This window comes from Rhinoraja longicauda, chromosome 37 (assembly GCF_053455715.1).
Source record: "Rhinoraja longicauda isolate Sanriku21f chromosome 37, sRhiLon1.1, whole genome shotgun sequence".
Taxonomy (NCBI): domain Eukaryota; kingdom Metazoa; phylum Chordata; class Chondrichthyes; order Rajiformes; family Arhynchobatidae; genus Rhinoraja; species Rhinoraja longicauda.
Genome location: NC_135989.1, coordinates 14,620,254 through 14,692,342, shown reverse-complemented (window position 1 = coordinate 14,692,342; position 72,089 = coordinate 14,620,254). Strand labels below are relative to the sequence as shown.

Sequence of the window (72,089 nt, the reverse complement as noted above, 5' to 3'; positions counted from 1 at the left end):
CCCCACCAGCTTCTTGTTTTCACCCTACAAACAGCTAACAATGGCCTGTTTCCTTTATCATCGTTGCTTTATTGCATATGACTTGGATGAAGGGATTAAAAGTACCATTAGCAAATTTGCAGATGATACAAAGCTGGGTGGTAGTGTGAGCTGTGAGGAAGATGCTATGAGGTTGCAGGGTGACTTGGACAGGTTGTGTGAGTGGGCGGATGCATGGCAGATGCAGTTTAATGTGGATAAGTGTGAGGTTATCCACTTTGGTGGTAAGAATAGGAAGGCAGATTATTATCTGAATGGTGTCAAGTTAGGAAAAGGGGACGTACAACGAGATCTGGGTGTCCTAGTGCATCAGTCACTGAAAGGAAGCATGCAGGTACAGCAGACAGTGAAGAAAGCCAATGGAATGTTGGCCTTCATAACAAGAGGAGTTGAGTATAGGAGCAAAGAGGTCCTTCTACAGTTGTACAGGGCCCTAGTGAGACCGCACCTGGAGTACTGTGTGCAATTTTGGTCTCCAAATTTGAGGAAGGATATTCTTGCTATTGATGGTGTGCAGCGTAGGTTTACTAGGTTAATTCCCGGAATGGCGGGACTGTCATATGTTGAAAGACTGGAGCGATTAGGCTTGTATACACTGAAATTTAGAAGGATGAGAGGGGATCTTATCGAAACATATAAGATTATTAAGGGGTTGGACACGTTAGAGGCAGGAAACATGTTCCCAATGTTGGGGGAGTCCAGAACCAGGGGCCACAGTTTAAGAATAATGGGTAGGCCATTTAGAACGGAGATGAGGAAAACCTTTTTCAGTCAGAGTGTTGTAAATCTGTAGAATTCTCTGCCTCAGAAGGCAGTGTTAGGCCAGTTCTCTGAATGCATTCAAGAGAGAGCAAGATAGAGCTCTTAAGGATAGCGGAGTCAGGGGGTATGGGGAGAAGGCAGGAACGGGGTACTGATTGAGAAAGATCAGCCATGATCACATTGATTGGCGGTGCGTACAGGCTCGAAGGGCCAAATGGCTTTCTCCTGCACCTATTGTCTATTGTCTAAACTAAACTAAACTAAACTAAGATATAAAGATGGTATTCTAGAACCATTGCAACTGTAACTTGTGGACTCTGTAGGAACGGGGTACTGATTGAGAATGATCAGCCATAATCACATTGAATGGTGGTGCTGGCTCGAAGGGCTGAATGGCCTACTCCTGCACCTATTGTCTATTGTCTATTGTCATATCTTTCATTCATTATTCTTTATCTCTCCACATCATTGTTTATATCTCTCGTTTCCCTTTTCCCTAACTAGTCTGAAGAAGGGTCTCGACCCGAAACGCAACCCATTCCTTCTCTCCAGAGATGCTGCCTGTCCCGCTGAGTTACTCCAGCATTTTGTGTCTATCTGGGATAAACTTCATTGGTCTCTGGGCATCCATCCATCTTTAAGCTTGCAAACTCATCCAATACCATCTCGCTTTCAATAGAAACCTCTTGTAGATTTCCACTGTTCCCCTCCCTAAATTCTTTGCAAGGACTTCAGTCAACAGAGATGATTGTGTGCTCCGATTTAGACAATGGCTGCATAGAGCCGTGCCAATTTAGATCAGCATCTTGCATGGTTTGGTGAGCTGTTAAAATCTGGCAACTTGCTAGCCATGTTCCCTTCCCCTCATGGCCATTACATTATTGTGCCCCTCCCTGTGGATGTTGACCAACGTGTTTAGTTCAGTTCAGTTTAGTTTAGTTCGGTTTAGTTCGGTTTAGTTTGGTTTAGTTTAGCAGACGCTTCATGTTTGGTCCCTTCTGCACCACAATTAGTCTGAAGAAAGGTCCCGACCCGAAACATCACCCATCCAAGTTCTCTGGAGATGCTGCCTGACCTGCTGAGTTACTCCAATACTGTGTGTATTTTTTCTTAATCACAACCTACATGAGTACAATAGGTAGCGCAGAAAGAGAATCAGGACACAATATCCACCTATCCATGTGAGCTGTAGAGAAAGTGCAGATGTAAAAACTGCAAGGGCCACATTTAGATATGTATAGTTTAGTTTAGTTTAGAGATACAGTGCAGAAACAGGCCCTTCGGACCGGCTGGTGATCACACAATACTAGACACATGTTCTAGTTCTATCCTACACACTGGGGCCAATTTTACAGAAGCCAATTAACCTACAAACCTGCACGTCTTCAGAGTGTGAGAGGAAACCCTTGCAGTTACAGGGAGAATGAGCAAACCCCACACAAACTGGAGCCGAGGTCAGGATCGAACTCGGGTCTCTGGTGCTGTGGGGCAGCAACTCTACCGCTGCGCCACTCTGACACCCTATGCGTCACTGTGCCGCCCTGTTGCAAGTGGTCCTGGGACTTGAAATACAGCCATGGTCAGCAAGGGATCAATGAGGGTGGCATTGTGGAGTGCTTGCCCCAGAGAGCAGAGGAGAAAGGCAATGGAACTAAGAGGTGATGCAGGCGGGGTGGGTTATATATCATTTAAAGTGGAACTATCTTCAATGAGTATTTATGGCGCAGCGCTTCCATCTGCTGGCAGTCATGTGTAACGCATGCTTAATCCATGACAATTTATTTTTGATTTTAGACCCATAGAGGTATGGAACTATACAGCACAGAAGCAGGCCCTTCGGCCCACATTGTCAATACTGACCAAGTTGCCATACTAGTATAGCCCCATTTGCCTGCATTTAGCTCTCTATGGGTGCATGTTTGTGTGTATGTGAGTGTGTGTTTGTGCGTGCGTGTGTGTTGGTGTGTGTGTGCGTACGTGAGTGCGTGTGTGGGTGTGTGTATGTGAGTGTGTGTTTGTGCGTACGTGTGTGTTGGTGTGTGTGTGTGCGTGCGTGAGTGCGTGTATGTGAGTGTGTGTTTGTGCGTATGTGTGTGTTGGTGTGTGTGTGCGTACGTGAGTACGTGTGTGGGTGTGTGTATGTGAGTGTGTGTTTGTGCGTACGTGTGTGTTGGTGTGTGTGTGCATACGTGAGTACGTGTGTGGGTGTGTGTATGTTCTAGGTCTGTGCAGCAAAGCCTATTTTCCAATTGTCTTCGACTTCGTGTCTATTGGACCAAGACCTTGAGTTCATTTCACAAAATGCCGGAGTAACTCAGCGGGTCAGGCAGCATCTCAGGAGAGAAGGAATGTGTGACGTTTCGGGTCGAGACCCTTCTTCAGAATAAATACCTTCGATTTGTACCAGCATCTGCAATTATTTTCTTACAAGACCTTGAGTTCAGTTCAGTTCAGTGTAGTTTATTGTCACGTGTACCAAGCTACAGTGAAAAGCTTTTGTTGCATGCTAACCAGCCAGCGGAAAGAAAATATATGATTACAATCAGGTAATTCACAGTGTACAGACACATGATAAGATAATATCGTTTAATGCAAGGTAAAGCCAGTAAAATCTGATCTAAGATAGTCTGAGGATCCCCGATGAGGTTCGGCACTGCTCTCTGGTTGTGGTAGGATGGTTCAGTTGCCTGATAACAGCTGGGAAGAAACTGTCCCTGAATCTGGAGGTGTGCTTTTTTCACACTTCTGTACCTTTTGCCCGATGGGAGAGGGGAGAAGAGGGAGTGGCCAGGGTGCGACTGGTCCTTGATTATGCTGCTGGCCTTGCCGAGGCAGCGTGAGGTGTAAATGGAGAAGGGAGGTTGGTTTGTGTGATGGTCTGGGTTGCATCCACAATTCGTTGCAATTTCTTGCAGTCTTGGATGGAGCTGTTCCCAAACCACGCTGTGATGCATCCCGATAAATTGGCATCATGTTCATGGGATAATAGGGTTAATGCCGGAAAGCAGCACTGAGGTAAAAGATTGAGGTGCCTTTACTAATGTGGAGCTCCACTCCTGGACTCTACTATGTGGCAACAGCAGAGGGCCAAGTAGTCGCAAGATTAAGAAGAGTGAAATAAAAAACAAAAAGGAATAATTAATTCTCAGAAAGCTGTGACTTTGTCGGAAAAGTTTCCAAATTTCCATCGGTGCTGTGACATAACTGTGACACAGTCGTTGCTGTGTTTCCCTTAAGTATTATTGTGCAAAATAAAACATTTTATTGAATCTAGGTACATGTGGCAATAACGTAACCACTAAGCCATTGACCCTGAATAGGAAGTGTACATTTCTCACACACCACATCCCGTTGAAAGGTCATCTAACAGCTTAGTGTGCACTGATCTGTGAAAGGCTTAACAGCGTAGAACCAGGTGGCATGACTTAACAATAAAAGGACGTACGCTTAGAATGGAGGTGAGGAGGAATTCTTTTAGCCAGAGGGTGGTGAATCTGTGGATTTCATTGCCACAGATGGCGGTGAAGGGTTGCAAGGTGGCGTAGCGGTAGAGTTGCTGCCTTACAGCGCTTACAGCACCAGAGACCCGGGTTCGATCCCGACAACTGGTGCTTTCTGTACGGAGTTTGTACGTTCTCCCTGCGATTGCGTGGTCATATCATATCATATATCATATATATACAGCCGGAAACAGGCCTTTTCGGCCCACCAAGTCCGTGCCGCCCAGCGATCCCCGTACATTAACACTATCCTACACCCACTAGGGACAATTTTTACATTTACCCAGCCAATTAACCTACATACCTGTACGTCTTTGGAGTGTGGGAGGAAACCGAAGATCTCGGAGAAAACCCACGCAGGTCACGGGGAGAACGTACAAACTCCTTACAGTACAGCACCCGTAGTCAGGATCGAACCTGAGTCTCCGGCGCTGCATTCGCTGTAAAGCAGCAACTCTACCGCTGCGCTACCGTGGTCACCTCAGATGGACCACATCCATCTGTGGTACTGGCTCAGTTTCACCCTCTGCATCCGCAGGCCCTGACCTGCTGGGTAGGCCCCACAGCCTGTGTTGTTTTCCCACACTCACAACCCCGGCTTCACTTCTCTGCATCATTTATGACCTCCAGCTTCAGGGTTTGCTTCTTTTTCTCCAGACATGCGGTCTGACCCGCTGAGTTACTCCAGCTTTTTGTTGTCTACCTTCAGCTTCTCCCAAACATCCATCAGCCTCTTGAACACCCCACACACCAACTAAGCCACAAACAGCAAACCACACACTGCCTTGGTTGCACTTGGGAACTTCGGGGGTTTGTTTTGCATGAATATTGTTTTTTTAAAAATGTATTCCCTTTGTTTGTCTATGAGTTCTGTGTTTGCAGACCTGTTGTGCTGCTGCAAGTAACTATCTTTGTTTAGTTTAGTTTAGTGCAGAGATATAGCGTGGAAACTCAGCCCACCGGGTCAGCACCGACCAGCGATCCCCGCACACAACCCTACACGGCATGGTAGCGCAGCGGTAGAGTTGCTGCTTTACAGTGAATGCAGCGTCGGAGACTCAGGTTCGATCCTGACTACGGGTGCTGCACTGTAAGGAGTTTGTACGTTCTCCCCGTGACCTGCGTGGGTTTTCTCCGAGATCTTCGGTTTCCTCCCACACTCCAAAGACGTACAGGTATGTAGGTTAATTGGCTGGGCAAATGTAAAAATTGTCCCTAGTGTGTGTACGATAGTGTTAATGTACGGGGATCGCTGGGCGGCACGGACTTGGAGGGCCGAAAAGGCCTGTTTCCGGCTGTATATATATGATATGATATGATACACACACTAGGGACAATTTACATTTATACCAAACCAATTAACCTACGTACCTGTACGTCTTTGGAGTGCTGGAGGAAACCGATGATCTAGGAGAAAACCCACGGGATCACAGAGAGAACGGACAAACTCCGCACAGACAGCACCTGTAGTCAGGATTGAACCCGGGTCTCTGGCGCTGCAAGTGCTGTATGTAAGGCAGCAACTCTACCGCTGCGCCGCCATGCCGCCCACAATATCATTGTTTATTCACAAAATGCTGGAGTATTTCAGACTGAAGAAGGGTCTCGACCCGAAACGTCACCCATTCCTTCTCTCCCGAGATGCTGCCTGACCTGCTGAGTTACTCCAGCATTTTGTGAATAAATACCTTCGATTTGTACCAGCATCTGCAGTTATTTTCTTATAATATCATTGTTTAGTTTAGCTTAGTTTAATGTATTGCTGTCACATGTACCGAGGTACAATGAAAAGCTTTTGTCAAGTCAAGTCAAGTCAAGTTTATTTGTCACATACACATAAATGTGCAGTGAAATGAAAGATTACCCACAGTCCAACAACAAGAGCAATAAAAATAAGCAATAACCCCCACACATTCAAACAAAAAGAAACATCCATCACAGTGAGTCTCCTCCAGTCACCTCCTCACTGTGATGGAAGGCCAGAATGTCTTTTTCTCTTCCCCTGCCGTCTTCTCCCGCGGTCAGGCTGTTGTAGTTGCCACGTTCCAGGCCGCACCGGACGGTGAAAGGTCCACGGCGGGCCGACCCAAGCCCCGCGATCCGGGGCGGGTGAAGACGCTGCCGCTGCCGCTGCCGGAGCCCCCGATGTCGCCCCCCACCCAGGGGGCTGCGAGCTTCCGACGTCCACGCAGCCGGAGCATCCACAGGCGAGTCCCAGGTGGAGGCCGCCAGCTCCAGGTGTATGGCCGATGGTAGGCCGCAGCGGGAACGGAGACACGGCCCAGAGACAAAAGGTCGCATCTCCGCTGGGAAGAGACAACTTTACATTTACAGTTCCCCCCCCCCCCCACAGTACACATCCCCAAAAACTACATCACATTTACAGTACAATCAAGACAAAAAAAACAACATAAAAACACAAAGACAGACGGACTGCAGGTACAAAAAGAGTATACATACATACAATCAAACCATCCACAGTGCATGGATAAAGGGAACAATATTTACTGCAAGATATAACATAACTTTGTAAATTGTCACTATTGTGTAGGGAAACCGGATAACACAGAACTAGTGCGAATGGGTGATTAAGGGTCAGTGTGGACTCAGCGGGCTGAAGGGCCCGTTTCCATGCTGTATCCCCAAACTAAACTAAATTTGAAGACAGACACAAACAGCTGGAGTAACTCAGTGGGTCAGGCAGCATCTCTGGAGAGAAGGAATGGGTGACGCTTCGGGTCGAGACCCTTCTTCAGACTGGTTAGGGATAAGGGAAACGAGAGATATAGACGATGATGTAGAGAGATAAAGAACAATGAATGAAAGACATATAAAAATGTAACGATAATAAAGGAAACTTTTTTGCATATCTTTAATTCATTGTTCTACATTGAGAATGATCAGCCATGATCACATTGAATGGCGGTGCTGGCTCGAAGGGCCGAATGGCCTTCTCCTGCACCTATTTTCTATTGTCTATTGTCTATCTCTTCATCATCCCCAAATGTCTCGTTTCCCTTATCTGCAACCAGTCTGAAGAAGGGTCTTGACCCAAAACGTCACCCATTCCTTCTCCCCAGAGATGCTTCCTGTCCCGCTGAGTTATTCCAGTTTAACAGGCGTCAATGCTCAGAGATCAGGCACAGAAATCTACTTGATTATTTCCATCTGGAGCGCAGTACAACCAAGAACACGACTTCCTCCAGCCTCGGGCTGTTTCTGTAACACAGAACCAGGGAGTAGGATTTGTCACCGGTTTTAAAGGAAAAGTGGAGTGTGTACGTGAAACAAAAACTCAAGCGCAACTTCAGCGTAGCTTTCTTGTTCTGCAATAGTTCTTGTAAATGACAGAAATGAGATTGGCGCTCACTTCCCGCTTTTAAATGTTAAATACGTGAGCTGCTGAGTATCTCGAGTGACGTTTAGTGGAAGTTGTTCGGTGGGAGGAGGGGGGGGGGGGGGGAGAGGGGTAGAGAGAGAGGGTGGGGAGTTGGTAGATGTGGATTGTGAAGTGGAGCCACTATTGACGAGATCAAACGCAAGCTCGGAGATCGTTTCGCTAAACACCTCTGCTCAGTCCGCCTAAATCTACGAAATCTCCCGGTTGCTAAAAGCTCCCATTCTCACAATGACCTTTGTCTGACATTGTCAGAGTGAGGCTCAGCCCAAATTGATGGAACACCACTACATATTTGGCATGGGCAGCTTACACCCCAGTGGTAGAAATATTGAGTTCTCTAGTTTAGTTTAGTTTAGTTTAGTTTACTTTAGTTTAGCGATACAGTGTAGAATTCGGCCCTTTGCCCACATTCTACATTTTCCTTGACCATTGTCTGCTTTGATCTGTCGCTTTCACACCTTACCCTTCCACATATCTCTATACTCCCTCTCCCCTGATTCTCGTCTGAAGAAGGGTCTCGACCCGAAACGTCACCCATTGCTCCTCTCCAGAGATGCTGCCTGACCCGCTGAGTTACTCCAGCATTTTGTGTCTATCTTTGGTTTAAACCAGCATCTGCAGTTCCTTCCGGCACTTGCGATGCGTTGAGCTTGTTGTGTGCGGAGGGGATGTGTTGAGCTTGTTGGGGGCAGAGGGGATGCATTATGATCAGCGTTCTGCCGATTCCACAGTGTACAAGTCTTGCAACGATCGACGTGAACAGGCTGCGACTCTGGTGTGGTATGGAGTGGAGACGTGCAGGCAAAACTGCTTTACTTTGTTACAAATACTCTCATAAGTAAAGGCAACAAATCATTTGTCTTCCTAATTATTCGTCGTGTCTACATGAAAGCTTTTGGAGATGTGTAATAGACAATAGACAATAGGTGCAGGAGGAGGCCATTCGGCCCTTCGAGCCAGCACCACCATTCAATGTGCTCATGGCTGATCATCCACAATCAGTACCCCGTTCCTGTACAAGGACATGTAAGTGTTTGTGAACACCCAAAATACCCTCCTTTTATATTTTGTGCTCCAGTGGATGGCGTCATATTTTTCACTTCACATCCCATTTGGGATTACTCCTCCCAAATCTTGCATCTTTAATTTTTGTGAAGAGTTTCCAATGACGCAATTCAAGCATTTTGATGAAAACCAGTCAGAACAACATGATATTCTTTGAATGCTAGATTATTTAGACTGTGAAATTATCCTGTTTACAGTTAAGTTCAAAACCTCTGGCTATCTTCCAGTTTAATTGCAAATGGCTCAAGGATTCTTGGTTTAGACACAAAGTGCTGCAATAACTCAGCGGGTCAGGCAGAACCTCTAGAGAACATGGGGATTGGCGACCCTTTGGGTCGGGACCTTCCCGGACTCTTGGACAATTCTTGGGGTCAGCAGCTCTAAAGCCATGCAGACTCTCCTTATAAATCCATATACAGAGTGAGTCAATCCTGTCCCTAAGGATTTTCCCCAATGATTTACCTACTACTGATATAAAGCTCACCGCCCTATACTTCCTGGCTTTTTAAACAGTTTCCATGAAGACAAAGAACTGCAAATGCTGGTTAATGTAAAAAATGACACAAAGTGCTGGAGTAACTCAGCAGGTCTGGCAACATCTCTGGAGAACATGGAAAAGGTGACACTTTGGGTTGAGACACGAGAAGGAAACTGACCCAAGGCGCCACCTATCCATGTTCCCCAGAGATGCTGCCAGACCTGCTGAGTTACTCCAGCACTTTGTGTCATTTTTTACATTAACCAGCATCTGCAGTTCTTTGTCTTCTCGCCATGACAGAGATTCTGTTTCCTCTTTAGCCACAAAGTGCCAGAAGTTTGGAAACTGCTGAGTACCTCCAGCACTCTGAAACGTCACCTATCCATGTTCTCCACAGATGCTGCCTGACCCGCTGAGTTACTCCAGCACTCTGTGAAACGTCACCTATCCATGTTCTCCACAGATGCTGCCTGACCCGCTGAGTTACTCCAGCACTCTGTGAAACGTCACCTATCCATGTTCTCCACAGATGCTGCCTGACCCGCTGAGTAACTCCAGCACTCTGTGAAACGTCACCTATCCATGTTCTCCAGAGATGCTGCCTGACCTGCTGAGTTACTCCAGCACTCTGTGAAACGTCACCTATCCATGTTCTCCACAGATGCTGCCTGACCCGCTGAGTTACTCCAACACTCTGTGTCCATCTCTGTCATGACCATAGCAACCTCCTCACTTGCTTTCCTCAGAATCACCGGATAGATCCTATCAGACTCTAAGAACTTATCCACTTTAATGTTTTTCAAAAGACCCAACGTCTTTTTCTTAATATAAATATACTGGATGGGTACCTGAATATGGAAAGTTTAGGGGGCTATGTGCCAGACATGGCCAAATAGGACCAGCTTTGATGGGGCATCTTGTTTGCCATGCATTAGTTGGACAGAGAGCCTGTTTCCATGTTGTATGACTAGAGTTACAATGTGGAAATAGGCCCTTCGGCCCATCGAGTCCACGCTGACCATTGATCACCCACACACTGTCTCTTTTTACAAAGATGAGATGAAGGTTGGTGCTATGCCAAGGCCTTGCTTGACCCCTGTGTGCACTGGCACTGAGTCTGTGGGGACTATGTTCGTTTTCACCATAGGCTACTTGTTATTCTGCTGTAAACACAACAAACTTCTGACCACATCATATTTGTGAAGGTTGCTCCATTACTCCTCTTGGCTAATGGAGTTGTAGTCTCTTTGTGAGGTTGTGGCCTGTTTCCAAGTTGTATGTCTGTATAAAAATTCCCCACCCTAACCTCACTATCATCCATATCCTTCTGCTTGGTGAAACACTGATGCAAAGCACTCCTAAATGACCTCACCCACTTCCTTTGCTGCACACATAAATGTCTTCCTTTGTGCTTGAGTGAACCTACCTCTCCCCTGCCAACCCTCTGCTTGGGACACACCTTAATCCTACTTGTCGCTCAACATTTATTGGCCTCTTTATACCTCCCAGTTTCTTTAGAGCCTAGAGATACAACGTGGAAATAGGCCCTCCAGCCCATCGAGTCCACCATTGGTCACTGGCACATTAGTTTCATGTTATCCCACATGTATGTTATCCCAATGCATCTCACACAAGAGGGATAATTCAGAGAAGCCAATTAACCTACAAACCTGCATGTGTCTTTGGAGTGTGGGAGGGAACCAGAGCACCTGGAGAAAACTCACATGGTTACAGGAAGAACGTACAAACTCCGCACAGACAGCACCCATAGTCAGGATTGAACCCAGATCACTGGCGCTGTGAGGCAGTGCCACCTTGCCACCCAAAGTAATGAAATTATTTTCTGCGTCATTTGTAATCCTTAAGGGCCTTGCCTGATTTTAGCTTCCTGAACCTTACATGGAGTTCCTTTTTTATTTTTAACTAAATGTTATCATCCAAAGTCCCCTAACTGTGCTATTGAGGGCGTGCAGCGTAGGTTCACTAGGTTAATTCCCGGAATGGCGGGACTGTCGTATGTTGAAAGGCTGGAGCAATTAGGCTTGTATACACTGGAATTTAGAAGGATGAGGGGGGATCTTACTGAAACATATAAGATAATTAGGGGATTGGACACATTAGAGGCAGGAAACATGTTCCCAATGTTGGGGGAGTCCAGAGCAAGGGGCCACAGTTTAAGAATAAGGGGTAGGCCATTTAGAACGGAGATGAGGAAGAACTTTTTCAGTCAGAGAGTGGTGAAGGTGTGGTATTCTCTGCCTCAGAAGGCAGTGGAGGCCAGTTCGTTGGATGCTTTCAAGAGAGAGCTGGATAGAGCTCTTAAGGATAGCGGAGTGAGGGGGTATGGGGAGAAGGCAGGAACGGGGTACTGATTGAGAGTGATCAGCCATGATCGCATTGAATGGCGGTGCTGGCTCGAAGGGCTGAATGGCCTACTCCTGCACCTATTGTCTATTGTCTATTGTCTATTGTGCCACAGCTGGTGTACTAGATACAGTTCTGGTCATATCACTAAAGGAAGGATTTTGAGTCATAGGGTGATACAGTGTGGAAACAGGCCCTTCAGCCCAACTTGCCCACAGCGACCAACATGTCCCAGCTATACTAGTCCCCGCCCGCATTTAGTCCAAACCCGTCCTATCCATATGATTGCAACGGAGGGTGAACTGGCGTTTCACCAGGGTGTAGAAAAGAACTGCAGATGTTGGTTTAAATCGAAGGTAGACACAAGATGCTGGAGTAACTCAGCGGGACAGGCAGCATCTCTGGAGAGAAGGAATGGGTGACGTTTCGGGTCGAGACCCTTCTTCAGACTGAGATTCACCAGGGTGCTGCCTGGGACGCAGCAAGGCGATACTCGGGAGGTTGGGCTTGTGTTCCTCAGAGTGGGTGAGACTGAGACAGACCCTGACGGTGGTGCATACAATTATGAGAGGCACAGATTGGGTGCAATCCTATAAATTTCTTATGTGTAAAAAGGAACTGCAGATGCTGGTTTACACTAAAGATAGACACAAAATGCTGGAGTAATTCAGTGGAACAGGCAGCATCTCTGGAGAGAAGGAATGGGCGACGTTTCGGTTCGAGGCCCTTCTTGAGACTGAGAATCAGGGGAGAGGGAGACACAGAGATGAGGAAGGGTAAAGTGTGTGAAAACGAGACATTTAAAGAGATGTAGATCAAGGAAAATGTAGAATAGATCATTGTTAGCTGGGAGAAGGTGACAACAAGGCAAACAGAGATAAAATGTAATCGGGGGCAGTAAGACTGGTTGGAGGACTGGGAAGGGGAGGGATGGGGAGAGAGAGGGAAAGCACGGGTTACTTGAAGATAGAGAAGTTAATGTTCATACTGCTGGGGTGTAAGTTGTCCTCGTGAAATATGAGGTGCTGTTCCTCCAATATGCGCTGAGTCTCTCTCTGACAATGGAGGAGGCCCAGGGCAGGAAGATCAGTGTGGGAATGGGGGATGGGGAGGGAGTTAAAGCATTTAGCCACCGGGAGGTCAGGTAGGTCTAAGCGGACTGAGCGGAGGTGTACAGCTGAAGAGCTGGGGAGTCTTGTTAGAATCAGCTGAGCTGGCAGAGTGCTGGCAACAGAACCCCCTCCCTCCACCATCTTGCTCACTCTTGGCAGCCGACTGATAAGAACTGTCAGGTCGACACACAATGCTGGAGTAACTCAGCGGGGCATCTCTGGAGAGAAGGAATGGGTGACGTTTCGGGTCGAGACCCTTCTTCAGACTGAAGAACTGGCAAGCCTTGTGGAATTCTCCGCCTCAGAAGGCAGTGGAGGCCAATTCTCTGAATGCATTCAAGAGAGAGCTAGATAGAGCTCTTAAGGATAGCGGAGTCAGGGGGTATGGGGAGAAGGCAGGAACGGGGTACTGATTGAGAATGATCAGCCATGATCACATTGAATGATGGTGCTGGCTTGAAGAGCCGAATGGCCTCCTCCTGCACCTATTGTCTAAGTTACGTCAGACAAGTTACGTCTAAGTTTCTCTGTCCTAATAACACCCTGCACTCTGTGGGCAATGCTTAACTTACTCACGAGCATTTTGGTTCAGTTAGGTGCCAAATATTTAACAACTGATTAGCATTGTGTGAGCAAAGAGTCAAAAGGTTTGGTAGTATGTGAGAGGAAGCCTGATTTGTGCGTTTGTGTCTGTAATTTACTCAAAAGGTCAACACCTCACACATTCATAAACCTCACAGGCAGGAAGCATCGAGTCAGACGTAAAAGATCGTGAACTGTACTGGAACAATGTGGATCCGGAACACTCTTTGTTTAGACTCAATCATTATGGAGCTCAGGCCTCGTTCAACCAAGGGCACAGTATTTCCTTTTCATCGCCATGGGAAGGCAATGTGTTTTCAACAGACTGAGAGAAAGACACCAACTGCAGGAGTAACTCAGCGGGTCAGGCAGCATCTCTGGAGAACGTGGATAGGTGATGTTACGAGTCGGGACACTTCTTCAGAGTGGGGGTGGGGGGGGGGGGAGGGGGAGAAAGCTGGAAGGGGGGAGAGGCAGGACAAAGCTTGGCAGTAACAGGCCGGCACAGACGAGGAGGGTTACTTGATAGAGAGATAGATGGACAAATGTTAGAGATGAAGAGAGGGAAGGTGTGACTCACAAGGATTGCAGAGAGAGAAGGAGGAGTAACACCTTTTGTTTCAGACTGTCTGCCTTTTCATCTCTGGCCTTTGTCCAGCCATCCTCCTGTCATAAACCCTCCTCACCTGAATCCACCGATCACTTGCCAGGCTTTGTTCCATCCCCCCTCTCTTCCAGCTATCTCACAGCCCCCCCCCCCCCCCTCTCAATCAGTGTGAAGAAGGATCCCGACCCGAAGCTTCACCTATCCATGTTGTTCAGAGATGCTGTTTGACCCTCTGAGTTATTCCAACACTTTGTGTAAACCAGTATTTGCAGTTCCTTGTGCGCCCGTGGAATGAGATGAATGGCCGGAGAGCGTTGGGAGAAGGCTGAGAAGCAGGGTGGCCTTACAGCGCTTACAACGCCAGAGACCCGGGTTTGATCCTGTCTGTTGTGATATTGCAGGGACTACTTTGTTGTATCACAAGGACTACTTTGTTTGCCTGTGTAGTAACGTCTATATAAGAGAATGAGGTGATTAGGTGGCCACTCTGGTTCCAGGTGGCCACGGAATAAACAGCCTGGATTTAAGCTCCAGCATAATAACCTTTTTAAACACGTGTACTTGTGGTCCGTCCAGAGTCATAACAAAGGTATAACAGATACCGGACCATGAAGTACAACACTGTCTACATCAGTGGTTCCCAACCTTTCAAATATAGCGACCCATTTTAGAACAAGCAATCATGAAGCGACCCCAACCCTTAAAATATCTTATATATACATTCGGTTTTTGTACAACAAACTGCCATATATTGCGATTATTGAATTATAGATTATTTATTCATAAAAAATTCCAAAGCTCCTACAAACATTAATTAATTGCAAATCAATTCAAAATTGTTCGAACACACAAATTTCCACCGTTATGTAAAATATGTTTATGAGCCGGTGATCGCGGGCTTGCGCCGCTAACGGCGTCCTGGTGCGAGTGTGGAGATGCCGCGCATGCGTGCTGAGTACAGAGTGAGGAGATTCCGCGCATGCGTACTGAGCACTGCCGGACCGCAGCGCCCTCTATCGAAACCTCAATAAGGGGGGGGGCATTGCTTTAAAACCTGTGTAACTTAAAAAATATGCGACAGAATTAAATAAAAAAATCATTTTCCAGCAGCGAACCGCATGCTGATTAAGGCGGTACAAAAATCGTGGCGCTACGGTTCACCGACATCGTGGAATATATATATATAGATACAAGATCTGAGTTTTAATAGTATATAGATAGATAGATTCATATCAGCTCAAAATCATTTAACGACCCCATGGCATTGGTGTCGCGACCCCGTTTGGGGTCGCGACCCACAGGTTGGGAACCACTGGTCTACATGTAGTTTCTACATTCTACCAGTGATCTGCGTGCGTTTTCTCTGAGATCTTCGGTTTCTTCCCACACTCCAACGTTACAGGTTTGTAGGTTAATTGGCTCGGTATAACTGTAAATTGTCCCGAGTGTGTGTAGGATAGTGTTAAGATGCTGGGATCGCTGGTCGGTGCAGACTTGATGGGCTGTTTCCGCTCTGTAAACTCAATTAAACTAAACTAAACTAAATTAAAAGCAGGAGACCCATCTTGCGCGCAGAGCAAAGCAGAGGTCGACCTCCAGTGTAGTGGTAATAGCTATATGCAGGAAGGAACTGCAGATAGACAATAGACAATAGGTGCAGGAGGAGGCCATTCGGCCCTTCGAGCCAGCACCGCCATTCAATGTGATCATGGCTGACCATTCTCAATCAGTACCCCGTTCCTGCCTTCTCCCCATACCCCCTGACTCCGCTATCCTTAAGAGCTCTATCCAGCTCTCTCTTGAATGCATTCAGAGAATTGGCCTCCACTGCCTTCTGAGGCAGAGAATTCCACAGATTCACAACTCTCTGACTGAAAAAGTTTTTCCTCATCTCAGTTCTAAATGGCCTACCCCTTATTCTTAAACTGTGGCCCCTTGTTCTGGACTCCCCCAACATTGGGAACATGTTTCCTGCCTCCAGATGCTGGTTTACGCCGAAAATAGACAGGATGGAACCCGGGTCTCTGGTGCTGTAAGTGCTGTAAGGCAACAACTCTACCCAATGCTCACTGCTCACTGTAGCAAGCTACAGCACCCTTGTCGATTGTGAATTCTAGGCACTCGCCACTGTCTGACTGAAAACATTTCCCTTTAATTCCCTCTAATTCTTCAATACTCTAAAACCCGAAGCCTCACTGCCACGAGAGGTAAACTGATTCGATTCACTCTGGCCGCAGTTCTCATTAGTTTGAAATATTTCTCCAAAATATAACTGTGATTATCGGTACATTGATCAGCAGCTAGGGAGTGCGGAAAACCGAGTTTGAAAGGGTCAGCAAATATTTTGCAAGCACTTGGGCACTGATGGCTGGGCCCCATTCACAGTGTTGCTGTTCTCAAGTGTCGAGCTGAAGGTTAAATGAAAGACACCCAAAGTTATTAACTGCTTTGCACAAGTCAAATGCAGGATGGTGTTAAGATATAGAAAATAGTTCCTTCCTATTCACAATAATTTTTGTAAACAATCTGTAAGGGCCATCAGTAGAATGAGCATTTTGAGGCAATGTTCTTCCTCAATTCTTAACCTCACTTAATAAACTCCTCACACGTAAACCGTTCATTAGTAGGGGAAAAAACTGCAGATGCTGGTTTAAATCGAAGGTAGACACAAAATGCTGGAGTAACTTCAGCGGGTCAGACAACATCTCGGGAGAGAAGGAATGGGTGACATTTCGGGTCGAGACCCTTCTTCAAACTGTTCATTATTGACTCCTTGCCTCGCTGGGGGTGGTCAGATGCAATAAATTCGTACTGGCTATGCAATGATCACCAGAAAAACTTCAGATTTTAGGTTAGTTTGGAGATACAGCGTGGAAACAGGCCCTTCGGCCCATCAAGTCCGCACCGACCAGCGATCCCTGCACACTGACATTGTTCTGCACTAGGGACAATTTTAAAATTTATTCCAAGCCAATCAACATACAAACCTGTACGTCTTTGGAGTGTGAGAGGAAACCAAAGATCTCGGGGAAAACCCACGCAGGTCACGGGGAGAGCGTACAAACTCTGTACAGATAGCACCCGTAGTCAGGATCAAACCAGGGTCTCCATCACAAAGGATGGTGGGTGCATGGAACGAGCTGCCAGAGGAGGTAGTTGAGGTAGGGACTATTGGAACATTTAAAGAGGTACATGGATAGGACAGATTTAGAGGGATATAGGCTAAACGCAGTCAGGTGGGACACGGGTAGATGGGACATGTTGGCTGGTGTGGGCAAGTTTGGCCGAAGGGCCTGTGTCCACGCTGTAAGACTCTATAACCTCTATGACTCCAGGCTATTTATACCCATGGCCCAGAGCTGACCTTCCAGTCATTTCTCATCCTCCGGAGGGGAAGTCACTCACGGTGTCTCTGTGTTTGCCCAGATACAAGGTGTGCAGGAGGGGAAGGTGAGGCTGTGAATCTGTTCACTACCACTCTGTGGTGTGGGCTGTGGGAAGAGGTTTGTGGGAACTGCTCTACCACTGAAAGTCAGCCCTCAATCGGTGGAGAATGTGGAAGGGACATGCCCTGGGCTGCAAAATGAAAGAACAGAAACTTCTAGAGAACTAGGAGCAACGCTGGGAACAACCGATAGAGAGGAAGTATTAAGGGCATGGCCTGACCCCTGCTCATTTACAAAATGGGGAATTAGTAAATGGTGTTCCATATATGAATCATGAACTGCTGATACTGGAAATCTGGAATTAAACAGAGAATGCTGGAAACACTCAGCGGTCAGGCAGGGAGAAACAGATTGATGTTCTTTTGTAAGTGCCAATATTTACTCTGATTCCCTCTCCACGCAAGCTGCCAGTCCTGCGAAATATCTCCAACTTCTACAGATGCATTTTATCAGGGTACAAATCAAAGCATAGTTTGGGAACAGCTCCATCCAAGACCTTTACTGGACTTGATCTGGCACTAAACATTATTCACGTTATTCCCTTTTTGTCATGTATCTGCACACTTTGGACGGCTCGATTGTAATCATGTATTCTCTTTCCGCTGACTGGTTAGCACGCAACAAAATCTCTTCACTGTACCTCAGTACACGTGACAATAAACAAAATTAAATTAAACTAAACTAAACATCTCATGTTTTGTATACCCTTATATCAATCGCCATTTGCAGTTGTGTGCTACACCCATTCAAAGGTAATTCACAAGCACACCCATCAAGGTAGTTTGGCACTGAGTCATTCAGGAAGCGAAATTGGTAGGTAACGCAAAAAATACTTGAAAGAACTGTAGGATTTAAGGAAAGTTTAAGAAGTAAAAAGAGGTTGTTAACTCTAAGGGGAGGAAGATGCAGAGCCAACAGCTGCCAGTGAGTCAAATCTTGAAAGATCAAGGAGCCAGAATTAGCAATGCGGAATGGAAGACAGTGGAACTGTGAGAGGTTACTAATACGAGGCAATTAGAAGGAACCAAAAGTGCAGAAGAGCATTTTAAAATGAATTAATTGCCACTCTGACAACTCATTAGAGTCACAAAGTCATAGAGTGATACAGTGTGGAAACAGGCCCTTCGGCCCAACACGCCCACACCGGCCAAAAATGCCCCAGCTACACTAGTCCCACTTGCCTGCGTTTGGTCCATATCCCTCCAAACCTGTCCTATCCATGTACCTGTCCAACTGTTTCTTAAACGATGGGATAGTCCCTGCCTCAACTACCTCCTCCGGCAGCTTGTTCCATACACCCGCCACCCTCTGTGTGTCAAGGTAGTTTGTCACTGAGGCATTCAGGAAGGGTGGTCACCTGAGCTGGGATAATGAGTGAATGGGGTTTGGGGCAAGAACACCAGGGTTGTGGAGGAGCTCTGGTTTATGGAGAGTGAAAGAGGTGAGATTGGCTCAGTATGTGGTGGAATGATTGAGTTTCTGGGAAAGAAGGGCAAGGGTGAGTGTCACAGCAGCAGAGTGGTGATGTTACATAAGAGGAAACACATGCTACTGGTGATGGGGAAGATATGGCATCAGAAGGTCTACCCTGGGTCAATGGCTCAATATAAGAATGTCTACTCTTAGTGTAGAAATTTCTCAATCATATCATATCATATCATATATATACAGCCGGAAACAGGCCTTTTCGGCCCACCAAGTCCGTGCCGCCCAGCGATCCCCGCACATTAACACTATCCTACACCCACTACGGACAATTTTTACATTTTACCCAGCCAATTAACCTACATACCTGTACGTCTTTGGAGTGTGGGAGGAAACCGAAGATCTCGGAGAAAACCCACGCAGGTCACGGGGAGAACGTACAAACTCCTTACAGTACAGCTGCATTCGCTGTAAAGCTGCAACTCTACCGCTGCGCTACCGTGCCGTACCATCCCTAAACTAGTTTAAGCAACTGTAATCCCAGAGGTAATATTGGGAAAGGCAGCAGTCAATTTTCACAAGCTAATCTGCCACAATCTATCATATAATGTTATGAGAGGCATAGATAGGGTAGACAGTCAGAACCTTTCTCCCCGGCTGGAAATGTCCAACACTAGAGGGCATATCTACAAGGTGAGAGGGGAAAAGATGAGTGGAGATTTGCAGGGCAGGGCAAGAGTTTTACACAGTGCGTAGTGGGGGCCTGGAACGCAGTGCCAGGGGTAATTTTAGTTAAGTTTTGTCTGGAGATACAGTGTGGAAACAGACCCTTTGGCTTACGGAGTCTGTGCGACCATGTTCCCAATGTTGGGGGAGTCCAGAACAAGGGGCCACAGTTTAAGAATAAGGGGTAGGCCATTTAGGCCATTTAGAACGGAGATGAGGAAGAACTTTTTCAGTCAGAGAGTGGTGAAGGGGTGGAATTCTCTGCCTCAGAAGGCAGTGGAGGCCAGTTCATTGGATGCTTTCAAGAGAGAGCTGGATAGAGCTCTTAAGGATAGCGGAGTGAGGAGGTATGGGGAGAAGGCAGGAACGGGGTACTGATTGAGAGTGATCAGCCATGATCGCATTGAATGGCGGTGCTGGCTCGAAGGGCTGAATGGCCTACTCCTGCACTTATTGTCTATTGTCTATTGTTTATTGACCAGCGATCCCCGTACACTGTTACTATCCTACGCACACTAGGTCACGGTAAACCCACGCAGGTCACGGGGAGAACGTACAGACTCTGCACAGACAGCACCCCTAGTTAGGATCGTTCCTGGGTCTCTGGCGCTGTAAGGCAACAACGCAACCACTGTGCCAGCACCAATGGTGGAGAGAGATATGATAGTGGCGTTTAAGGGGCTTTTAGATAGGCACACGGGAGTACAGGAAATAGAGGGATATGGATCATGTGCAGGCAGTTGAGATCAGTTTAACTTAGCATCACAGACATTGTAGGCTGCAAGGCCCCACCCCATACTGGACTGTTCTAGAAACTGCGCTTTGGTTACAACTAGATGATCTTTGTTAGAAATGTTGATTGAAGGATAAACATTAGTCAGGACACAGTTGATAACTTCTCATCTTAATAGTTCTATGGAAACTTTAACATGCGCGTGGGAGAGCAGACTAGAGCTCAGCTTAACGTGCAGTGTGAGGGATGGGCTTCTTTTTAATGTGTCCTCCCGATACTCCTTCACTGTTGCACCAGAGCAGTAGTGTGGGCATCTCTGTGCTTAAACCTCTGGCTTGGGACTTGAACTCAGACCATTTTGACTCTCGGATAAAGTGTGAACCATCGGTTCCCAGCTGATGTACATCATTGTTCCAGATACTGGCTTGGAATAGGGATGGGGAGAGTGTCCAGAGAATAAAGTGTGTGCCAGGACCCATGATAATGGCTTTAGAGCAGAACAGTACAGCACAGGAACATGTCCATCAGCCCATAATGTCTGTGCCAGACATAATGCCGACAAGCTCTTATCTGCCTGCACGTAACACATATCCCTCCATTCCCTGCATATTCATGGGCCAATCCAAACGTCTCTTAAAAACCATTATCATATCTGCCTCAACCACAAGGTCACAAGGAGTAGAATTAGGCCATTCGGCTCATCAAGTCTATTCCGCCATTCAATCATGGCTGATCCATCTCTCCCCATTCTCCTGCCTCCTCCCCATAACCTCTGACACCTGTGCTAATCAAGAATCTATTTCTGCCTTAAAAATATCCACTGACTTGGCCTCTACAGCCTTCTGTGGCAATGAATTCCACAGATTCACCACCCTCTGACTAAAGAAATATCTCCTCATCTCCTTCCTAAAAGAATGTCCTTTAACTCTGAGGCTGTGACCTCTAGTTCTAGACTCTCCCACTAATGGAAACATCCTCTCCACATCCACCCTATCCAAGCCTTTCACTATTCTGTGCATTTCAATGAGGTCCCCCCTCATTCTTCTAAACTCCAGTGATAGAGGCTCAGTGCCGATGAATGCACACGGAGGACCAACAGCATATTAGGCTGGTGGTCATAATGTTTTGGCTCACCAGGTCATAATGTTTTGGCTGATCAGTGTATATCACCTTCTTTGGTACACAGTCCTCTACACACTTTCTGTAAATTCTGTGAGGGCAATGGCATATTAATATAGGATAGCCACTCTCTGGAAGAAATCCTTCCGCTTCAGTAGGAAGGAACTGCAGATGCTGGTTTAAATCAAAGGTTGACACGAAATGCTGGAGTAACTCAGCGGGACGGACAGCATCTCTGGAGAGAAGGAATGGGTGATGTTTCAGGTCGAGACCCTTCTTCAGGCTGATCAGACCCGAAAAGTCACACATTCCTTCTCTCCAGAGATGTTGCCCTTTCCGCTGAGTTACTCCAGCATTTCGTGTCTACCTTCCGCTTCAGTTTGTGTTTGTAAGCACAGAGTAGAATCACATATTTCCGAGGAAATGAGTCAGTAAAACTTCACCTCCAACTGTGACTTCCTGATCGCCCTTCACTGATTCTAATCCTGGCACAGCCTCGTGACTGTGCTCCCAGAGCAAGCAAAGCAGATTGGAAGGGCAAACATTTGTTTTAGCTACTGACGTGAACACACAAAACACCATCATCTGCTGTTAGCGACCATATCTGTTCATTATCCCAAGATATGTCATGGAGGGGGTGAGCTGTATTGTCCAGGATGCTCTGCAGTTTGAGGAGCTTCCAACTATCCTTGGCTGCTTTCCACTCTATGCAATACAGTCCTGCACCCAGGACACAAGCACTGCACTGAACACTCCCAACATAGAAACATAGAAAATAGGTGCAGGAGTAGAACATTCAGCCCTTCGAGCCATTCAATATGATCATGGCTGATCATCCAAAATCAGTACCCCGTTCCTGCTTTCTCCCCATTTCTGCGCTGTATCTCTAACCTAGACTAAACTAAACTAAATTAAACTTTAGGATTTTGGGGCCTTTACAGTATTGCAAAGCCTTTAATTAAAGCCCTAATGATGTTAGGTCGGATTGTGGCAAAGATTGAAACAAGTCTTTGTCGCAGCTAACCACAACATCCTCTCCCAGTATAGCCTATGCATCGAAAACTGATTGTACCAGCCTCCCTCGGTTCCATTTTGGGCAATTCAATTATAGAAAAAAAAAACATTAGAGCAGCTAATATCTAATTATTTGTTTCAGAATCACATGACATAGCCCAACAGCCACCAACAAAGGGTGAGGCCCAACGCAAATTGGAAGAATACCACCTCATATTTCGCTTGGGCAGCTTACAACCCAACACCGAAAGGTGTGGAATTCTCTGCCTCAGAAGGCAGTGGAGGCCAGTTCGTTGGATGCTTTCAAGAAAGAGCTGGATAGAGCTCTTAAGGATAGCGGAGTGAGGAGGTATGGGGAGAAGGCAGGAACGGGGTACTGATTGAGAGTGATCAGCCATGATCGCATTGAATGGCGGTGCTGGCTCGAAGGGCTGAATGGCCTACTCCTGCACCTATTGTCTATTGTCTATTGAAGTATGAATATTGACTTCTCTAACTTCAAGTAACCCTTGCTTTCCCTCTCTCTCCATCCCTCCCCCATTCTAGTTCTCAGACCAGTTTGACTATCCTCCTGATTAAATTTTACACTGAATGCCTCATTGTCACATTCCCCCCAAGTTAATAATGATCTATTCTACATTTTCTGTGAGCTTCGTCCCTTTTGATCTTGCGTTTTCACACCTTGCCCCTCCATATCTGTTTCCCTCTCCCCTGACATTCAGTCTGAAGAAGGGTCTCGACCCGAAATGTCACCTATCCAGAAATGATGCCTGGCCTGCTGGGTTATTCCAGCATTTTGAGTCTATCTTTAAAAAAAAAGGTAGCATGCACAATTGTGATAAGGAACTCTGCCTTGTAAAACACATCTGATGACTTCTCCATTGTCAAACTGTTTATTCTATGCTCATCGCTTGCCAAACAGAAACATTCTTTACTTGCACACTGGGAAGAATTAAGAATCACCTCCAACTCCATTTCCTGGAGTTATATAAATCATATATAAATGTGACGAATGACCATGTGGTAGCCGTTATTAGCCTTCAATAATGAGTTTAGTTTAGTTTAGAGATGCAGCGCGGAAACAGGCTTTTCGGCCCACTGATCCACGCACATTAACACTATCCTACACTAGGGACAATTTTTACACATATACCAAGCCAATAAATCTACAAACTGGTACGTCTTTGGAGTGTGGAAGGAAACCGAAGATCTTGGAGAAAACCCGGTCACGGGGAGAACGTACAAACTCCATAGAGATAGCACCCGTAGTCAGGATCGAACCCGGGATTCTGTAGGTCTGGCGCTGTAGGTCAACAACTCTACCGCTGCACCACCGTGCCGCCCACAACACATGTTCTGAAGTTACTGGTAAATCCTGGAATTTACTCAATGTGTTATTTACCATTTTTACAATGATGTGTCATGAACCACATCCCAGTACACTACACCTAGCATCCCACTGCATTCACACCCTAGGCTGGTTATACGTTTTGTAAGGGGTTTCTGCGCCGAGCTTTCGCCCGACCTAAGGTCCCCGTGCCTTGCTCTGATCCCTTGACCAGGCCGCGCACACTGGTTCCCCGTGAGTGGTTCGACCCACTCACCCCCTACGGTTCTAGACACTGGACTTAGATGCAGGAGCGTTTATAGTGCAGAAAAAAACTCAACCAGACCAGATTTGAAGACCAGGGTTTAAATGGAAAAGGCTTTTATTGAGCGCTTGGGACTATTGTCCATGAATACTTATACAGTTCTATAAGACATATCTATAAGACACATACCGAATCACATGAATACTTTTGACTATGAATCATAAAACGCACAGTTCTACAAGACATATACACGACTGTAAGATGGGGAACGTACGACACATCGCAAAATTGACCAACACATATTCCTTTACACACCCACGTTTATTCAAACCACCCTCCCCTCTACACTAAACTATGTCCAGGATATGCAAGATCGGGGTACATGCTCACCATGGGGCTATTACTGGGGTTACTGGCTGTTCGTGCTGCTTCTCCGCTGCTTTCCGTGAGGGTCGTGCTTGTCCCCTGAGTTTCTTCCTTCCGTTTCTTGCGTTCCTTGCAGGTTTTCTTGCAGTATTTCTTCTCGAGTTGCGTGCCGGTTCCTCTCTCTTGCACTTCGCTTCTTCTTGCCTGTCTTTTCTTCCTCCTGCATCCGTTTGACTTGAGTTGCATTGCATGAGTTTTAAAACCCAAAAGTCGTGGCCAGTTATACTATTCTGACCTGTCCTATCTCCCGCCAGATCTTGGGATCTCTTTGTTTGAAAGATATGTATGAGTTTTCTCTCTGATCTGCGCTTATGTCCGGGGGTACCGGGGATGGCCAGACGGTGTTAATTGGTATTTCGTTGCGAGGTGATGGGTTTAACTGGTTTCCCATCACCTACCAGGTAGTGTTCTATGGGCTATTGTGCCCCCTTAACGAGATTAACTGTGTAGGTCGGCTTGGGGCATTGTGAGTATGCTGATGTCAGTGCCCCAGTGTCTGGACTTCGACCTGGTTTCGCAGGTTTCTCCATTGTTCTGGCCGTGGCTTTGCAGAAACTTAGAGACTGGGCTGTAAGGTTTTTACTTTTTGTGGCTGGTCACGAGGTCCTGCGGCCATTTTAGGACCCACAGATTGTGACATCCCTTGGTAAACTGACCGCAGCCTTTCTCCGCTATCAGCCCCAGTCTCCCGTTTAAAATGTCCAAACTGCAGCTCTTTGGTTTGGTGTTGCTTTCAAAATGAGGGAAAACTTCTCAAATCTTACAGTTTGGAGTCATAGAGTCAATAAAGCACGGATACAGGTTATTCAACCCACACTGACTATCAAGCACCCATCTACACACACTACACCGAAACTAATCCATTTTGCTCTCACCACAGACCCATCAACACTGTGCACAGTGGCACAGCGGTAGAGTTGCTGCCTTACATTGCCAGAGACCAGGGTTCGATCCTGGCTGCGGGTGCTGTCCCTACGGAATTGATACACGAAAAAAAAATAACATGTTCAAAATCTTGCAATTTTATTTAAAGCAATGTAGATTTCATTTTAAAAATTCAACATAGCAATGTTACTTTTTTGCTGCATTTTTACTGGAATGTCCATCGCTATTAAAGTATGCAGTAGGGTTTTTCTAACAAATGAAAATGATTCTGTTCATGTGTACATGATACAAAGTGTGACAACCTGTGTCAATACTTACAATCCAAATTTATGAAATTTAATCTGGAATTATCCGTCACTTTGTGACATTTCCCATCTTCCAAATTACTCACCCGTGCAATTTATGTGTCAGAGGATGTGACTGGCTATTTGCCATCATCTCATTTAATTTGTGGCAAAGTGCCCGTAACATTGGGAAATGGGAATGGAAATCTCAAATTCCCTCGTCCTAAAAGTCAGTGAGTACTGGTAGTCAGTTGAAAAATTTCCCATTTTATCTAGTCTAGTTTAGTTTAGAGATACAGTGTGGAAACATGCCCTTTGGCCCACCGAGTCCACGCCGACCAGCAATCCCGCACACTAACACTATCCTACACACACTATGGACAATTTACAATTAAACCAAGCCTATTAAACCAAGCCTATTAACCTACAAACCTGTACTAAATAGGGAACTGGGACAGATGGGACTGCTCTGAGATCTGGTATATATAGTCAATGGGCTGAATGACCTTTTATATCATAATGAAATACATTAAGGGTGACACAGTGGCACAGCGGTAGAGTTGCTGCCTTACAGCGCCAGAGACCCGGGTTCAATCCTGACTACGGGTGCTGTCAGTATGGAGTTTGTACGTTCTCCATGTGTGTTTTCTCATGTGTGTTACAGCCTGTACATCTTTGGAGTGTGGGAGGAAATCGGAGTACCTGGAGAAAACACACATGGGTCACAGGGAGAACGTACAAACTCCGCACTGACGGCACCCGTAGTCAGGATTGAACCCGGGTCTCTGGCGCTGTAAGGCAGCAACTCCTGCTGCGCCACTGTGTCACCCTTAATGTATTTCATTATAATATAAAAGGTCATTCAGCCCATTGACTATATTACCAGATCTCAGAGCAGTCCCATCTGTCCCAGTTCCCTATTTATTTTCTCATAACCTATATGCTTACACACTACTATCAATGCCCCTGATTCCCTTTCCACCCTCCTACACTCAGAGTAATTCACAGCATCCAGTTACCCTATTTACCAGGATGTGAGTGGTAACCAGGGCTCCCAGGACACAGTGAAAGGGAGAACATGCTAACTCCACACAGACAGCACCAGAGGGCGAGATGGAACACAGGTCGTTGGAGCTGTGAGACAAGATTGCTAACTGTTCTGCGTAGGAAGAAACTGCAGATGCTGGTTTACAGCGAAGATAGACACAAAATGCTGGAGTAACTCAGGGGGACAGGCAGCACCTCTGGAGAGAAGGAATGGTGAAGTTTGGTGTTGAGACCCATCTTCAGACAGCTCAATTCTATTCAGATAGCTAACTGCTCTATTCCCCCCATCCCTACCCCGTCACACCTCATCTCTCCCCACCCATTTATTACTCTGAGAACAAATAATTAGTGGCAGATAAACAGATTTAATCAGCAAATAACTGATCTGAGGGCATATTCTCCTCCTACTGTTTAATAAAATTTTAAGAATCCAGAGCACTTTCCATCATGTGAACGTCAAATTAACGTTGAACATGATTCATAAGATTTCTTCTGTAGTTGAGTACATGTGTGAAAATAACCGTGAAGATATTGTGATATCATGAGAGGTAGAGTCATAGAGGGGAGATACATTTCCGCCCGGTGGATGCAACAAGGACTACAAACCATCATGGCTGCCAGCAAAAGACTACAAAACCCATAGTCAGCAGGGCTGCCTGCCTGCTGACACTGATTGCTGCTGACACTGATTGCTGCTGAAACTGATTGCTGCCCAGCTGAACCAGATGAGCTGATTGCCTCAGTGAGAGAGCTAAAAGGAAAGGGAAGCAGTGTTTTAAAAAGAGAGACAACGACTGGAGCAGACAGAGAGAGAGAGAGAGAAGCAGTGTTTGAGTTATATTTTGTAAGAAGGCAGCAAGCTACAGTTTTGATTTAACTACCTGTTTTGGTTTTGTGTACCTGTCTGCAAACAATTAAGTTTACCTGTTTTTGGAAAAGACTAAATATATGGAATTTAAGTTTGAAAACAAGAACTTTTCTGTCTTCATTTCCGGCACCCACACCTCCCAACCTTCAAGAGAAAAGCTCCTGACCTCTCAAGGCATTACAATATGTTTAGAATAAGGCAAGGCAAGCCAAGGCAAGTTTATTTAGCACATTTCAGCAACAAGGCAATTCAAAGTGCTTTACATAAAACATTAATTGTAGGTTAATTGGCTGGGTAAATGTAAAAATTGTCCCTAGTGGGTGTAGGATAGTGTTAATGTACGGGGATCGCTGGGCGGCACGGACTTGGTGGGCCAAAAAGGCCTGTTTCCGGCTGTATATATATGATATGATATGATATGATTAAAGAGCAGTTAAATGCAATTAAAAACTGTCATGAAAGAGAATAGAAAATAAAAACAAGCTAAAATAAAATAAGGCAGGTATAAAATACAAGCATAAAAGTTACAGTGCTGTGTAAGAAGTGAATAATTATTTGATTTAATAAAAGGCAGCATCAAACAAAAAAGTCTTCAGCCTCGATTTAAAAGAACTGAGAGTTGCACATACTTTACCCACTTTGACTTTGGGCTCCGGTTACTCAGTTCCTCAGGAAGGGCAATGAGAACAATATGAGTGTGACAATCTGGAATAATGCCCATGCAGTGTTTTGCGGAAAAGCCTGTTTGGAACAGTTGTAATCCATACGGTCATAAAGTCGTTCCTTCCTACACAAATTAAAATATTAATAGCTAATATTCCAAATTCTCTATCTTTATTGTCAGGAACCCTGTGCTCTAATCATGATGTTGCTCCACTCCACATTCCCTCAATTCTCTGCCTCTTTTCATTTTCTCCACATCATAGACATTTCCTGACCATCTAAAATTTATTTATTTTCTCATTGTCTCCCTAATAACGAAAATTAATTTACTGCTTCTTTTCATTTTCTTTCCCTCCTTTGGATTTGTCAGACTGTTTTTCTGACATCCAACGATGTCAGTATATCGGGAAAGAACAAAGCATTGGAAAAGGTGCAGAGGAGGTTTATCAGAATGATGCCTGGATTCGGTGGGAAATTAGCTACAGGATAAGGTTAGGAAGCTTGGATTGTTTTCCCTGGAACGCCAGGAGACCTGATAGGAGTATACACCGATGAGCCAAAACATTAATGTCCTGATGAGCCAAAACATTTTGGCCACCTGCCTGATATGCTGTTGGTCCTCCGTGTGCAGCCCCATACTCAGCAGGTATGTAGGTTAATTGGCTGGGTAAATGTAAAAATTGTCCCTAGTGGGTGTAGGATAGTGTTAATGTACGGGGATCGCTGGGCGGCACGGACTTGGTGGGCCGAAAAGGCCTGTTTCCCGCTGTATATATATGATATGATATGATATGATATGATAGGGTGCGATGCACTGTGTATTGTGACATATTCTTCCCGTGACCACCATTAAAATTTTCTGTGACTTGTGCCACAGTCGACCTTCTGTCGGTTCGGACCAGACGGGATTGCCCTCGTGCATCGATGAGCCTTGGGCGCCCAACACCGTGTCGCCAGTTTGTGGTTTGTCCCTCCTCGGACCACTGTTGGTAGGTACTCACCACTGCTGACCTGGAGCACCCCACAAGCCTTGCCGATTCAGAGATGCTCTGACCCAGTCGTCTGGCCATAACAATTTGGCCCTTGTCAAAGTCGCTCAGGTCTTTACTCCTGCCCATTTCTCCTGCATCCAACACATCAACTTCAAGCCAAGTCAAGTCTACTTTATTTGTCACATGCACATACAAGATGTGCTGTGAAATGAAAGTGGCAACGCCTGCGGATTGTGCTAAAACTACAAAACAGAATAGATTTTTTTTTTAAAAGACACAACACAAAAAATAAATTAATACAGTAAATTAGTCCCTGGTGATATAAGAGTTAACAGTCCTGATGGCCTGTGGGAAGAAACTCCGTCTCATCCTCTCCGTTTTCACAGCGTGACAGCGGAGGCGTTTGCCTGACCGTAGCAGCTGGAACAGTCCATTACTGGGGTGGTAGGGGTCCCCCATAATGTTGCTGGCTCTGGATCTGCACCTCCTGATGTATAGGTCCTGCAGGGGGGCGAGTGTAGTTCCCAAGGTGTGTTCAGCCGAACGCACTACTCTCCGCAGAGCCTTCCTGTCCTGGGCAGAGCTGTTCCCAAACCAGATTGTGATGTTTCCGGACAAGATGCTTTCTACAGCCCCAGAGTAGAAGCAATGAAGGATCCTCAGAGAGACTCTGAATTTCCTCAACTGTCTGAGGTGGTAAAGGCGCTGCCTTGCCTTACTCACCAGTGCGGCAATGTGTGTTGTCCATGTCAGATCCTCTGTGATGTGGATTCCCAGGTATTTAAAGCTGCTCACCCTATCCACAGTAATCCCATTTATCTCCAGTGGCGTGTACGTCCTCGGATGTTGAGCCCTTCTAAAGTCCACAATCAGCTCCTTGGTTTTTGTGACATTCAAGAGGAGGTTATTGTCCTGACACCAGAGTGCCAGATCAGCCACCTCCTCCCGGTAGGCCTTCTCATCGTTATTGGAGATCAGGCCCACCACCACAGTGTCATCAGCAAACTTGATGATGGAGTTGGAGCTGAACCTGGCCACACAGTCATGTGTGTACAGGGAGTACAGTAGGGGGCTAAGGACGCAACCCTGGGGGGATCCTGTGTTCAGGGTGAGGGGGTTAGATGTATGTCTCCCCATCTTGACCACTGGGGCCTGGCAGTGAGAAAGTCCAGGACCCAGGCACCCAGGGGAGTGTTAAGCCCCAGTTTCAGCAGCTTATCAGCAAGTCCGGTGGGGACTATTGTATTGAAAGCTGAACTAAAATCAATGAACAGCATCCTCACATAGCCCCCCTTCTGGCTGTCAAGATGAGAGAGAGCGGTGTGCAGAACCTGGGAGACTGCATCATCCATGGATCTGTTCGGACGGTATGCGAACTGTAGCGGGTCCATATTGCGAGGGAGGAGGGCACAGATGTGGTTCTTGATCAGCCTCTTGAAGCATTTCATGACAACCGAGGTGAGGGCCACCGGTCGGTAGTCATTCAAACACGCTGGAGAGGCATTCTTTGGCACTGGTACGGATGGATCTTTTGAAGCATGCAGGGACCACGGACTTGGCCAAGGAGAGGTTGAATATTGTGGTGAGCACTGGAGCAAGCTGAGTAGCACAAGACTTTAGTACTCGCCCAGGTATACCATCTGTCCAGCTTTCCTCATGTTCACATGCGTCAGAGCCCACCTCACGTCATGCTCGGACACCAAGAATGTGTGCACATCCCCAGCGGTGGATCCTCCTCCAGCCTCGCTAGCCAGCATGCTGGCGGTGTTGTTTTTAGACGGCGAGCTAGGGGTAATGTTGCCCGTCTCAAATCGTGCATAGAAGGAGTTCAAGTCATCAGCTAGGGAGGTGCCGGCACTTCCGGTAGAGGGGGGGCTGCACCGGTAGTTAGTTATAGTCCGTAGCTCCTGCCAAAGGCGCCTGGTGTCCTGCTGCTCCATCTGCGACTCCATCCTGTCCCTGTACCTCCTATTTGCGTCCTTCACCGCCCTTCGCAGTCGGTAGGACTCTACCTTGTAGTCGTCCATATTGCCGGATGCCGGGCCAGAGTTGTAAGCAGCGGTGCGAGCATTCAAAGCAACGTGAATAGACCTGTCCACCCAGGGTTTTTGATTAGGAAAGATACTAACCCTTACCATGGGGACGATGTTATCGGCTATTGTTGCAATGAAGCCCGTAACCGCTTCCGCAAATTCACTGACGTCTCTGGAACTTGCTTGGAACATATTCCAGTCGACATCGCTCAGTGCATCTTGCAGCATGGCCTCTGAATGGTCAGCCCACCGCTTTACATCCCTCGTCACTGCCATTTCCCGTACTATCTGTTGTTTATACTCCGGCAGTAGGAAAATGGCAGCGTGGTCAGATTTTCCAAGAGGAGGGAGAGAAACGGCCTTGTAGCCTTTCCTGAACGGCGCGTAGCAATGGTCCAAAGTTCTTTCCCCCCCTGGTGACACACGTGATGTGTTGGCAGAAGTTAGGCATGACCTTTTTGTGATTTGCCCTATTAAAATCTCCAGCCACCACCACAGCCGCATCAGGGTTCTTGTTTTGGTGTCGGCACAACACATCGTGTAGGGCCGATAGTGCCACGTCAGTGTCCGCATGCGGTGGGATATAGACGGCTGTGATGATCACCGAGCTGAACTCCCGGGGAAGGTAAAATGGATGGCACGAGATAGTCAGATGCTCCAGGTCCGGCGAACAGGAACGAGAAAGCGTCTTAATATTCCGAGGGTTGCACCAGTTATTGTTGGTCATGAAGCAAACTCTTCCGCCCTTGGATTTCCCGGATTCTTCCGTTCTGTCCGCATGGAAAACAGTGAAGGACTCGGTTGGGCAGATCACCTGATCAAGAACTGACTGTTCACTTGCTGCCTAATATATCCCACCCCTTGACAGGTGCCATTGTAACAAGATGATCAATGTTATTCACTTTGCCTGTCAGTGGTCATATTGTTTTGGCTGATCGGTGTATGTGTTCCCCAGTGGATTAACCATGGTCTACTCCCAGGTGATGTCCAAGTCAAACGATCTCACGCAGTTCAAGAAACCTATCTATGACTTTTGCAGAACCTGGATAGAGTGGATGTGGAGAGGATGTTTCCACTAGTGGGAGAAGTCTAGGACCAGAGGCCACAGCCTCAGAATAAAAGGACATGCCTTTAAAAAGGAGATGAGTATGAATTTCTTCAGTCGGAAGGTGGTGAAACCGTGGTATTCATTACTGTGGAGGTCAAGTCAATGGATATTTTTAAGGAGGAAAATGACAAATTCTCGATTAGTACGGGTGTCAGGGGTTATGGGGAGAAGGCAGGAGAATGGGGTTGAGAGGGGGAGATCGATCAACAAAGATTGATTGGCGGAGTAGACTTGATGGGCCTAATTCTGCTCCTAGAACTTATGAAGGTATGAACTATGATGGGAGACAATGAGGGGGGGATGGGGGGGTAGAGTGATGGAAATGTGGGAGGTTTACTGTGATGAGAGGCAGGAGTAGGAGGGTGGGGGGTATTGTGAAGGAAGGAATTGCAGATGCTGGTTTACTGTGATGGGAATGTAGACGAGGGTGGGAGGGGTGGGGACTGGAGTCAAACCCCGTCGTCGCTCACCTAGAGATCCTACTGTATGTTTCTTTTTTTTTTCCTTAGTACCTAATCAGAGGTGCAGCACTTTGGTCAACGTGGGTTGTTTTTAAATGTGCTATACAAATAAAATTGAATTGACTTGACTTGACTTTGCGCCCTGATCCAGTGTGAAACTTCCACTGATGTTAAGGGCAGTCCACATACAGCCACACACACACACACATACAAGCCTGTACATTCCTCTAGGCAGTGGTCATCGCTCTTGTCCATATGGGCGTGTTCCCCGCATGACTGCCCTGGACTTTCCCTAAGTTCAGCCTCTGAAACGCTTGTTCGCACAAAAGTCGAGCCGAGGGGAGTTTTTTTTGTTTGTGGAACTCTGGGGCTTTCTCTGCATTTAGTTTCTGAATTGTTTCCGGGAATTCAGAGAGGTTGTATTGCAATAGCGGATTGTGTGTGCGTGTGTGGGCTGGAGGAGCGCTGTGCTCATCTGGACGGGCGGTGACCGGAGAGGAGAGGCAGCAGTCGTGGAGGGTCGCAGCCAGGGTCGCAGCCATGGTCGCCACACTCACTACAAGCGGGAGACACCGTCACCGACACCTCCACCTGGTCTTGCTCGTATTCACCTTAACAAGTTAGTACAATCCTCATATCAAACGCGTTTCTCCCAGGGCGTGCACCGTTTTTATTCCCATGGCCCGACAACCAAGCAGCGCTCTCGGCGCTGGAGAATTCCCAGCGGGGGGGGGGGGGGGGGGGTCCTGACATTTATTAATGTCCAAAACAAAAACAGATGATTGCTTATATTTTGGCGGAGTGAATGAAGCAGGGGGCGCGGTGGGAGAGGGCGCGGGGACGGGGTGATCACCGCTACAGCTAGAGTGTGAGTGTGAGAGAGAGAGTGAGTGTGTGTGAGTGTGAGCATGTGTGTGCGTGAGAGTATGTGTGAGAGAGTGTGCGCGTGAGAGTATGTGTGAGTGTGTGAGAGAGTGTGCGTGAGTGAGCATGTGTGTGCGTGAGAGTGAGTGTGAGCATGTGTGTGCGTGAGAGTATGTGAGTGAGTGCGTTTGAGCATGTGTGTGCGTGAGTGTGAGCATGTGTGTGCGTGAGAGTATGTGTGAGTGTGAGAGCGAGTGTGCGTGAGCGTGTGTGTGCGTGAGAGTGTGTGTGAGAGTGAGTGTGAGCATGTGTGCGTGAGAGTATGTGTGAGTGAGTGTGCGTGAGAGTATGTGTGGGTGAGAGTGAGTGTGAGCATGTGTGTGCGTGAGAGTATGTGTGGGTGAGTGTGAGCGTGAGAGTATGCAAGAGTGAGTGTGCACGTGCGTGTGTGTGCGTAAGTGTGGAGTGTGTCTAGGCGAGGGTGTGTATGCATATGAGAGTGTGTGTGTGTGTGAGGGTATACGAGTGTTGAGAGTGGATGTGTGCGTGAGTGTGGGCGTGTGAGTGTGTGCGAGAGAGTGAGTGAATGTGTGTGAGAGAGTAATTGTGTGTGAGTGTGCGCGTGTGATTGTGAGTGTGTGTGAGAGAGTGAGTGAATGTGCGTGTGAGAGTAATTGTGTGTGTGTGCGGATGTGTGTGTGAGTGAGTGTGTATGTGTGTGAGAGTAAGTGAGTGAGTGAATGTGTGTGTGAGAGTAATTGTGTGTGTGTGCGCGCATGTGATTGTGAGTGCGCGTGTGAGTGAGTGAGCGTGCCCAGAAACATCAGCGGCTCTCCACCTGGGAGGAAGTTTGAAAATGTTTTTTTCTTTGAGAGGAAGCTCTTTAATTGTGATTTAAATGTTTTCCTGGAATGCATTTTGTCGGAGGGGCCCCGCCTGGCCGTTCCTTCCACACAATGCCACCTGAGCCGCTGAGTGAACAATGGCCCCTTTCCTTAATCATTCTCACTTTTTTGCATATCTTTCATTCATTTGTTCTACATCTCTCGTTTCCCTTTCCCCAGACACTCAGTCTGAAGAAGGGTCTCGACCCGAAATGTCACCCATTCCTTCTCTCCAGAGATGTTGCCTGGCCCGTTGAGTTACTCCAGCATTTTGTGTCTATCTTCAAAAAAAAGATAGCGTGTACAATGGTGATGTGGAACTCTGCTTTGTAAAAACACGTCTGATGACTTCTCCATTGTCAAACTGTCTATTCTACAGCATATTCAACACTTGCTAAACAGAAACATCCTTTACATAAACAATGGGAGGTTAAGATATGTAGGTATGTTAAGGTATGTAGGTTAATTGACTGGGTATATGTAAAAATTGTCCCTAGTGTGTGTAGGATAGTGTTAGTGTGCGGGGATCACTGGGCGGTGTGGACTTGGTGGGCCGAAAAGGCCTGTTTCCACGCTGTATCTGAAATATGAAAATATGAAAAAATATGAAAACAAGAATCACCTCAGTTCCAACTCCATTTCCTGGAATTATATAATTCATAGAAAAAATAGGTTTTGCTGATTTCTACTAGACATGACACGATGGTACATGTGACTATGGCCATGTGGTCGCAGTTGTTAGCTTTCAATAATGAGTTTAGTTTAGTTTACATTAGAGATACAGCTCGGAAACAGGACCCTCGATCCCGCCGACCAGCGATCCCCGCACATTAACACTATCCGACACACACTCGGGACAATTTTAACATTTACACCAAGCCAGTTAACCTACAAACCTGTATGTCTTTGGAGTGTGGGAGGAAACCGAAGATCTCGGAGAAACCCCACAGGGTCACGGGGAGAACGTACAAACTCCATACAGATAGCACCCATAGTCAGGATCGAACCCGGGTCTCTGGCGCTGAGAGGCAGCAACTCTACCACTGCTGCCTGACCTGCTGAGTTACTCCAGCATTTTGTGAATAAATACCTTCGATTTGTACCAGCATCTGATGTTATTTTCTTACTCTGACTATGGGTGGTGGTGTCTGTATGGAATGTATACACGGAAAATAAGAAATAACATTTGTTCAAAATCTTGCATTTTCATTTAAAGCAACATAGAATTAATTTTGCAAATAAACCATGCCTGATATAATTGGTGTCGATGGAAGGGAGGTTGGTTTGTGTGATGGTCTGGGCTGCATCCACAATTCGCTGTAATTTCTTGCAGTCTTGGATGGACCACGCTGTGATGCTTCCCGATAAAATGCTTTCCACGACGCATCTGCAGAGGTTTGTGTGGGTTGTTGGCGACATGCCGAACCTCCCAAGCCTTTGCAGGAAGTAGAGGCGTTGGTGTGCCTTCGTGGCCATTATTGACTCCCAGGAAATTGAAGTTGAGCATGTTTTAGTGCCACGTGGTTGACCTCGGCCAGATCCTTTACAGTGCGTGTGTCGTGCAGCATGTCAAAGCTCAGATGTTCCATAGTCTGGAGGCCCCGTCCACGCTCGCAGTCTGCTGCATCTTCAGTACATCCCCACTTCAGCATGTTCGATTTGCTCCTCCCCATGCCTGTCCACAGTCTGTTGAGACTGCGCCAGGTTATCCACGGTAGATCGGAACCTGGTGGATCGATTGCCATGTGAATGTCTTCCGGAGATTTCTCTAGTCTCTTTTCCCAGAGTTTGAGCCTTCTGGACGATGCACTGCAGTCCAGGGGATGGACAGAAGAGGGGAAATTTTGCGTGATTTCAAACACTGAGGTAGCAAAGGAGGTCATGTAGTTTTCAAGTTAAGAACATCGCTGGGAGTGGGCTACGTGTGACCTCATGGTAGGCAGAGCACGAACAGGGAAACACCCGGGGCTTTTATTTTGAAAAGAACTGCACCAGTCGTGTGACATTTTAACCAACAATTCGATCATCGAAGGAACACAATTGGAAAAGGTATCTAGAAGAAAAAAACAACTTCTAGAATGTGCCCCGAATTGCTCCTTAGAACGGTTACTGAACCTATCTGGGCACGGTAGAAACAAGGAACTGCAGATACTGGTTTACACAAAAGGACACAAAGTGCTGGAGTAACTCAGCGGGCCAGGCAGCATCTCTGGTGGACATAGACAGGTACAAAGTGCTGGGGTAACTCAGCGGGCCAAGCAGCATCAATGGAGGACATGGATAGGGTTGAGAACAGTCTTCAGTCTGAAGGAGGATCCAAACCTGAAAAGTCGCCTGTCCTTGTCCTCCAGAGATGTTGACTGACCCGCTAAGTTACTCCAGCACGTTGTATTTTTTCTATTGAATCAGTTACACAGCATGGAAGCAGGCCCTTTGGATCAACTCCCCCTTGCCGAACAAAGTGCCTTTGTGAGCTAGTCCCATTTGCCTGCATTTGGCCCATATCCATGCAAAGGGTTCCTATCCACGAATAAACCTTTCCTATCCATGAACCTGTCCAAATGTCTTTTAAATTTTGTAATTGTATCTGCCTTTATTATTTCCCCTGGCAGCTCTTTTCATAAACCCATCCTTCAAATTCCTTTCAAATCTTTTCCCTATCACTTTAAATTTTTGCTCTCCACTTTTAGACTCTCCTATGGTTGGCAAAAGACAGCGGCCATCTAACTTATCTTTGCCTCCCATGATTTCACAATCCTCTACAAGGTCACTTCTCATCCTCATTCCTACCAGAGAAATAGAGCCCAGCCTGTCCCATCTCTCTTCACAATACAGTGAGTTGCTGCCTTATGGAGCCAGAGATCTGGGTTCGATCTGCACAGAATTTTTACGTTCCCCCTGTGACAGTGTGGGTTTTCTCCAGGTGCATCGGTTCCTTCCCACATTCAAAAGACTTGCAGATTTCTAGGTTAATTGGCTTCTGTAAATTGTCCCCTAGTGTGTGGGATAGAACTGATATAGGGCAGCATGGATTTGGTGGGCCGAAGGGCCTGTCTCCACACTGTATTTCTAAACAAGTCCCCCAGTCCCGGCAACAGTCTTGTGAAAAATTAATGTGCCCTTTCTAGCTCCTTCCTACAGATTGGCAACCAGAACAGCACACACTATTCTGGGTGCAGTCTCACCAACATTCTACACAGCTAACATGACATCCCACCTCTTGTCCTCAATGCCAAAGCCTATAATAGCAAGCATGTTTACCACTTTGTCTAGCGGTGTCACCACTTTCAGTGAACTAATTTATGTACTTGTAACGTAGGAAAATAACTGCAGATGCTGATATAAATTGAAGGTATCACAAAATGCTGGAATAACTCAGCAGGTCAGGCAGCATCTAGTAGAGAGGGAATGGGTGACGTTTCGGGTCGAGACCCTTCTTCAGTCTGAAGAAGGGTCTCGACCCGAAACGTCACCCATTCCTTCTCTCCCGAGATCCTGCCTGACATGCTGAGTTAACATATAACATATAACATATAACATATAACAACTACAGCATGGAAACAGGCCTGTCCGGCCCTACCAGTCCACGCCGACCATTCTCCCTGACCTAGTCTCATCTACCTGCACTCAGACCATAACCCTCCAATCCCCTCCTATCCATATACCTATCCAATTTACTCTTAAATAATAAAATCGAGCCAGCCTCCACCACTTCCACCGGAAGCCCATTCCATACAGCCACAACCCTCTGAGTAAAGAAGTTCCCCCTCATGTTACCCCTAAACCTTTGTCCCTCAATTCTGAAGCTATGTCCCCTTGTTGGAATCTTCCCCACTCTCAAAGGGAAAAGCCTACCCACGTCAACTCTGTCCGTCCCTCTCATAATTTTAAAAACCTCTATCAAGTCCCCCCTCAACCTTCTACGCTCCAAAGAATAAAGACCCAACCTGTTCAACCTCTCTCTGTAGCCTAAGTGCTGAAACCCAGGCAACATTCTAGTAAATCTCCTCTGTACCCTCTCCATTTTGTCGACATCCTTCTTATAATTTGGCGACCAGAACTGCACACCATACTCCAGATTCGGCCTCACCAATGCCCTGTACAATTTCAACATTACATCCCAACTTCTATACTCGATGCTCTGATTTATAAAGGCAAGCATACCAAACGCCTTCTTCACCACCCTATCCACATGAGATTCCACCTTCAGGGAACAATGCACAGTTATTCCCAGATCCCTCTGTTCCACTGCATTCCTCAATTCCCTACCATTTACCCTGTACGTCCTATTTTGATTTGTCCTACCAAAATGCAGCACCTCACACTTATCAGCATTAAACTCCATCTGCCATCTTTCAGCCCACCCTTCCAAAAGGCCCAAGTCTCTCTGTAGACTTTGAAAATCTACCTCACTATCAACTACTCCACCTATCTTAGTATCATCTGCATATTTACTAATCCAATTTGCCACACCATCATCCAGATCATTAATGTAAATGACAAACAACAGTGGACCCAACACAGATCCTTGGGGCACTCCACTAGACACTGGCCTCCAACCTGACATACAATTGTCAACCGTTACCCTCTGGTATCTCCCATTCAGCCATTGTTGAATCCATCTTGCAACCTCACTATTAATACCCAACGATTTAACCTTCTTAATCAACCTTCCATGTGGAACCTTGTCAAATGCCTTACTGAAGTCCATATAGACAACATCCACAGCCTTGCCCTTATCAATTTCCCTGGTAACCTCTTCAAAAAATTCAAGAAGATTAGTCAAACATGACCTTCCAGGCACAAATCCATGTTGACTGTTTCTAATCAGGCCTTGATTATCCAAATAATTATATATATTGTCCCTAAGTATCTTTTCCATTAATTTTCCCACCACAGACGTCAAACTAATAGGTCTATAATTGCTAGGTTTACTTTTAGAACCTTTTTTAAACAAAGGCACAACATGCGCAATGCGCCAATCTTCCGGTACCATCCCTGTTTCTAATGACGTTTGAAATATTTCCGTCATCGCCCCTGCTATTTCTGCACTAACTTCCCTCAATGTCCTAGGGAATATCCTATCAGGACCTGGAGACTTATCCACTTTTATATTCTTCAAAAGTGTCCGTACCTCCTCTTCTTTAATCATCCTAATTTCCATCACTACTCTACTTGTTTCGCTTACCTCACATAATTCAATATCCTTCTCCTCGGTAAATACCGAAGAAAAGAAATTGTTTAATATCTCCCCCATTTCTTCCGGCTCAGCACATAGCTGTCCACTCTGACTCTCTAATGGACCAATTTTATCCCTCACTATCCTTTTGCTATTGACATATCTGTAGAACCCCTTGGGGTTTACTTTTACATTACTTGCCAAAGCAGCCTCATATCTTTTTTTCGCTTTTCTAATTTCCTTTTTAAGATTCCTTTTACATTCTTTATATTCCTCAAGAACCTCATTTACTCCCTGCCGCTTATATTTATTGTATATCTCCCTCTTTTTCCAAACCAAGTGTCCAATTTCCCTGGAAAACCACGGCTCTTTCAAATTATTATTCTTTCCTTTCCACCGAACAGGGACATAAAGACTCTGTACTCTCAAAATTTCACCTTTAAATATCCTCCATTTCTCTATTATATCCTTTTCATAAAACAACAATTTCCATTTCACTCCTTTTAAATCCTTTCTCATCTCCTCAAAATTAGCCTTTCTCCAATCCAAAATCTCAACCCTTGGTCCAGATTTGACCTTCTCCATAATGATATTGAAACTAATGGCATTATGATCACTAGACCCAAAGTGCTCCTCAACACATACCTCCGTCACCTGACCCATCTCATTTCCTAACAGGAGGTCCAACACTGCCCCTTCTCTGGTAGGCACCTCTACGTATTGCTGCAAAAAACTATCCTGCACACATTTTACAAACTCCAAACCATCCAGCCCTTTAACAGAATGTGATTCCCAGTCTATATACGGAAAATTGAAATCACCCACAATCACCACTCTGTGCTTACTACTAATATCTGCTATCTCCTTACATATTTGCTCTTCCAATTCTCGTTCCCTATTTGGCGGTCTATAATACACCCCTATAAGTGTTGCTAAACCTTTCTCATTTCTGAGTTCCACCCAAACAGCCTCCTTAATCGAGCCTTCTAGTCTGTCCTGCCAAAGCACTGCTGTGATATCCTCCCTGACAAGCAATGCAACACCCCCACCTCTTGCCCCTCCGATTCTATCACATCTGAAACAATGAAATCCTGGAATATTTAATTGCCAATCGCAACCCTCCTGCAACCATGTTTCACTGATCGCCACAACATCATACTTCCAGATGTCAATCCAGGCTCTAAGCTCATCCACCTTTCTTACAATGCTCCTAGCATTAAAATATACACATTTAAGGGACCCATCATTTCTTATTCTCAGTTTATTTCTTTTCCCTTCTTTCTCTCCTACATATTGGGTCTGAGTGTTTCCCTTTTCTGCCTCCTGCCTCACACACTGCCTATTAGCTATCTGTGTTTGAGTCCCTCCCCCCAACCGTACTAGTTTAAAGTCTCCGCAGTTATTTTAGCAAATCTCCCCGCCAGGATATTGGTTCCCCTCGGGTTCAGATGCAACCCGTCCTTTTTGTACAGGTCAAACTTCCCCCAGAAGAGGTCCCAATGATCCAGAAACTTGAAACCCTGCTCCCTGCACCAGTTCCTCAGCCACGTATTTATCCTCCACCTCACTCCATTCCTATTCTCACTATCGCGTGGCACAGGCAGTAAGCCTGAGATTATTACTTTGGAAGTCCTTTTTTTTTTAACTCTCTTCCTAGCCCCCTGAATTCTCTTTTCAGGACCTCTTCCCTTATCCTACCTATATTGTTGGTACCTATATGTACCACGACCTCTGGCTCCTCTCCCTCCCCTTTCAGGATATCCTGGACACGCTCAGCATTTTGTGAATAAATACCTTCGAGTTGTACCAGCATCTGCAGTTATGTTCTTATAACACTCGGTCTCCATCTTCTAAAACATTGCCTTGTCATTTATTGTGTATGTCCTGCCCTGCTATTACTTACCAAAACTCTTCATACTTGTTCGAGTTATTTTATATCTGCCAACTTTCCCAGTTGGTCTCGATTCTGTTATAACCTTAGACTGTCCACCGCACCATCAATTGTGGTGTCATAGGCAAACCTACTACCCGGTCCATCATGGATTTACCCTCCCCATTGTTGAAGGGAGCTGCAGGAAGCAGTGCCTCAAGAAGGCAGTTGATATCATCAAATGGCCATCCTCTCATTTTACTGATACCATTATGAAGAAGTTGGAGCATCATAGAAACATAGAAAATAGGTGCAGGAGTAGGCCATTCGGCCCTTCGAGCCTGCACCGCCATTCAATATGATCATGGCTGATCATCCAGCTCAGTAGCCTGTACCTGCCTTCTCTCCATACCCCCTGATCCCTTTAACAAAAAGGGCCATATCTAACTCCCTCTTAAATATAGCCAATGAACTGGCCTCAACTACCTTCTGTGGCAGAGAATTCCACAGACTCACCACTCTCTGTGTGAAGAAATGTTTTCTCATCTCGGTCCTAAAAGACTTCCCCCTTATCCTTAAGCTGTGACCCCTGGTTCTGGACTCCCCCAACATCGGGAACAATCTTCCCGCATCTAGCCTCTCCAACCCCTTAAGAATTTTATATGTTTCTATAAGATCCCCCCTCAGTCTTCTAAATTCCAGCGAGTACAAGCCCAGTCTATCCAGTCCTGAGATCCTGAGATCTGTTACCTCCAAGTTAAAAAACAGCTTGGAGTTACAGCCATACAGTGTGGAAACAAAGACATTACTTGTCTACATTGTCTAAGCAGGTCAGGAACATTTCTGGAGAACATGCATCTCTTATATCTTTCTCCTCCTTACTACAATCAGTGAAGGGGAGTCCCAACCCAAAACATCGCCTATCCATGTTCTATCCATGCCTGACCAGCTGAGTTACTCTCTTTTATAATAGTGAGCACAGAAGACTGTAACAGCGCCACCTTTGGTGGAGGATTGTAAATGTTTGAATAAACCACAGTGCAGCTGTGCAGCCTTGGGAGTTAACTTGTTGTTCCGTGTCTGAGCTCAAGATATCACAAATTGTCGACGAGGATGGGATTGTCGACTCCCCAGCTTTACTTGTCTGTGTTGATAAGGAATTCTACAGAAGCACGGAGAAGGTTGTATAACTTTTGGTGTCAAGGAAAGCTGGAAATCGGCTCACAAGGTTGAATTCTGTGAGACTGATAAAAAAAAAAAATATCTAAAATGGCAATGCCCAGTGGATATATCGGAAGATTGGGTGAGTTCCAGCAAAGCCAGGAAACGTTCATTGCGTACATCGAACGTTTAGAGATGTTTTTTGCTGCAAATAACATCACTGAAGTAGAAGCTTTTGATGCAGAATCAAGACGTTTGAATGAAGCAATTAAAAACAGGAAAAGCGCAATTTTTCTCTGAAATGGGTCCCGAGGTTATGATACAGTGAAGAATTTATTAGCTCCAGTCAAACCAAAGGACACGCCCTTGACGGATTTTCTGAAGATGTTAACAGAACATTATGACCCTAAGCCCTTATAAATAGCTGAAAGCTATCATTTTGGAATGAGATGCCAACTTCCAGAGGAGGATATTAGTAATTTTATCGTGGCACTCAAGAAGTTATCAATTCATTGTAATTTTGGAAATTTCCAAGACCGGGCGTTAAGAGACCGTTTCGTGTGTGGCCTGAGAAGTGAGCGGATCCGAAGTAAGCTGATGACAGTGTATGACCTGACCTTTGAAACAGCTTGTAAAACTGCTTTGTCAATGGATATGGCAGAAAGGGGTTCTGGAGAAATCAGGACAACTTCTAGACAACCAGCGGAAGAGTTGAACAAGCTACAGTCGACAAAGACGTCAGAGAATCGTTATCCATGGAAGGGTAGCAAGACAACGGCAAAGTTATGCTATCGCTGTTTGGGCTCACATCTAGCACAGTCTTGTCCATTATTTAAGGCAGAGTGTTACTCGTGTCACAAGATGGGACACCTAGCGAAGGCTTGTCGAAAGGCTAAGCAGAAAAAAGGTTCAACAACAAGTAAGCTGCATTCTGTGGATCAACTGCAGACAGAGGAAGAGCTACTCGAGATATACACCATCTGTAGCAATGAGCTAGTAAACCGGAAGACAAAGAATGTGTCTGTGCAAGTCTAGTGAATGGAGCTCATGTCAGCATGGAAGTCGACACAGGAGCATCTGTGAGCGTGATTCCAGAATTGGTGTATCGGGAGAAGCTGAGTCAAATTCCATTGGAAGCGAAGAAAATCGAGCTACGTGGTTACTCTGGAGAGAAGATTCCAGTGTTAGGATGCGTACATGTACCAGTTAGGCATAAGGAGCAACAGGCGGAGTTGCCCCTCGTAGTTGTAAAGTGGGATAAACCTGTGTTGCTAGGTCGGAATTGGCAGCAGATCTTGAAGCTCAACTGGAACGAGATATTCCTCGTTCGTGAAGAATTAAAGTGTCCGGAGGACGTAATCAAGAAACATCCGACGGTGTTTAGCGACCAGGGAGAGCCAATCAAGGGGTATAAGGCGAAAGTATGCGTGAAGCAGGATGCGACACCAGTGCATTGCAAACCACGGGTTGTGCCGCATGCTCTTAAGGACAAGGTCAAGAAAGAACTGAAAAGACTTGAAGCTGAGAACATTATCAGTAAGGTAGAAAATAGTGAATGGGCAACACCCATTGTAGTTGTACCTAAATCTGATGGTAGTGTTAGACTGTGTGGGGATTAGAAGGTGACCATAAACCAGGTACTGGAAGATAGCAGACCAGATACCCTACCAACGGCAGAGGATTTGTTTAGCACCCTCACAGGCGGCCAAGTTTTCACAAAAATGGACTTGACAAATGCCTACTTGCAGTTGGGTGTGGATGACGAATCAAAATCCAAACTAACTATTAACACGCATATGGGATTGTTTCAGTTCAATAGGCTTCCATTTGGTATATCATCAGCCCCAGGGATTTTTCAAGGGGTAATGACACAAATTCTAGAGGGAATTGAAGGTGTGGTGTGTTACTTGGATGACATCCTCATCTCAGCCCCTGACAGGCAGACACATGATAAAAAGGTTGGAACTGGTACTCAAACGACTTGAAACACACAGTGTAAGAGTAAAGGCACAGAAGTGTGAGTTCTTTCAGAACTCAGTAGAGTACTTGGGTCATAAGATAGACAAGGATGGTCTACACCCCACCAAGGGTAAGGTTGATGCGATCAAGAATGCGCCCACTCCCAGAAACATATCTGAGATCCGATCATTTTTAGGATTAGTGCATTACTATGAGAAGTTTGTGCCAAATCTGTCCACCTGTTTACATCCCTTGAATGAGCTTTTGAGAAAAGATGTACCATGGAAGTGGACACGTAAATGTGATCAAGCTTTTAAGTCCTGTAAAGCTCAGTTGGCAGAGAGTTCAATGCTTGTTCATTACGATGTCAATAAGCCGATGAAGTTAGCATGTGATGCTTCACCATACGGTGTTGGTGCTGTGATCTCTCATGTGTTAGGAAATGGAGAGGAAAGGCCAATAGCATTTGCGTCTAGAACACTCAATGCCAGTGAGAGAAATTATGCACAAATAGAGCGAGAGGCTCTTGCATTGATTTTTGCCGTTAGGAGGTTTCACAAATACTTGTATGGTAAAAGGTTTGTAATCGAGACAGATCACCAGCCATTGACAGTGATCCTAAATCCAAAAGCACACATTCCAAATCTGGCAGCAGCCAGAATGCAAAGATGGGCATTGATATTGTCTGCATACCAGTATGACATTCAGTAAAGTAAGGAAGCAGAGCACAGCAATGCTGATGCCATGTCGAGATTACCTTTGGAATCGGAGGTTACACCAAACAGAGAGGACTTGTTTTACTTCTCTCATGTAGATGAGTTACCTATCACATCAGGAGACATTCGGAAAGCTACTTGCACTGACAGATTTTTGTCAAAAGTGCAGGAATATATTACTAGTGGATGGCCAAACAAATTGCCAAATTCAGAGGCAGAACTGGCACCATTCTTTGTTCACAGGAACAAACTCTCAGTAGACCAAGGTTGTGTCATGTGGAGAGCGAGATACCTGATACCTATTACCTATGTAATACCTGAAAAATATGAAGTATTTTTGCTAGAAGATCTTCATGATCAGCATTTGGGAATGTGTCTAACAAAGAGTCTAGCTAGAAACTATCTATGGTGGCCGGGTCTAGATAAGGACATAGAACAAAGGGTGAAAGTGTGTAGCACATGTCAAGCAGTTGGAAAGAATCCACCCACAGTACCGCTATAGCCATGGAAATGGCTGGTTAGAGTGTGGCAAAGATTACACATTGACTTTGAGAGTTGGATGGACAACAATTGTTCATTGTGATTGATAGTCACTCCAAGTGGGTTGAGGTGTTTCCGATGAACTAAACGACATCCAGCAAAACGATAGACATTTTGCGAGGGTTGTTTGCGTCCTATGGATTTCCAGAGGAAATTGTGTCTGATAACGGACCACAATTCTGTTCACAAGAGTTTGCACAATTCATGAAAGGGAATGGTGTAAAACACACTAGAGTAGCTCCATACCATCCAGCGTCCAATGGAGCAGCAGAACGCAGTGTGCAAATTGTGAAGCGGACATTAGTCAAACAACTGCTGGATCCAAATCCAAAGAAAAGACAGTTGTCGTTGTTTCACAAACTGGCTAACTTTCTGATTACATACCGAAACACACCTCACACCACTACTGGTCAAACACCAGCTGAACTGTTCTTGAAAAGAAAACCTAGAACAAGGTTTTCACTGTTGAAACCAAACTTGGCTCAAACAGTAGAAGAGAAACAGGAGAAATAAAAAGCATATCATGATGGAAGTAGAGTAAAGGAAAGGAGTGTTGAGTTAAATCAGAAGGTAAAGGTGAAAAACCATCATCACAAGTGGTTGAAGTGGTTACCTGGAAGAGTAGTAAAAAAGTGCGGACCACGGACATACTTGGTCAAGATGTTTGGAAGTGGTAATGTGAGAAAAGTACACATTGACCATGTCATGCCTATGCAAGCACAGGGTTGAAATCAGATAAAGTAGACGAGTCAGATAATTGGGTTACCCCTCAAGTATAGGTACCAGATGAACAAGAAATGGTACAAGAAGGTACACGAGTTAGTGAAAGCTTGAATCAGCCTGAAAATGGAGGTTCAAATGGGGTTGACAGTCAAACAAAATTGACTGATGGACTGGAATCTATGAATGTAGGTCAAAAGGAAGGCTTGACTGGATTAACAATGAGTCCAAGTGGTTCTAAACAGTCAGAAACTTTTGGTCAGGGAAGATATCCAGAAAGATGGAGAACCCCAGTGGTTAGGCTAAATTTGTAAAGTTATTGCGTAAAATGTATATATCATTTTATATACAACATAGATGTTTGATGCCCTCATTTTATTCCGGTTGTATAAAAGTAAACTATCTGACAAGATTATAATAATTTCACACTGTCGGTTATAGTCAAAACAAAATGTCCACCAGGAATTATTTTATTTTTTTAAATTAGGGTGGAAGGAGTTGTAATAGCGCCACCTTTGGTGGAGGATTGTAAATGTTTGAATAAACCACAGTGCAGCTGTGCAGCCTTGGGAGTTAACTTGTTCTGTGTCTGAGCTCAAGATATCACAATGACCCCTGTATTTAATTTGTACCGCAATATTGACACAAAATGCTGGAGTAACTCAGCGGGGCAGGCAGCATCTCTGGAGAGAAGGGATGGGTGACGTTTCGGGTCGAGACCCTTCTTCAGACCTCAATGTACCTCAATGTACATGCACCTCAAAATAAATTATTTGGCTTTTAAAAAGATCCCTGTTTTTATGTGGTAATTTGAAATTACTCTTTTAGCTCAATAAATCGCTGTGATTATGCCCTTTGTTTAAATGAGTTCTGTACCTCTGTACTTATTGTCATGTTTTGTTTTTCTTTGACAGCTAAAGGGAATGGATTTGAGGTTGTGATAGAAACAGACACCCCATCTGTGGAATTCGGGGGCTCTTTGAATGTGACCTGCCGAACCACATGTTCAAATTATACGATGGAGATAGAACTAAAACCAGGGCTAAATTACAGCATGATTAACAATAACAACTCAATCACGTACCAATTCCCAACTGTGGAGAAATGGGATTTACCAATACCTTGCATGGTAACGTGCCTATCTGAAAACGATACTCTGAACGATGACAAAAAAGTGATCATTGTGTACAGTAAGTGCAATTTCTTGTTCTAACCGGTCTAGGCGCGTTGGGCCGAAGGGCCTGTTTTCACTCTGTATCACTCTATGATTCTATAACCATTTGATAGCAGAACATAGCGAAGAACAGGACAGCACAGTGGCGCAGCAGTAGAGTCGCTGCCTTACAGCGCCAGAGACACGGATTTGATCCTGACTACGGGTGCTGTCCGTACAGAGCTGGAAAGCACTCTACCACTCTAAATATTGAAGAATATATGTACATTCTTGCTGTGTGTATATCACTTGAATAATCAGTGAATATATGATGAGGTGGGACAAATACTATTCAGGTTCATTATTTCAGTGAATTTTATTAACATTATTCTCCTTCAACAGATCGTGATCTAGCCATTGCACCACATCCAGAAGTGATGGAAATTAACAAAACATATCAGCTGAATTGCACCGGTCCAAGAGTGTATCCAAACAACAAGCTTAATCTCACGTGGCGCAGAGGGGACAAAGTTGTTAAGTGGGTAGGAAAAGATAAGGTAGGAAAGATTCCAGAAGAAGTGCCTCCATTGGTCAATACGCTCGACATCATTGCAAGCATGACTGATAATGGAAAAGTGTACAAATGCTCGGCAGAGCTGGACATAGACTCAAACACCACGAAAACAATCGAATCCTCCGCCTTTACTCTGCAAACCTACTGTGAGTTCCACTTGGACATTAATTACTCTCCTCTGCTCAAGACTAAGCTGAAATATTCTGACTCGGGTGTGGTGAACTCCTGTTTATGCGTTCAATGCAATGGCAGTATTGGTCTGTTTTCCATTAGTTCCATTGTCCACAGAAAACTAATATGCAGCAAATTCCTTGTGTGTCTTTCCAGCTTTTCCAGAGCCTCCTAGAATCCTCAACGGAAAGCCCATTGAAGTGAATGAGGAGGTCACGTTGGAATGTGATGTCCAAAATGTCTTTCCAGCTGAGAAGTTGAATGTAACCTGGTTTCACAATGAAGAAGAACTGAAGACAGTTACAAAGAAGTTATCATCCCACCATATCCAGGCAAATACAACATGGACACCACAAGACACGGGTCTGACTGAATTCACCTGCAGAGCAGATTTAGATTATCCAATAAATCTAACCAGGAGTCACAACATTTCCATTGAGGTGTACGGTAAGCATGCTGGATAACCAGAGATTACGATCGATATCATAGTGTCATAGAATGATACTGTGTGGAAACAGGCCCTTCGGCCCAACTTGCCCACACCGGCCAACATGTCCGATCTACACTAGTCCCACCTGCCCGCGTTTGGCCAATATCCCTCTAAACCTGTCCTATCCATGTAACTGTGTAACTGTTTCTTAAACGTTGGAATAGTCCCTGCCTCAACTACTTCTTCTGGCAACTGTTAAAGACCCCTATCTACCTGTAAGCACCCATTGCATGGAGACATTTGGTACAGGAGAGTCACAAAAATTTAATCAGCCTGTGACAGAAACCAAAGGAATTCGGGGGAAAGAAGGCAACGTGCAATGTCACCTAGATGCTGTTATTCAGCCACACGCTTATTAATGGAAGATAGACACAACAAGATGGAGTAACTCAGCGGGACAGGCAGCATCTCTGGATAAATGGAATGGGTGGCATTTTGGGTCAATGCCCTTCTTCAGCCAGGAGCTGTCTTGATGGAGCATGTGACTAAGCCCTGCTCTTATTTCGTCTGTTTTTAATGTAGATCCCGTTACAGAGGCAGCTGCCAGCAACTGAATTTATCAGAGATAAAAACTGAATGCAGATGCATAACATTTACATCAAGCAGAAATGTGCAAAATTGTAGTACCTTCCTTATGCCGAGGAATTAAATGGTTGGACAATTTACCATTGTTTTGAAAGCGAAGTGACATAGAAGCCTCTGGCTTGTCAACAGCCAGGATGGAGATGCTAAACACCATCAATCCCCTCCCAGTCCCACACTGATCTTTCAGTCCTGGGCCTCCTCCATTGTCAGAGTGAGGCCCAATACAAATTGGAGGAACAGCTCCTCATATTTGGCTTGGGTAGCTTACAGCCCAGTGGTATGAACATTGACTTCTCTAACTTCAAGAAACCCTTACTCTCCCTCTCTCTCCATTCCTCCCCCTTTCCAGTTCTTCGCCCAGTCTGACTGTCTCCCTGATTACATTTTATCTGTTTGCTTTTTGTTGTCATCTTCTCCTAGCTAGCAATGATCTATTCTACATTTTTCTTGATTCGCATCTCTTTTGATGTCTCATTTGGACACCTTCCCCTTCCGTATCGCTGTATCCCTCTCCCCTGACTTTCAGTCTGAAGAAGGGTCTCAACCCGAAACGTCACCCATTCCTTTTCTCCAGAGATGCTGCCTGTCCCGCTGAGTTACTCCAGCATTTTGTGTCTATCTTCGGTGTGAACCAGCACCTGCAGTTCCTTCCTACACCTGGTGTTCAATGGGAACTTTGCCAGTGTTGCCAAAACTTTGAGGACATTGCAAATTCCACTCAGCAGGATGCGTTCAACCAACATGCCATTAGCTTTGATGAAGGTAGACACAAAATGCTGGAGTAGCTTTGATGAGATTGGTCTAGGCTAGGGGGTGAATGATGCTGGGAATAATGGGGTGACTTTGGGTGATTGCCTCTGATCCTTGTCCAACTACTTGACCACAATGAGTTGGATGTAGAGCAATAGAGGGTCTGCTGAGTTGCATTTGCCACATTCGTCCAGTCATGTGGAGCGGTTGCACCATTCATTCAGTTTAGTTTAGAGATGCTGCGCGGAAACAGGCCCTTCGGCCCACCGAGTCTGTGCTGACCAGCAATCCCGCATACTATCACTATCCTATACACACTAGGGACAATTTACAATCTCTACCAAAGCCAATTAACCTACAAACCTGTACGTCATTGGAGTGTGGGAGGAAACTGGAGCACCCAGAGAAAACCCATACAGGTCACGGGGAGAACGTACAAACTCCGCTCAGACAGCACCCATAGTCAGGATCAAACCCGGGCCTCTGGCGCTGTAAGCCGATTGCATTTTAACTCTACCGCTGCTCCACCATGCTGCCCTAAGCTTTGAGATGGTTTCTAACAATATTTTTCTGATGTTGCAGTTTTCTCCGAACCTGTAATCCAAGCACCCAATAAAATCGTTGTGGGAAATCCGGTGAATATTACCTGCAGTGTGTTTAATGCCTCGGGAGTACTTCAACTTACACTGAAGAACGGAAATGAGATTTTAGCAAATGAATCATCCAGTGCAGAGCTCACGATCTACCACACTGTGCATCCAAAGGCAGAGATGAATGGACGGCATTTGACTTGTGTGGCTGAGCTGACACTCCGGCATCACTCTGAACCCATTGTTAAGCAACAGATTACCACACTCAATGTCCAAAGTAAGTAACTTTACATTGGTGCCATTGTGTCTGCTCTGTCATTCAATCATGAACGGGGTGGTACAGTGGCGCAGCGACAGAGTTGCTGCCTTACAGCTCCATAGACCCAGGTTCTACGGGGTGCTTGTCTATATGCAGTTTTACGATTCTCCCCGTCACCCGAGTATGTTTTCTCTGGGATCTCCGGTTTCCTCCCACACACCAAAGACGTACAGTTTTGGAGATGAATTGATTTGGAATAATTGTAAATTGTTCCTCGTGTGGGTAGGATAGCGTTAGTGTGGGGGACCGCTGGTCGGTGCGGACTCGGTGGGCCAAAGGGCCTGTTTCCGCGCTGTATCTCTAAACTAAAGACCGCACCTGGAGTACTGTGTGCAGTTTTGGTCTCCAAATTTGAGGAAGGATATTCTTGCTATTGAGGGCGTGCAGCCTAGGTTTACTAGGTTAATTCCCGGAATGTCGGGACTGTCGTATGTTGGAAGACTGGAGCGACTAGGCTTGTATACACTGGAATTTAGAAGGATGAAAGGAGATCTTATCGAAACGTATAAGATTATTAAGGGGTTGGACACGTTAGAGGCAGCAAACATGTTCCCAATGTTGGGGGAGTCCAGAACAAGGGGCCACAGTTTAAGAATAAGGGGTAGGCCATTTAGAACTGAGATGAGGAAAAACCTTTTCAGTCAGAGAGTTGTGAATCTGTGGAATTCTCTGCCTCAGAAGGCAGTGGAGGCCAATTCTCTGAATGCATTCAAGAGAGAGCTAGATGGAGCTCTTAAGGATAGCGGAGTCAGGGGGTATGGGGAGAAGGCAGGAACGGGGTACTGATTGAGAATGATCAGCCATGATCACATTGAATGGCGGTGCTGGCTCGAAGGGCTGAATGGCCTCCTCCTGCACCTATTGTCTATTGTCTAAACTAAACTAAACTAAGATATAAAGATGGTATTCTAGAACCATCGCAACTGTAACTTGTGGACTCTGTTCACAGCTCCCTGTTCAGGGTGGGAATATTGGGAATGCAGAATTATAATTAGTATTGAAGGGAATAATGTCCATTTTCTATCAGCTGAAGATCACAGGGAAGAGGTGGACTCAATGCAAGGATTGAAAAGGCTGTTTCCTGAATGCAACAAAGACCGTTATAATCAATAGGTGTAGGAAGGAACTGCAGATGCTAGTTTACACCGAAGAGAGACAAAAAATGCTGGAGTAACTGAACGGTACAGGCAGCATCTCTGAAGAGAAGGAATGGGTGACGTTTTCGGTCGAGACTATCCTTAACAATCAAAATGGACAGAGCATTGCCGCCTAGTGGATCTGCTCTGAACTGCATGCTTTCTCGTGGTTTTCTTCAAAAAACAGGATGCTTCCAATGTAGAAACAAGGAGTGTGTAGAAGGAACTGTAGATGCTGGTTTCTTGGGACGAGTGTGGGAGGAAACTGCGCAGGTCACGGGGGAGAAGGTACAAACTCCATACAGATAGTCAGGATCAAACCCGGGTCTCTGGTGCTGTAAGACAGCAACTCTACTGCTGTGCCACCGTGCCACACGCAGGTTCTAACGCCTTGTCTGAAATGTGGCACCTCAGAGACTCTGCCAGGATTCTCCTGGAATACCTAGTCGGCATTTTGGTGTTCCACTAATCTCCTGACTCCAGGCAAGAGTACCAGCCATACGACTTTATGTTAGACTGACCACTCTGTCTAATGTAAAAGAGACTGTTTGTTCACCAATGCCTTTGTTTAAGCAATCCTGCCCATGTGACAACCCACAGCATACCCAGTGTGTACACCAAACATACTTAGCAGACATTTAACACAAGGAAACTTCCTGTAGTCTCCAATAATAGCACAGTTCTGAGAACTCTTGAGCATATTCTGTAACTTCACACCTCTTGTTTCTGATTAACCCATAAATAGTAACACTAAAATAATGAAATAACACTTGTCTGCCAGGCAGAAAAATGAACGTTGGTCAATTTCTGGACACTCAAATGTTTGCCACTGTCTGACGAAGGGTCTTGACCCAAAACGTCACCATGTTCTCCAGGGATATTGCCTGGGATGGAGAACCGTAGTATAGTTTAGAGATAATTTAGAGATACAGCGCGGAAACAGGCCCTTCGGCCCCCCGGGTCCGCGCTGTCCAGTGATCCCCACTATCCTACACCCAGCAGGGGCAATTTACATTTGTACCAAGTCAATTAACCTACAACCTGCACGTCCTTGGAGTGTGGGAGGAAACCGGAGATCTCGGAGAAAACCCACGCAGGTCACGGGGAGAACGTACAAACTCCGTACAGACAGCACCTGCAGTCGGGATCGAACCCGGATCTCTGGCGCTGCATTCGCTGTAAGGCAGCAACTCTACCGCTGCAAGGCAGCAACTCTACCGCTGCGCCACCGTGCCGCCCAGTGACACTGACAGGATACCAAAAGTTCAGAGTTGTCCTTCCGGATTGAACAGATGTGCTCTACAAGGCATCACCCAATTTGCTTTTGGTGAATACTGGCAAAAAATCTCTGAGGAGCCACCATTCTGACAAGGCATTAGAACATGCGGTGGTGTAGCGGTAGAGTTGCTGCCTTATACCGCCAGAGTCCTGGGTTCAATCCTGACTACGGGTGCTGTCTGTACGGAGTTTGTACATTCTCTCCGTGATCTGTGTATGTTTTCTCTGGTATCTCTGGTTAGTGGGATAACATTGAACTAATATGAATGGGGTATTGATAGTCTGCATAGACAGTGGGCTGAAGAGCCTGTTTCCACGCTGTATTGCTAAACTAAGCTAAACTAAAATGGGCTTTATTCTTCAAAAAATATTTAATTGGCCATCGTGTAGCATGCCATGCTTTTTGTATGCACAATGTGTTTATAAATATAATGAGAAAACATAGGTTTAGTTTACTGTACTATAGACAATAGACAATAGGTGCAGGAGTAGGCCATTCAGCCCTTCGAGCCAGCACCGCCATTCAATGCGATCATGGCTGATCACTCTCAATCAGTACCCCGTTCCTGAGGTACAGTGAAAGAGTGTTGCTGCGTGCTAACCAGCCAGCGGAAAGACTATACATGATTACAATCGAGCCGTTCACACTGTACAGATACATGATAAGGGAATAATGTTTAGTGCAAGGTAAACCGGTAAAGTCCGATCAAAGATGGTCCAAGGGTCCCCGATGAGGTGGATAGGAGTTTAGATTATAAGTAAACTAGACCAAGAGGACCCGTTGGGCCCAAACCTCTCCTGCATTGGTGCATCACCCTCTAGCCCCACTCTGCCTCCCCTCCCCCCCCCAACCCCCCCTCCCTCTCCCCCCTCTCCCCCCCAACCCCCTGCCCCCTCCCCTCTCCTCACCTCGCCCTGCCCCCTTCCCCCTCCCCTCCCCCTTCCCCACCCCTCCACTCTATCCCCCTCAACACCCCCTTATCCTCCCTCCTCCCCTTCCCTCCCCCCTCCCTCCCTCCCTCCCTCCCTAAGAGATAGATTTAAACTTTAAAATGTGAATAACTTTAAAAATATAACACCGATTTCAATGAAACTTCTTCCATTAGCACCAAAGGGACAGCGGTGAGTAAGGTGGGCCTAAAATTGTCGCGCTATCGTGTACTGTTTTGGCTGTAGATCAGGAACAAACAAACAAACAAGAGTTTTAGTATATAGATTATTGCTGCAAATGAGTGCAGGCAAAATTCATAGATTTTAGAAAGAAAGGATCTGTTGTTTTACTATAGATGTATTTGCTCGGAATGGATGAGGATGTGTCATGCTTTTTCTGAATCTTCCACAGGTGAAGAATCGACAAGAATCATAATTGGAATAGTGATAATAATAACAGCAATAATAGTAGCAGCAATAATAATAACCATCATTTACCAGTTTGTCAGAGCTCAGAAAACAGGAGCATATAATGTACTGAATCCAACATCCAGCATAAACAATGAAATCCCTCGTGTGAATGAACCTCGGGACTCTTTTGCTTTGCAGGAAGCGATTTCAAACAACAATGGCAATAACTCACAGACTGGTTTAAATAATAAAAGTTGTATTACACCTGGGGTTTGACGGACATATCACAATAATTGTCATGAATATTGTTACTGAGGCAGCTCCTGATTGCAATGTTATAGTCGACTGACGGCACTTATTGGAGGAAATGAAACGACAGTTCATTCTGAATTTTGGGTCGTTTTTGTGTCAGTTTGTCAAACTCTGAACTGATTCCAGAACACTGCCATCAAAGCCAGCTCAGCACCGAGTACAACAGAGCCATGCGACTCTTCTTCCCATTGATGGGAATGAACATTGACTCACAGACTCAGTGCAATAGTCTTTCCAAGGTGAACTACATGCTTAAACGACGTGAATGTTGTCTGATAAAAAATTGTCATAAATGGATAGAATGTGAGTCAACGCCTTTTGCAATATTCTCACCCTCTTATCTAGGGAGGAACTGCAAGATGCTGGTTTAAACTGAAGACAGACACAAAAGGCTGGAGTAACTCAGCGGGTCAGGCAGCATCTCTGAAGAAATGGAATAGGTGATGTTTTGGGTCGAGACCCTTCTTCAGTTTGAAGAAGGGTTCCAACCTGAAACGTCACCTATTTCTTTTCTCCAGAGATGCTGCCTGACCCTCTGAGTTACTCCAGCCTTTTGTGTCTGTCTTCTCATCCTCTTGTTTGATTATTGCCACACTCTCATCCCTTCCTATCCCTGAAACCTCCTCCAACTACACAATGCTCAGTATTCATTCATGTCCATTTCCACACTCTTATTCTTCCTGATTTCCACTCACCAGAGAGAGAGCAAGTCAAATGATCTTGCTGCTAGAGTAATCTCGAGAGTTCTTGCACTTAGTGCTCTCGAATACTGTATCCCAGTGTTATACACGACAGACAAATACCCAACAGTTTTGCACCCCAGTGTTACCCAGTGATGGACCTTCCCCCATCAGTACTGTACCCCAGTGTTACACAGTGACAGAGTTAACCCCATCAGTATTGTACCCCAGTTTCAGAAGAATGAGAGGCGATCTTATTGAAACGTATAAGATCGTGAGGGGCCTTGATCGGGTGGATGCGCTAAAGATGTTTCCAATGATCGGGGAGACCAGAACTAGGGGGCATAGTCTTAGAATAAGGGGGGGCTCTTTTAAAACTGAGATGAGGAGAAACTTCTTCACTCAGAGGGTGGTTAGTCTGTGGAATTCGCTGCCTCAGGGAGCTGTGGATGCAGGAACGTTAAATAAATTAAAAACAGAAATAGGTTGTTTTTTAATAGACAAGGGAATTAGGGGTTACGGGGAGCGGGCAGGGAAGTGGACATGAGCTATGGTTAGTATAGTAAGACCTGAGTAATCTCCTGGACAAGTTTCGATCGCTTAGCTTGGGGTCGGAGAGGAATTTCCCAGATTGTTTTCCCAAATTGGCCTGGGTTTTTATCTGTTTTTTCGCCTCTCCCAGGAGATCACACGGTTCTTTTGGGTGGGAAGAAGGGCGATAGTGGGAAGGGGGATGGGGTAGGATCAGCCATGATCGTATTGAATGGCGGAGCGGGCTCGAGGGGCCGGTTGGCCTACTCCTGCTCCTATTTTCTTGTGTTCTTGTGTTTCACACAGTGACAGAGTTAACCCCATCAGTATTGTCCCCCAGTGTTACACAGTGGCTGACCCATCCCCACCAGCACTGTACCCCAGTGTTGTACAGTGACTGACCCATCCCCACCAGCACTGTACCCCAGTGTTACAGTGACAGACCGATCCCCACCAGCACTGTACCCCAGTGTTGTACAGTGACTGACCCATCCCCACCAGCACTGTACCCCAGTGTTACACAGTGGCTGACCCATCCCCACCAGCACTGTACCCCAGTGTTGTACAGTGACTGACCCATCCCCACCAGCACTGTACCCCAGTGTTACACAGTGACTGACCCATCCCCACCAGCACTGTACCCCAGTGTTACACAGTGACAGACCGATCCCCACCAGCACTGTACCCCAGTGTTGTACAGTGACTGACCCGTCCCCACCGTTACAGCAACAAAGTGTTACACAGTGACAGACCTGTCCTCACCCGAGTGTTACACAGTGATTGTCTCTTGTCGATTTGCATAGTTGTAGTGTTTACCTTTTTCTCTTTCTTACTTTTCATGCTAATTCTATTCTAATTCCTCGATCCATTTTTGACTTGCCCCATTTTGGCAATATTCCAATCATCAGGCTGCCATTTTTCACAGTTTTGGGCCTCTTGATGTTAACAACACTGTAGACTCTATCCTCAAGCAAATTGTTTATACTGCATTATATATTGCCTTTTATAGCATTAATATCATTAATTTCACAGTCATATGTTAGGCTTTTGTTGCCACTGGTTCCTGAATGCATACTGTGTATTTCACTGCATGTATAGCCTTAAGCCATTTCTTATCAAGACAATTTTTCCAACGATGCTATTCATATTTGTAAACACTAAGCAAAGATGTAGGTAATGATATAACAAAGGCTGTTTCTAGTCAACTGTGGTGATACATTTGTACAAGTAAACAGAGTATATTTTTGAAGAAAATGTAGCTTAATGGTGAAGCGATATTAAACACAGATGTTGGGAAAAAAACCTGTTTGCACCAGTGTTGCCATTGAAAGTAACTACAGCTGTTTTCTCACTTCAACATGGTTGATCGCACAGCATTCGCCACAGTCAAAGAGTCATGGAGTCATAGAGTGATACAGTGTGGAAACTAGACCCTTCGGCCCAACTTGCCCACACTGCCCAACAATGTCCCAGCTACACTCGTCCCACTAGCCTGCGCTTGGTCCATATCCCTCCAAACCTGTCTCACTGTTTCTTAAACAATGGGATTGTCCCAGCCTCAACTACCTCCTCTGGCAGCTTGTTCCATACACCCACCACCCTCTGTGTGAAAAAGTAATCCCTCGGATTCCTATTAAATCTTTTCCCATTCACCTTGAACCTATGTCCTCTGGTCTTCGATTCCCCTACTCTGGGCAAGAGACTCTGTGCATCTACCCAATCTATTCCTCTCATGATTTTGTACACCTCAATAAGATCTATTGTATACCTCAAAAAATCTCCTGCACATACTCTCCTAAAGTTTTCCTACATCTCAGGATTGTATATTTGACACTGCAACAGAACAAGCCACACATTACTTCGGTGCTCAATCAGCTCAACTACATCAAGCTCCTTCAGTTCAAACCTATGACTCCTACGTCGACAAAAGCTATGATTCCAGGAATAGACGATGACTCCTTAAAAGGTATAGAAGCTCTGCCCATCTATATCATTCTGCAGCCTATTCTACAACACCATCAGCGTTTGCCTCACCTGCAAGCTTACTAGGGGCGACACGGTGGCGCAGCGGTACAGTTGCTGCCTTACAGCGAATGCAGCGCCCGAGACTCAGGTTCGATCCTGTCTACAGGCACCGTCTGTACGGAATTTGTACGTTCTCCCCGTGACCTGCGTGGGTTTTCTCCGAGATCTTCGGTTTCCTCCCACACTCCAAAGACGTACAGGTATGTAGGTTAATTGACTGGGTAAATGTAAAAAATGTCCCTAGTGTGTGTAGGATAGTGTTAATGTGAGGGGATCACTGAGCAGCACGGACTCAGTGGGCCGAAGGGCCTGTTTCCGCGCTGTCTCTAAATCGAAACCTAAAATCCTCAGACTTCCTACATTCATATCTAAGTTGTGCACATAGAATGTTAGCACTAACCCCTGTGGTACATCACTGGTCATGTGCTTCCAACCACAAAGCCCACACTCTTCATCACCCATGTATCTCCTCACACCAAGTCACTTTTGGAGCTAATTCGATGGTTTTCCCTCGATCCCATGGACAGGTCCTTCTCCCACACCTCTTGTCATCTACATCTACATTTACGGTGGCGCAGCGGTGGAGTTATTGTCTTACCGCCCAGAGATCCAAATTCGATCCTGATTACGGGTGATGTTTGTACGGAGTATGTACGTTCTCCCCGTGACCTCCACGTCTCAGCCAGTGCATTGTGTGAGTGTCCACAAACACCACACATTATGCTGGTTCTCTCAGCGATCTCACTATTGGTAATATTGGTAAAGGTGGCCTAACTTTAGTGGGATGAAAATACAACCAAAGGGTACAGACTTTTAAACACAGGCTGGCTACATTCCTACCAGGCTTGAGCTTAGTTTATTGTCACGTGTACCGAGGTACCGGGAAAAGCTTTTGTCGCATGCTGACCAGTCAGTGGAAAGACAATACGTGATTACAATCGAGCCGTCCACAGTGTACAGATACACGATGAAGGGAATAACGTGAATAACGTTTAGTGCAAGATAAAGCTAGTAAAGTCCAATCAAAGATACTGATAATAAACTAAACACAAACTCAAACTAGCAGCATTTATTGAGAGGATTCACATGTGGCATTCAAGTTTATTTTATACATTCTGAGTCGTCAATGTGTTTCTATCTGTTGGTGTTTGCCATTGAATTAAATAAAGGAAATTGCGATGTGAACATTTCCTTTCAATCACAAAAGTAAAACTCCTTCCCCTCAGGCAAGAATACTTGCAGCAACATGCGAGTAAGGTCAGCTGGGTGTGACAGAGTTGAGATATTACAAGTCACAATATCAGGGATAACTGAAACTCTCAGTAATCGTTTTTTAGTTCCCAAACCATACACTAATGACCAACGTAGGCGTTAGGCTTGTCATCCAGAAATGTTTGAACGATTTCCAACTAAAATATACTGGCCAGAAATTGTTCCATGCGATATAATGTTTTTGTGGGCTACCTGATAAAATGTAACCAAAAATTCAATCAGATTATACTTGCTGTGTGGTTTCCAAAGTTCAGAGTCTTTCTTCCAGATCCTCCATGTGTAAGATGTGATAACCCTTAGAGATGCCTGTACAATTGGAGTGGGATTTAACTGGGAACCGACATTGACTGATGACGTTTAAGCTAAACCTTACCTTCCTCAGAAGACTGAGGAAGTTTGGCATGAACGCCAGCATCCTCACAAACTTCTACAGATGCACCATCGAGAGCCTGCTGACGGGCTGCATTACAGTCTGGTACAGGAACTGTTCTGCCCACAGCCACAAATCACTACAGAGAGTGGTGAAGACGGCACAGCGCATCACTGGCAACTGTCTCCCGGCCATTCAGGACATTTTCTACCGGCGGTGCCTACAGAAGGCACGCAGCATCATCAAGGACCACAGCCACCCAGCACGCAGGCTGTTCTCCTTGTTACCATCAGGCAGACGATACAGGAGTATGGCTGCGCGTACCGCCAGACTTAAGAACAGTTTCTACCATCAGGCCATCAGGCTTCTGAAATCATAAACACATTTCACATCATATATGTTGATTATTTTAATATTGTCTTTTTATCTTACTAATGTCTTTTTTATCTTATTTATCCTTGGAATATTACTGCTGAGGTGACCCGTTGTCTTGTCAAACACATTTAATTGTACCGTTGACCCAGTGCCAACCTACATATGACAAATAAAATTAAAATTTAAAAATAAATTAAAATTAAAATTATAATTAAAATTAATTACTCTTTAGACCTTACTTTAGAGATACAGCTTGGAAACAGGCCCTTCAGCCATTGGGTCCATGCTGACAGTGATTCCCCCACACTAGTTCTATCCTACACACCAGGGACAATTTATAGAAGCCAACGTTCACGTCTTTGGAGTGGGGAGGAAACCAGAGACTTCAGAGAAAACCCACATGGTCACAGGAAGAATGTGTAAACTCCGTACAGATAAGCACCCATGGTCAGGATTGAACCCGGGTCTCTGATGCTGTAAGGCAGCTACTCTACCACTGTGCCACCCTGCACCTCATGGCAACTCTATCTCAGTCCCCTTCCACAGTGAGCAGCTAATCACAGCCATCTAGCCCCAGCAGCAAACCTGACCTACCCTCCCCCTAGCCACTAATGATTCTACCCCACCTGCCTATAATAACTCACCACTCCAACCCCCACCCAATCCCTCCATTGTTATCCTGATCTAAGCTTCAGGGTCCCAACCCATCCAACTACCACAATGAGACGTGTTCAAAATAGAATTTTACAGCCATGAACTGCGAAAAAAAATCAAATGTTGCTCAGCCATGCAATTCTCTCAGAGTGTGTTGGAATCGTGGTAAGCCCTTCAGGTCACTAAGTTGATTGCTGCCCCACTATATCAATATTCACAGAGCCTTGGCTGCAACCTTCTTCTGGTCGTGCACATTTGTGCTTGGTCCTCCCCAGGGCCAGATTCAATATAACAATCCGGGGGGGGGGGGTTGAGATTTTAACGCGGCATTTGTGATCTAGGATGCTAATGTGCGGAGAGCTTGGATATAGGACATTAATTTGGCAGAAAAGGAGTCTTGGAAAACTAGATTAAGTGAAAGTTAAGGAGAACGAGTTACTGATGAGTTATCCACAGCAGATTTAGGGCATTAAAGTCGCTGTAGTGAAGAATGGAGTGTCCCAGACATTGTGCAAGTGTAAGCCTCCCAGGTCACGATGTGGGATTAAGACTAGCAATACACAACGATAAGTTTTTTAACTTTCTTTCACATTACCAAAAAGAATATAACGGCTGGCATTATTTGCCACGATATCAGGCAACTGACCATCCTACCGCAGCCAGAGAGCAGTGCTGAACTACTATCTGCCTCATTGGTCACCCTCGGACTATCCTTGATCGGACTTTACTGGCTTTACCTTGCACTAAACGTTATTCCCTTATCAAGTGTCTATACACTGTAAATGGCTCGATTGTAAACATGCAGTTTAATGTGGATAAGTGTGAGGTTATCCACTTTGGTGGTAAGAATAGGAAGGCAGAGTATTATCTGAATGGTGTCAAGTTAGGAACAGGTGACGTACAACGAGATCTGGGTGTCTTAGTGCATCAGTCACTGAAAGGAAGCATGCAGGTACAGCAGGCAGTGAAGAAAGCCAATGGAATGTTGGTCTTCATAACAAGAGGAGTTGAGTATAGGAGCAAAGAGGTCCTGCAGTTGTACAGGGCCCTAGTGAGACCGCACCTGGAGTACTGTGTGCAGTTTTGGTCTCCAAATTTGAGGAAGGATATTCTTGCTATTGAGGGCGTGCAGCGTAGGTTTACTAGGTTAATTCCCGGAATGGCGGGACTGTCATATGTTGAAAGACTGGAGCGACTAGGCTTGTATACACTGGAATTTAGAAGGATGAGAGGAGATCTTATCGAAACGTATAAGATTATTAAGGGGTTGGACACGTTAGAGGCAGGAAACATGTTCCCAATGTTGGGGGAGTCCAGAACAAGGGGCCACCGTTTAAGAAGAAGGGGTAGGCCATTTAGAACTCAGAGAGTTGTGAATCTGTGGAATTCTCTGCCTCAGAAGGCAGTGGAGGCCAATTATCTGAATGCATTCAAGAGAGAGCTAGATAGAGCTCTTAAGGATAGCGGAGTCAGGGGGTATGGGGAGAAGGCAGGAACGGGGTACTGATTGAGAATGATCAGCCATGATCACATTGAATGGCGGTGCTGGCTCGAAGGGCCGAATGGTCTCCTCCTGCACCTATTGTCTATTGTAATCATCTATTGTCTTTCTGCTGACTGGATAGCAGGCAACAAAAGCTTTTCACTGTACCTCGGTACACGGTATAATAAACTAAACTAAACTGATAACATCACAAAATGCACTACTCATCTTAAAACAATGAATTGCTGCCTCAGAGTGCAAGAGACCCGGGTTCAATCCTGACTACAACTGCTGTCTGTACGGAGTTTTATGTTCTCCCCGTGACCTGCGTGGGCTTTCTCCGGGATCACCAGTTTCCTCCCGCATTCCGAAGACCTACAGGTTTGTAGGTTAATTGTCTTGGTTTAATTGTAAATTGTCCCTCGTGTATATAGCTGGCCCTTCTCCTGTGAAGTCCATCTGCATTCATTAAACTAGCTTGATGGTTGTCAGTGGTGGGATAATATTATCAGTGTTCACAAGTCTGGTTACCATTCCACCCCCCAAATTGTTGCTCTTTACGATAGATTAATTCAAATTATATATTTTTGTACCAACCTGTATTGAAGCATATTGTCCAGCAGAGGGAACAATTAAACCAAAAGAGGTTTAGGATGCTATTTCCATTTGTAGAATGCTGAAACAGTAAACTTTACTGATGACAGAAGGAAGTCACTGTGTGGTCATTACATCTGAGACTGACTCTGATCATGGAAGGACAGAGTGCTGGAGTAACTCAACAGGTCAGGCAGTATCCCAGGAGAACGTGGATAGGTGACATTTTGGATATTCCGTCTCTCTGACTCAGATCACGTTTAATAATATTAAGCTCACATAAATATGTTAACCTCTTACACTCCAAAGAATAAAGGTCCTTTTTGCCCAACTTCAGCTCAGAAGCTTCAATCTTGACAGCATCTTGGTAAATCTTCTCTGCACTCTTTTCAGCTTCATTCCATCTTTCGTTAGCAGGACCAACACGGAACACAATTCTCGAAGGGTGGCGAGACTAACATCTTGTACAACTCTAACATAACATCCCAACTTTTATACTCAATTCTCTGACGCAGGAGTTGTACCCAAAGCTTTTTTCACTACCCTATCTTTAATCAGAGGGTGGTGAATCTGTGGAATTCATTGCCACAGAAAGCTGTGGTGGCCGTCAATGAATATTTTTAAGCCAGAGATAGATAGATTCTTGATAAGTACGGGTGTCAGGGGTTACGGGGAGAAGGCAGGAGAATGGGGTTAGGAGGGAGAGATAGATCAGTCATGATTGAGTGGCGGAGTAAACCTGATGGGCCGAATGGCCTTATTCTGTTCTATTACTTATGAACTGATATGTTACACCACTGTCAGCGAACTAAGCACTTGTACTAGATCCCTCTGCTCGAGAACACTTCACAGGGCCCCACCTGTGAAGATCCGACCATGGGTTAAATTCCCAAATTGCAACACCTCACAATTAGCTGGATTATTTTCATTAGTCACTCCTCAGCCCACTTGCCCAGTTTACCAAGATCCTGCTGTAATTCTCGAAGAACATCTTCATGCGTTTACTCTGCCACCTATATTAGTGTCATCTGCAAACATACAAATCATGCCTTGCACATTCTCATTCAAATCCAATAATGTGAGAAGGAGGTTTTATGTGCATTCACAACCTCAATGGTGGCAGAACACCGCTCTTGAAAGTTAAAGACAAGGCAACATAAAAGTGATCCAAATGAAAATCAAAGTCAAAGAGCCTTCATCAGAACTGAGAATGAAAGAAAGCAAGTTAATCTAAGTTAATAAATTGGCAGATTTGTAGTTTAATTGGTTAATTTACAAATAAAAAGTGCTCGAGTAACTCAGCAGGTTAGGCAGCACCTCAATTCCATGATTCATAAAACATTTATCACCTTCCAGTCTACAGGGGTGGCCTCACCAGAGACCAGTACAATTGAAACAATTGTTCCCTATTTTGAACTCCAGCTCGATGCTATTATTGCCAATATGCCATTTGGCTTTCCACCCATTTGCCAGCTGACTGTGTGCAATTCATACAAGGACAATTCATCGGGTGGCACGGTGGTGCAGCGGTAGAGTTGCTGCCTTACAGGGCCAGAGACCTGGGTTCCATCCTGACCACGGGTGCTTGTTGGACGGAGTTTGTACATTCTCCCCGTGACCTGCGTGGGTTTTCCCCGTGATCTCCGGTGTCCTCCCACACTCCAAAGACGTACAGGTTTGTAGGTTAATTGGCATGGTATAATTGTAAATTGTCCCTCGTGGGTGATGGATAGTGTTAGTGCGTGGGGATCACTGGTCGGCGCGGACTCGGTGGGCCGAAGTGCCAGTTTCCACACTGTATCTCTAAACTGAACTAGACACCTGCAGCTCTCTCTACACCACTCATCTGCAAACCTGTACCATGATGATAATATGTGTTGGAAGGAACCGCAGATGCTGGTTTAAACCAAAGACCCGAAACACCACCTCTTCCTTTTCTCCATAGATGCTGTCAGACCCTCTGATTACTCCAGCTTTTGTGTCCATGTAGATAATAGTCTGTTTTTAGATCCCTTTAGATTTAGATTTTTTTTTTAGATTTAGATTTAGAGATACAGTGCGAAAACAGGCCCTTCGGCCCACAGGGTCCGCACCGCCCACAAACTCCGTACAGACGGCGCCCGTAGTCAGGATCGAACCCGAGTCTCCGGCGCTGCATTCGCTGTAAGGCGGCAACTCTACTGCTGCGCCACCGTGCCGCCCTGAAGCGCTTTAACTGAAGTGCTTAACTTCCATTTGCCAAGTTTTTCCGCATGCACTCAACCTTTGCAGACCCCAAATGCCATCAATGTAACGTAACCTCCAACCTATTTTCTTGTCCTGACCTTGTCCAGGTCACCAGCATTTGTGAACAGTGCCATGGAAATTCTATGGTCAAGTATCTTAGATTGATTATATTGATGCAGAAAAAAATCCATGCGTTAAGTAACAGTCCTGACAAAAGTTACACCGAGCAATGATAACGGGAATGAGTGGAAAAAAAATAAGGAAGGAGAAAGCATGTGAATAGGTTTAGAATATGACGATGAAGAATAAAATAAGATTATGAATTCATGAAATGCATTGAGTTGATACATTCAGCAGAGTCAATGCCTTGGGGGCAAGGAAGGAAAATAGGTGACGTCATTTGAAGTGGTTCTTGTCCAGCAACGTTAGGGATACTTATTCGTGACATGTTTTATTGTCTTATGTACTGGGGGCGAGAGTAGCTCATCACAGCTGCATCCTGAATCAGGAAGAACGTATCCTTTTCAACTTGTCATCCTGGAGGAATAATGACTCCGGCACTAAATTTATTTGAGAAGTTTCCTGTTAATTAGCATTGGAGCCGAGTTTCTCAAGTGCCAAGAGGAATAGATCAGGTAGATGCACAGTCTCCTGCCCAGAGTAGGTGAATCAAGAACCGTAGGAAATTGGTTTAAGGTGAAGTGGAAAAGGTTTAATAAGAATCTGAGTGGTAACTTTTTCACACAGAGGGTGGTGGGTTTATGGAACAAGCTGCCAGAGAAGGTAATTCAGGCTGGGACTATTGCAACGTTTATTAAACAGTTGGACAGGTACATGGATAGGACAGGTTTGGAGGGATATGGACCAAACGTGGGCAGGTGGGACTAGTGTAGCTGGTACATGTTGGCCAGTATGGGCAAGTTGGGCCGAAGGGCCTGTTTCTGCGCTGTATCACTCTATGATCCCTGCAGGCTCCAGGGAAACTAATCTGTAAATCTCAATTCATTGTCATGGCTCACTCACAATTCACTCAGCAACTCCAATTTGATAAGCATAATCAGTCAACCAAGGATTGATAGAAATACGGTAAATGAAAGAGTGAAAATAGAATGAAACGTAAACTTTCATTTACTTCCTATTTCCTGTTGCACATTTCCTGACATCAAGCCCATGTGGTTGCCATGGTTACTACAAAAAGAATTGATACAAGTTACAATACAATGGGGTGGGCAGAATTTCTATTTCTCTGTGGCTTTCACCATTTGCTGCTTTGCATATGGTTATCAGAGGATCAGAGGATATAAAGTCAGAGCCACTCTCTCACCATGGTCTCTGTTTCAAACTAACTAATGCAATATTAAAAATTACCCACGTACGGATATATTTGTGTAGGACGGAACTGCGGATGCTGGTTTACACCAAGTCTACTTAATAACTCCTCATGCAACAAACTCCAGGGGAAAAATGCTACTTGACCCAATTATTCCTTGCAGAAGCAGGTTCCACACACACATCATGCTTTCATTTTTTTTAAATCACTGTTTATTGCTTTTTGGATTTATTAGTCTTAAAGCCTATATTTTTGATGTCTCCCATGTGCAAGCATTTTTTCCATATCTACCCTACCAAGTTTTGTCATTAAGTCAAGTCAAGTCAATTTTATTTGTGTAGCACATTTAAAAACAACCCACGTTGACCAAAGTGCTGCACATCTGATTAGGAAAAAAAAGAAGAGATATACAGTGGCAGGCAGCCAAACACAATGGCGTGGCCATCTTGAACAAAATGTTTAACTAAAGCAGAATGGTGCCCCGCGGCCGCGCCGCACCGGGCGATGGAAGGCCCCGTGGCCGAGTCGCACCGGGCGCTGTTCAGTCCCGCGGCCGAGCCTCGCCGGGCGATGGAAGGCCCCGCGGCCGCACCGGGCGCTGATCAGTCCCGTGGCCGAGCCGCACCGGGCGATGGAAGGCCCCGTGGAAGAGTCATGGAGTCATAGACTAATACAGTGTGGAAACAGGCCCTTTGGCCTAACTTGCCCACACTGGCCACTTGTCCCAGCTATACCAGTCCCACCTGTCTGCATTTGGCCCATCGCCCTCCAAACCTGTCCTATCTATGTACCTGTCTAACTGTTTCTTAAATGTTAGGATAGTCCTCTGGCAGCTTGTTCCACACACCCACCACCCATTTTGCGAAAAAACTACCCCTCAGATTCCTATTAAATCTTTTCCCCTTCATCTTAAACCTACGTCCTCTGGTCCTCGATTCACCTACTCTGGGCAAGAGATCCACCTACCCTGGGCAAGCATTAAACTCCAGTTAAATTATCCTACAATTTTATTTTCTCTACATTAAACAAAAGATGAGCCAGTTCAAATTTTCTTGATAGATGTAACTTTTCAGTTTCATTATCAATGCGTTAAATCATTTTTTACACCTTCTCAGTTCCTGTAAAAGTATTTACTACGTAGAAACTATGCATAGTATTATTTTGTTTTTATATAGGTTTAACGTAAATATCTCCATTCATTATTTTTTTTATTGGTAAAAATGTTTGCTTTTTTAAACCATTTTTAACTACAACATGTTCTTTACTGTTTAATCTTACAGTAATCCCCAAATTCCATTTTGTCTTCCCTACCTACTTCTTTTCTGAAGTCTGTGGTCTCCTTCACATCGTTTCACTTCATTTCACATTTATTTTTTATTGAAACTCATGTGTCAAAGTCTTTTCAGGAAATGTTATGTTGCCTTACATATTTGCATGGCCTTATTCAGCATTAACAATTATCCCCTTTTGATTTTGTGGTGGAACTGTGCGTTGAATTCACAAAACCAAGAAAGTGTGAAAGATTTAACGCAATGATAGTGAAGTTGAAAAGTTACACCCATCAAGGTAGTTTTTATATAGGAAAAACAAGGCAGCAGTATAATTTGGCTGAGCTATGTAAGATTTGGTGGGGTAAATGTCAGTGTTGCATTTTGGAAGTCAAACAAGAGCAGGACCTTCACAGTAAATGGTACAACCCTGGGGGGTGCAGGGTGTATGGTAGAGCAGAAGGATCTAGGAGTACATGTGCACAGTTCCCTGAAAGTGGCGCCACAGGTTTCAAGGGTGATTAAGAAAGATTTTGGAAGTTTGGCCTTCATCAGTTAGGGTATTGAGCGTAGAAGCCAGGACATTACACTTCAGTTGTACAAGATGTTAGTGAGACCCCGCATTTGGAACATCGTGTTCAGTTTTGGTCAACCTGCTATATAGGAAGGATGTCATTAAGCTGGAAAGAGTGCCGAGACTTACGAGGATGTTGCCAGGACTTGAGGGCCTAAGCTATAGGGAGAGATTGGGCAAGCTAGGACTTTATTCCTTGGATCGCAAGGGGGTAAAGGGTGATTTTATATGTGTGAATAAAATCATAAGGGGAATTGATAGGATGAATGCACTGGATCTTTTATCCAGGAGAGAGGAATCAAGAACCAGAGGACATAGGTTTAAGGTGAGATGGAAAATATTTAATAGGAACCTGAGGGTCATCTTCTTCATTCAGAGGTGGTAGCTAATTGGAAAAAACTGCCAGAGGAGGTAGTTGAGGCAAGTACAATAACAATATTTAAGCGACACTTTGACATGTACATGGATAGGAAAGGTTTAAAGGGATATGGGCCAAATGCAGGAAAAATGTAACTAACTTAAATGAGGGATCTTGGTCAGCATGGACGAGTGGGCTGAAGGGCGGCACGGTGGCACAACGGTAGAGTTGCTGCCTTACAACACCAGAGACCCGGGTACGATCACATCTACAGGTGCTTGTCTGTACGGAGTTTGTACGTTCTCCCCATGACCTGCATGGGTTTTCACCAGGATCTCCAGATTCCTCCCACACTCCAAAGACGTACATGTTTGTAGGTTAAGTGGCTTGGTACAATAGTAAAAATTGTCCCTAGAGTGTGAAGGATAGTGTTAGTGTACGGGGATTGCTGGTCGGTGCAGACTCCACGTGCTGTATCTCGATACCTATTTCCATATCGTGTGACTGTACGACATTGCTCCCTAGTGTGAAGAACAAAATCCAACCCCACAAAGGAGACACATTCTAGGGGAAATATTTATTCAAAGATCCAATGAAACAACACAAATCCTGTTTTTAGACTCCGTTCCACAGCTTATCTCATTTAGTGAATGGTGGAGCGAAATCTTTACTTAGTGTGTTTTGCATACTGTGTAGGAAGGAACTGCGGAGGCTGGTTTAAACCGAAGAGAGACACAAATTGCTGGAACAAGGCAGCGGAACGGGCAGCATCCCTGGAGAGAAGGAATGGGTGACATTTCAGGTCGGAGGAAGGGTCTCGACCCGAAACATCACCCATTCCTTCTCTCCGGAGATGCTGCCTCCAGCATTTTGTATCTATCTTTTGTTTTGCATACAGTGCCTGCTGGACTGTCAATGTGCCAATACGTACATATAGCAGTGCCAAAGGGGAATGAAAGTTGCTTCCTTTTACCTCAAATGTTCACTACGTGTATAGCAATCAGCACTTATAAAAAGGCATGACATTGTGCCAGAGAGGATATTTCTTACTTTAATCCGCTTATGTACAAGATATTCAGCATAAGGGCGCATGCAAACATCTGGATAAGAAGATAATTTGATCCCTTCTGCCTGCTGAATCTGGAGCTGCTCAAGAGGGTAATATTGTGCGTATAATAAGCTGTATAATTAGCAGCAGGATTGGTTGTTCCTTTTCACTCACTGTGCAAGGCATGTAGGTATAGGCTAATAAGTGACCCATGCACAAGTTGTACAGCATCAGAAAGAAGTGACCTGTGTCCTTTAGTGTATCAACACTAAGGCATTGGAAATCTCCAGGAACACTGAGAAAACCCATTTATGTGCTGAATATTATAGATGTTAAAAACAGAAAATGAAAGAGAAAACAGGGCAGCAGATGGGGAAATGCAGTGAATTCCCAACTTTTCCCAAGTTATAGATCAGCTGCAGGCTCAAATATTTTTCACAACATGTAGCATCTCTGGAGGGAAGGAATGGGTGGCATTTCGGGTCGAGACCCTTCTTCAGACTAGAGTCAGGGGAAAGAGAAACAAGAGCCATAGACGGTGAAGTAGAGAGATTAAGAACAAATGAATTAAAGAGATGCAAAAAAGTAACAATGATAAAGGAAACAGGTCATTGTTAGTTGTTTGCTAGGTGAGAACAAGAAGCTGGTGCAATTTGGGTAGGGGAGGGATGGAGAAAGAGGAAATGCAGGGTTAGATATATCAATATTCATACCTGATGCCTGAACAGGTTTGTTAGAACTTGTTAACAGGACAGCAGCTTCCACCATTGACCACACTAAAACCAAAGTAGATTCACAGTACTTTTGAATGATTTCTGTCGTAATTTAGGGGTTAATCATTTTGCACTATTTCAATAGCAACTGACTTAATGAATATTTCAAGTTTCATTTAGTTTAGAGATGCAGTATGGAAACAGGCCCTTTGGCCCACCATGTCCACGCCGACCAGCGATCCCCGCACATTAACGCCATCCTACACGCCCGAGACAATTTTACAATTTTACCCAAGCCAATTAACCTGCAAACCTGTATATCTTAGGACGGTGGGAGGAAAACGGAGATCGCAGAGAAAACCCACGCAGGTCACGGGAAGAACGTACAAACTCTGTACAGACAGAACCCGTCACCAGGTTCGAACCCTACCGCTGCGCCACCGTTTCAAGTTATGAGAAACAGAGAATAATGGGTTAAAACACCCAAATCAAAACTTTTATCACCAGCTTATATAGTTTAGCTTAGTTTAGTTTAGAGATATAGCGTGGAAACAGGCCCTTCAACCCACCAAGTACATACCGACCAGCAATCCCCGCACATTAACATTACCCTACACACATTAGGGACAATTTTACATTTGTATCAAACCAATTAACCTACAAACCTGTACGCCTTTGGAAATTATGTCTTAGCTGAAATTAAATAACACAAATTAACTCTTCTGATGATTAAATCAATATATTTTTAAATTTTCATATTTTCCCAACAACTATATTTCTTAACTGCATTCTTTCATTGTGTAGTTATAACGTGCAGAGACATGCTACTTGAGACAGCTGCACGATTCTGCAACTCTTCACTGGAATGTGCGCAGTTACCTCAGAAGCCTCACCCAATGTTTGTTTGTTTCCTGTAATGTAAGGAACACCCCTGCATGGTATGCACAAGGAAAGATCCTCTTTCGGGTCAGTCTGAAGTCCGAAGAAGGGTCTCGACCCGAAATGTCACCCATTACCTTTCTCCGATTTGCTGCCTGACCTGCTGAATTTTGTGATACCTTCTCTTTCTGGTCAGGTTTCACACCAAGAACTATTCCTTCCTTTTCCTTGTCCCCCTGCCTATTGAATTGATTTGATGCAAAGTTGAATTTGCATGAGGGAAAGTGACACAAATGGGTTCATACAATCATGGAGTCAGGGAGTCATAGAGTCACAGAGTGATACAGCGTGGAAACAGGCCCTTCAGCCCAACTTGCCCACACCGG

The 72,089-nt window shown here is 45.3% G+C and overlaps 1 protein-coding gene across 1 annotated transcript; it reads left to right on the top strand.

The window, feature by feature from the left end:
- Positions 1–32,988: 32,988 nt before the first annotated feature.
- LOC144610654 (intercellular adhesion molecule 1-like) lies at positions 32,989–57,826 on the top strand. Its single transcript, XM_078429520.1, has 6 exons — positions 32,989–33,350; positions 47,539–47,814; positions 48,180–48,497; positions 48,679–48,969; positions 50,930–51,214; positions 55,013–57,826. The coding sequence occupies exons 1-6, from the start codon at positions 33,272–33,274 to the stop codon at positions 55,285–55,287; spliced, it is 1,524 nt and encodes a 507-aa protein (XP_078285646.1). The 5' UTR covers positions 32,989–33,271; the 3' UTR covers positions 55,288–57,826.
- The last annotated feature ends 14,263 nt before the right edge of the window (positions 57,827–72,089 follow it).

Bases quoted from the DNA above. Each gene is read 5' to 3' on its own strand.
- LOC144610654 (XM_078429520.1), top strand. From the start codon at position 33,272: ATGGTCGCCACACTCACTACAAGCGGGAGACACCGTCACCGACACCTC. The intron at 48,498-48,678 runs GTGAGTTCCACT...GTGTCTTTCCAG, and splicing joins CTTTACTCTGCAAACCTACT to CTTTTCCAGAGCCTCCTAGA. The intron at 48,970-50,929 runs GTAAGCATGCTG...CTGATGTTGCAG, and splicing joins CATTTCCATTGAGGTGTACG to TTTTCTCCGAACCTGTAATC.